General features: G+C 39.0%; 3 protein-coding genes across 4 annotated transcripts; 1 reads left to right on the forward strand and 2 right to left on the reverse strand.

The window, feature by feature from the left end:
* Positions 1-25,904: 25,904 nt before the first annotated feature.
* On the reverse strand, positions 25,905-33,073 carry LOC149933123 (lanC-like protein 3). Of its 2 annotated transcripts, none has more exons than XM_090156653.1 (5): positions 32,932-33,073; positions 32,190-32,743; positions 31,998-32,121; positions 31,702-31,917; positions 25,905-28,458 (listed from the first exon to the last, which is right to left on the reverse strand). In XM_090156653.1, the coding sequence occupies exons 2-5, from the start codon at positions 32,733-32,735 to the stop codon at positions 28,097-28,099; spliced, it is 1,248 nt and encodes a 415-aa protein (XP_090012779.1). In that variant the 5' UTR covers positions 32,736-32,743; positions 32,932-33,073; the 3' UTR covers positions 25,905-28,096. The 2 variants fall into 2 exon arrangements, with proteins under 2 accessions (XP_090012779.1, XP_090012778.1); XM_090156652.1 differs by having other exon boundaries at positions 32,190-32,805.
* Positions 33,074-33,159: 86 nt separating this feature from the next.
* On the forward strand, positions 33,160-35,314 carry LOC149933124 (putative acetylcholine receptor chaperone). Its single transcript, XM_090156612.1, has 3 exons — positions 33,160-33,323; positions 33,496-33,631; positions 33,703-35,314. The coding sequence occupies exons 1-3, from the start codon at positions 33,213-33,215 to the stop codon at positions 33,969-33,971; spliced, it is 516 nt and encodes a 171-aa protein (XP_090012738.1). The 5' UTR covers positions 33,160-33,212; the 3' UTR covers positions 33,972-35,314.
* On the reverse strand, positions 34,794-48,636 carry LOC149933125 (uncharacterized). The gene is made up of 4 exons (XM_090156611.1): positions 48,569-48,636; positions 36,335-36,372; positions 36,101-36,271; positions 34,794-36,042 (listed from the first exon to the last, which is right to left on the reverse strand). Exons 1-4 carry the CDS (start codon positions 48,606-48,608, stop codon positions 35,332-35,334), a joined length of 960 nt encoding a protein of 319 aa, XP_090012737.1. The 5' UTR covers positions 48,609-48,636; the 3' UTR covers positions 34,794-35,331.
* Positions 48,637-72,089: the final 23,453 nt, after the last annotated feature.

Genomic DNA, 72,089 nt, shown 5'->3' on the forward strand with positions numbered 1-72,089 from the left:
TTGAACCCGAGACCTCCTGCTTGACAGGCGGACGTTCTACCACAGAACCACCGACACTTGTTACGCTTCATTGAAAATTAGACCTTCAGCTTTATCGGAAGCGTATTTAATAGAGTACGAAATTTTGGTTTAATTGAAATAGAATTGAAATTGAAATTATTGCATCGAAGAAATTCTAATTTAGCGTTTCTCTATTAATTAAAAACAAATGCGCCACCCAGGTTTCGAAGCCAGGCCATTCGGCTTGGCAGTCGAGCGCTCTACCACAGAACCACCGATAGCTGCTTAGGTTCACTGAAATTAAGACACGCATCGTAAGCATAATAGGTAATAAAGTCTTTTTTTATTAATGAATTTATGAAGGCCTAATCTGGTTTTTTTACGAATGAAATTTTAAAGGTTAAATCTTGTTTTAGCACAGTCAGCCGAGATTAGAGGGTTAAAGGGTAGAGCCTGTGGGTGGTCCACTTTGTTAGTTTTTTTTGGTATTTATTTACGGGTATTCTTAACGACCTATATATAGTTGTGTTAATTCAAAGGAGATAATTTAACGTTAATTGCTTTAAGAGCTGGCGGTTAGTCAAGTGGCTCTCTGTGCTTTGTTGGTGGTAAGGTTTTTGCTTCTTGTAAATATATTTGGTGTGGATATTTGGATATCTACGATTTCTAACGCAGTCAATGATTTCCTGGGTGTGCGAGTCATTATATGATATTGGAAATTGGACGGCATTGGTCTTTTTCATGCGGTATGTGTCACAACGTCAACTGGAAGTCTACGAGCGTTGAAATAAAATGAGCGTTAAAGACGCGGTAAGTATTTCGTAAGCGAGAAAAATACAAATAACATCTGTAGATATTTCTTTCATTAAAATTTGCTTAGTATTATATTCAACTGATAAACATGTACTGTAAAAAGGGTTAAATTCAATTGTGCATTGTTTTAGTAAGTCTAACTCGCTGTTGTAACTACTTAATTTATAATATTCTGAATAAATTAAACTCGATTGTTTCGTCTCAATTATTTAAATTAAAATTAAAATTTTATACCGGGCAGGGTTTGAACCGAGAATACGTTTTTCGTAAATAACTCTGAATTGCGGAGATATCTTTGGGGGTCGTGTCGAGAAATTAATACCACTAGGGACCATTCTTCCGAGGAGAGGTATATTTTGGCTTGCCAACTTGTTTAAGGTACATGGAGGTGTACACTATACCCGAGTTTGAACAAAATCGGTGATTATCACCTCGGGTCGTCTCCTTGTAAGAGTATTTGAAATTTTAACCATTACTTCTCGATCACTTAAATAACTCTTAGACAAATTTAAGGCTTAGCCTCTTACACCCGCACATTCTAATTTTTTTAACAAAACAGGATGGCACACCGTATCAAAATACCTATATAGCTTTTTTATTTTTATCAATTGATAAAAATTCACGCGTGGGCTCGCGCTGCTCAAAACAGTTTTCGAAGCGCGTGCATTTTTCATTCATATTCAAAACTGTACGTTTGCGCGCTACTCACAGGGAAATATTATTTTGGGCACGTGCGGAGAGCCACGAATGAAACTATTAAATTTACGTTGATTATTTTATTAAAACTAGCTTTAAAATTAGGGGTCATCCATACATCAAATGTTTCGTAACTTCTAAACGGCGGCTCAAATCGAAAAAATGTCATAGAATATTTTCGACTCAAAATGACGTGTAGAACCCGTAGGTCTTCGCTCATACCACCCTTTTTGAAACACCCTGTATAAACGAATCTATTTCGTGCCACGGTTTCCACACTCGCGCAGAAATTGTTGAGCATTTTCTTCCCTCTAGAACTGTGCAGGAATATAACTGTGCGTGAATTAATCCCCGAGGTGGTCGTCTATAAGAGAAAAGGCTGTCTTTATGTTTTGGCAAAAAAATGCCAGGGCCCCATCCAGGGATTTTGAAGAAGCATTTTCCCAAACTTCAAGGGAATATATTCCAAATTGAAAAATCGTCTGCTAGCACCCGATGCAACGTAACAAGAACCAGCTAGTCTGGTGCCAAAAATGAAAAATTCTGTGATAAATATGAAACTTTATACTCCCGCGAATATGTTTTACTGATAATCGGCTCCATTTTGGATAGTATTAGAGCTACTACGAAATAATTGGCTCGGAATTTCAGATCCGATACTACGGCATCGCGCTAATGTTCTCGCGTATCTATTTGATTTATATTTTCCTTCCTAAATGAGCCGTGTCCAAATGAATTTGGTGAACTTCCGATTTATCAAGCAGGCGCCATCGCGCCAAATTAATTAATCCTCGCGTCGTAAGCACTTTCCTTCTCGAGTAATTAACGATTGGAATGTTATAGCACCCGAACCACGATCGTAATCTTCCTTCCGCAAAGCAGTCACTTCGTGGTTACCCAATAGGTGTCTCCGTAAAATACGGGAGGTCACTTGTAAATGTTTTTTCTACGTCACTAACTATAGTTATTGAAGGTAGGGAACACACCCTTGAGTCGATATAAATTTTGGAATTTGAAGTTCGCGTGCGAAACGCCCGTGCCAATAAAGTACTAAAAAGCTCGTGACGCAGGGAAAAAATTGATACTTTTAGTTTTAATACGGCTAAGATTTAATATTTCTGGTGTTTGGAATATTTTAGTTGGATTTAAAGTTAGAATAACACGAACAATCGAAAGAGTTCAGTAAATTTCAAGTTAAAATTTATATACTGCATGCAGCAAAGTAAGCTAATTTGTAACCATTTGAAATTTGAGGTTTTGAAAAGCGGGAAAGTTCGTCTGAGTCACGTGACGGAAGAGGAGGAGCTACCAGATATTCTACCCGAATTTTTCAAACCATCCTGTGAACCTTTAAATGATCATATTATTCGTCTTTTATTGCTCTTCCGATTGCCGAGATCGATGATTACTTTGAGTTACAGCATTAGCCGCGTGTCGTTTTGGTGGTACTTGTGGCATTGCAAATAGAAGTTGTCCAACACGTTTAGAACCTGTGACTAGCAACGGTTCCAAATTTCCATCAAAAATCATCCAACAACAAAATGTAATTTTTCAAACCAAAAGACCTTAGTAATCTAATTTGACCTAACCAAAACCTTTCTTAGCCTTGACCTAACCTTAACCTAACCTTAACCTAACCTTAACTTAACCTAGACACGAGAAACTAAAGGCCCAAACACACATACGGTTCGCAAGCGATTTCGCCTGCGAATTTTCGCGCACGCGCCCATGCGCCATGACTTCCATTCTATTTAAGTCACGCGACGCGACGCGATTTGCCAGCGAAATTTCGTGCGCGAAGGCTATGTGTGCATCCGCCTTAAGCCTAGCCATCATTTCGCGATAAATAAACACGACGTAATGTTGCTCGTTTAGTCGCTTCTCAGGAAAATAGACGCACTTTGCGTAAAAACGATAATATTTCTTTCTATAAATTAACTTTTTGTTTTAATGTTTCTTTGACGTCATTAGGTGGTTTTTTTTCGCCTGTTCTGGGTTTTTTGAGCAGGTTCAAAAGTGTAGCCCTATGACGTCATTTTACTCCAATTCTATCTTGACGAAAAAAACGAGTTGGAGTAATAAGGGAGTAGTTAGAGGTTAAAGGTTATATATTTGTTTTGTTTTTAAGATGGCAGTGGTGAGATCATCAATATAGGACTCATTTTTCTTATTTATTTAATAATAATAATAATAAGATAGGCTAATACGGAAGACACCACCTTAGGTCTAAGTCATTAAGCAACTTTTATAGTCATTAAATAGCATTTAACAATTGGATATTCGTTATTAAAAGATGTTCGAAACCCGTTATGTTTTCGTGAAACGAAATTTAAGCGGAAGAATTTTCTATATAAGCTAGATTACTCCCTCTACACCTCCTTTCGAGGAGGAGTCAAAAGTGTAACGTTTGAGCTCTGGAACAAGCGAACAAAATTCGAAACAGGGTAAATCTTACCCCGAGAACAGGCGAATAGAACGTTTTAGGGTAAAAAGTTTACACTTTTTGTCCTGGGACAGGTGAAAAAACCCACCTAGTGTCTCTTACTTTTATAAGGCTACGAGCGCGTGATAGAGCCGCGAGGTATTTCGTATTTTCTAGCAAGCGTGAAAATCAGTCGTGCTAAGATTGTCCAAATAAAGCTCTGTAACATGTTTTATTTCTAGGTTTTTGTCCATTATATTTTATAGAAACATCTATAGAATCTGATTTGAACGTATTTTGCCGCACACGGAATAAAGAGCACGTTAATATTTAAAGTTTTATTTTATTGAATTTTTACATGAATGATTAAGATTTTTACTCTGATTATGCTGAAGATGGCGCTACTCTACATTAAGGGCTTTCTCACTTCCGAAGTAGGAAAGCCCCTTAATGGAATAGAATCTAGTTTATAACGGTGTAATAAAATGTATGATGATTTATAACAAACTAAACTTTTTCTCACTGAATACTTTTAATCATTCAACTCAGAATCAACAAAATGTCATTTCTCTTTCCAACAGTTCTTTTTATAAACTAACGTGGCCTTCTTGTTGAAATGTTGCTCTTACGTCACAGTCTCTTACTTTGACAAGCCTACTAGCGCGCGCTACAGTCGCGAGGAATATAGCTTTTTCTAGAGCGCGTGCAAATCGCTCGTGCGAAGAATACAAATAAAGCTGGGTCTTGTGACGTAAGAGCAACATTTTAACAAGTTGGGCAAGACCACTTTTTATTTTATAAAATCAACTACTCTAAATAACTGACAAATTCAAATCATAAAACACGCGCTCTTTTTCATACGTGGCATATTTTAAAACGCTATATACTATATTTTCCGCGTGCAGCTTCAAATATCCATTATTTCTTATAACTGAGATAAAAAAACCCTTGTGGAAATTACATGACAAACCGTAAAGGTTATGTCACTAGAAAAAACTAGTATATTTTACAGAAATATAATCTGTGTTTTTAATAGGATCCGCCGTAACTTTTTTTAAACCGTAAAAATTATGTAGAAAATACATGACAAACCGTAAAAGTTGTTTCACGAAATGGGCTCGTATATTTCACAAAATCATATTCTGTAATTTTAACAAGATCGAGTATAATTATTTTTAAGCATTATTCATGTTTTTAATTCATACCGGTTAACTAGCTATTTTTAGGATAAAACAATTTAAAATTATTAGAATATCAGCTACTACATTTATTTATAAATTTGGAAGATTTCGGACCGCAGTCCTTGATCAACCGATTAATTTTACTTAATTATTTGGCCCATGAAGGACCACGGTCATTGATCAACCAATTAATTTTCATTAATTAATTAATTGGCCGAGGAATGACCGCGGTCCTTGATCAACCAATTAATTTTAATTATTTGGCCAAGGAAGGACCGCGCTCCGAAAGCTCCCAAATTTGTAAATAAATAATGATTTCAAAAACATACTGAGGAATACGTAAACAGAATTTTAATTTCACATTTCGTTGGGAGGTTTAAATATTTTAATCTAGAGTTTATAATTACATAAAAGGTCTTCTGTGGCATTTTTTCTACAGCCTACACTTTTTACTAAATGGCGCAAGCCCTTACGTGGTTTGAAAAATTATAAATATATTATAGTTGTTTGGTCAAGATAAGATTGTCGTATCTAAAGAAAAAAACCTTTGACCTTTTATCGGGCAATATATAAAGCCGACCAATCCTATCATAAGGCAGTCTGGTCTCCAACTCGGAATTGTTCACTTTGTAAATGCTTGTACGTTTTTATCTTCACTGTTAATAAAGTTGTTTTAAGTGTCACCACCTGCCTCATATCTTCGGTGACATAACTTGGTGTCAGAAGTTCACAAGTATCCAGTCCAAGGTGAGACTTTCCTGTAATTACAGTCCATGTCCAGGATGAAGCAGACGAACGGAAAACCAATAAAAAGCTCTCGATCAAGTTCGGAAGAGGACGAAAGCACCATGGCCACTGCACTCTACCAAGTTCAGACTCCGGAGAGTCTTGATTTCAAGAATCCCGCAGATTGGACAAGATGGTAGCGTCGGTTTAAGCGTTTCCGCTTAGCGTCAGGATTGAAGAATCGGCCCGAGGAAGAACAGATCAATGTCTTACTATATATCATGGGAGATAAGTCTGAAGACATATTCCTAGCCTTCAAACTCACGGATGCGGAGAGGAAGGTATATGATACTGTATTAAAGAAATTTATTGGCAAGCGCAACATTACGTACGAGCGAGCAAGATTCAATGGTCGAGTCCAGGCAGAAGGTGAATATATCCGATAACTACTCTAGATTCATGGAGCTGATTAAGTTGAGAGATCAGTCCGCGGGCACCATCGTTGAAGCGACGAAGTCTGTCTTCGCTAGATTTGGCATCCCTGAAATCGTTCGGTCCGACAATGGTCCGCAAGTCACCGCTACCAGATGTGAAGCGTTCGAGAAGTTCTCCAAGGACTACGAGTAGTCCGAGGTTTCCGCAGAGCAACTGGTTCATCGACGCTGCAGTTAAAATCATCAAGAGCAGACTCAAGAAGTCAGACGACATATAACTGGGACTATTAGCCTACCGCTCCACTCCATTACCAAATGGGTACAGCCCGGCGGAGCTGTTGATGAACAGGCGTCTACGAACAACTGTTCCTGTCAAATCATCACTACTGTTGCCAGCAGTTCCTGACAAGGAGGTCGTCGTACAGAAAGAGAAACGCGCGAAAGAGACGCAAAAGTTTCACTACGATCGTCATCATAGAACGAGAACTCCCACGGACTTAGTCGAGGGTACGCGAGTCTGGATTGTTGACAAACGCACGGAGGGACGAGTCATCGGCAAGGCAGTTCGTCCGAGATCCTACTTGGTGAAGACATGTTCCGGAGTCGTTCAACGCAACCGTTATCATTTGGTCCCGTTACCGCAGCTACATCAACAAGAGCCTGTGGTCACCGCACAATTTGTTCCTACGTCACCAAAAGCAGAGACGATACCTGGTCAACTTTCAGCTCCGAGTTCGCCATCAGAAGTTCCAGATCCCAACCAGGGCACGTCATCGAGCGGAGTAATGTCTACACGGGCAAATCCTGATTCGACTTCGGACACAAGAGTTAACCAACAGTACCCATCGTCAGGGGTCAAACTCCCAAGTAACTACCCGGTTTGGAAGGGTTGTAAAACAACCAGTATGTCTCGACTACGAAGCTTTCCGGCGTGGGGGAGATTTTTGGTCAAGATTGTCTTATCTAAATACCTAAGCCTCTGACCTATTATTGGGCAATATATAAAGCCGACCATCCTATCATAATGCAGTCTGGCCTCGAACTCGTAATTGTTCACTTTGTAAATGTTTGTACGTTTTTATCTTCACTCTTAATAAAGTTTTTAATTGTCACCACCTGCCTCATAACTTCGGTGACATAACAATAGTGATTTATTGAACTTAAAGCCATTTTAACGCCCTATAGACCGGTTTATTTGGAAGCTTCTTGAACATATACAGATATTAAAAAGAAATAACATGGTGATATACATGTAGTTAAACAAAAGCATAACTACATACAATATCAAGGTGGTTCACATTATTGACATTATAAGTACCAATATTATCAAAATATTAAATAGAAATATACCATCTTTTAATACAGACGGATATCTATAGTATTTTCTTCTAGGCCTATGAGAATATACCTTATTATGTAATTTAGACGTCACTGCTCTTTTTATTATACATTTTTCATAAAATTTTCGGAAATACGCGGGTACTAAAATTACCTTTTGAAAAATCTTTAAAAATATTATTATACCAGATGGTTTATTGTTCAGGCATTATTTGAAATTGAAATTTTGCAGTGAAATCTTTAATCTTTAAAAAAATCGTAGCGGTCAAGCGGTTAGTCGTACTTACACATATGGATACATCATTTTATGCCTAATTCAATCCTTTATCTGAAAATAAATAGTACACTCTTGTGGGGTGTACGGTTTAGGAGATATAACGATAAATGCAGGGAAAAGAGTGATTTTGGCAGCCATTTTCCAAGATGGCGGTGAACGCTCACTTCGGACACTAGGGCACACCACCGTACGTTCATCAGGAATGTCAAATCTTCCCTATTTTTTTCCGAGGAATTTCCTATAATGACTGGACTAAGATGGCATTTTAAATTTCTTTGGGTCATAGGTCTTGAGTAGGTGTAGCTATGGCCAAAATTTCGTTAAACTTTTACTATGCCTAGGGTGGAAACTCACTAACTATTTTTGCATCATTAAGCTAAAACATACCATTACCTCGTCAACTTTGTTTTGAACCGATCAAAATGTTGGAGGGGCATTACGTTAGTTATAATTAGTAATTTGTAAAATATTTGGAAAGGGCATTGTCCTCTCTTCCCGTACGCTACGCTCTTGATCGAAAGATAAACTGGCTATCCTAAACACTAAACATCCTCCACACCCCCCCCCCCTTTGAAAACTTGCTGTGGGCGCCCCTGTGTGGTGAGAACAGTTCGAGTCAGGTACAAACGTTTTCCCTGTGGCCATCTAGGAGCAACAAACACAAAGAGAACGCAGCTAACATTTAAACACGCTAACGCAGTGTTTTGTACAAATTTCATTGGAGGAACCTTTGCGCTGAACGTTTTACGGAAAGGGGGAAGACAATTTCCCAATTTTTCCCTTCCAACGGCAGCAGATTAAAGCGTCTGACCAATGAAAACTGTACGCAAGAAAATGAACGACTTTTGGCGGGTTGCGTTCTTTTTGTGTGGGATGCTGTGTTTGTTGCTCCTAGGTGGCCATTACCCGAGATAAATAGGTGAGCCACCCTGTTCCAAAAGGGCTGTATCTCTTTACGAGTCAATAGATCTTAAAAGAAATTGATTTGAAAATCTTCATCGGCTCATTGTGTAAATTGGCGCGTGCTTGCTCGGAAGGGATAATCTTATTGGCTAAGACAAATGCAGATAAATATTGCTAAGCCCACGTGATTCTATTTTATTATCAGAATAAATAATTACACGTGCGACGAAAAAATGGGCGATATCATCGAGATTCACGCGTTTTTAATTTAAAAACCCTTCCTTTTGACGGTTTTTATTTTGGAGCGAATAATTTCTTTTAGCGTCTATAAATAAATCTTGAATCTTCAATCTTGAACGTTGAATCTTGAAAAGGTGATTCCGAAGAAGATCGGTGGTCACATGATTTGGTTACTTTATGTTGTATGGTTAAAGTATTTGAGCGCGCACTCCTTTTTTAATTTTCAACGCTCGTGCAAAATCGCGCGAGGCACAATATACTAATATATCAAGAGCGCTCGCCCAAAAAATTAACTCTTTTGTACATGTATTGGTCGATAAGTTAGTAAATTTCAGAATCACCTATTGTGGATAAGCGGAAGATTTTATCAGTTTTATTTCTTTACTCCCCCTTTTGAGGAGGAGTAAAAAGTGTAGCCCCAATACTCTGACATCAACCAATAGTGTATTTATCTCCACCAGAACAAGATAATAGTTTAATTTATCGTAAAAGTGTACACCTTTTGTTCCAGAAACTGTCAATTAACTAACATCAATTTGCGGCATACTTATCGTTTATTACGTGAGTGCTTGCTTTAATACTAACCGAGCGTGGTAAAGCCTTTTGAGGTAGGCCATGCGCTCGGAGAATTGGCAAGGACGGCTGCAAATACGAGTCCCTCAAATCACCATCGCGCGTTTATCGACAAATCTCTCGGACGCTTCTCGGATTTAGCAGACGGACAATCGTCGCGGAGAAAGGATAAAGAAGTGACGAGCAAATCCCGTCTGGAAAATGACGTTGCTGAGGAACACTGTCCAAGCAAACTTTTACACGGCCGACCTCGATAACGTCGGAATCGGCTACGAGCTCTCCGGGGAATTTCAAGTGGACCTTCCCTTTTGGGCTTAATAAAGCTCTGTCCTTTTGCTTGAGCGGCCCGAGGCGGACTCCCCATTCTGCACTTCGTTTTTAACGAGGCTATTTCCCGCTGGCAGCAACCTTCGGATGTGATTGCGGAATGAGAAAGAGAGAGAGAAATTCCGCTTCCGGTCAACCGGGGATAATGAGCTCAAAACGCTGACCATCGTGTTTGGACTCTCTCTCTCTCTCTCTCTCTGCGCGTTGCCTTTTCAGCTTTTTATCGTCGGTCTTCGGATTCGATGCTTTTCTTTTTAACTCGGCGAAACTTTTGATGAAGAAACGATCCAGCCAGGCACAAACGTTTATCCTATTTTCTACTATAGAGAGACACCTACGCCTACGTGTATCTCATAGAATCTCTTTTTTGGGTAAATAGTGGGCCATGGACGGAGGGACATATAGTGGGACTCTTTTTCCGTCATTTCAGTTCATTTGGTATCACCATAAGTGTATAATATTGTTACATAAGTATGACAATAATTTAAAGGTTAAAAGAAAAATTTATTTAAGTTTCCATGGATTGATAATTAAATTCCTTGTACCATAAGTGTATAATATAATAAAAATAATAATAATAAAAAGGTTTATTTAAAAAAATCAGATTTGGTCGGCGTTTACAATATCTAGGCCAAGTCATGGGTGACTTGTAGGCCTTTAGTATCAACGATTACTTTACAACAACAAAAAAGAGAAAATTTGCAAAAATTATTTTCTTACATAAGTGTGACACTTCCTATTCTTCACGTGCAAAAATGTTACTGAGAGCTATTCACGAGACAGACTGCATTACGGGTTTCGTCGCCGTTTTGCGTCCGCTCGCTCCCGTGTCACACGTAGCCTTTGACAGCGCCTCGCTAGGGGGAGATTTTCGTCTGGTGATGACGTCACTGCGTTACTAGCTCTCAGTAAAATATTCCCCAAAATGACAAACTTATGGAACTATATTATAGACTGATGGTATCACTGCATTCGATTTCGGACTACTTCCCTTCTGGATTTAACTAGAAGTGGCTAACGTCATCGGCGTTTTTTTTTTTCAATTTAGGCCACGCTTACCGTGTCAGAAAAGTGAAAGTCACGCCTGCTGTGTTAAAAAGATTTTAAGCGGCGAGTCCCTGTACATTATTGGTCCATGAACTTATTTTTCGAAGCTGCCCAATTTCTTTCCAGTAACGAGACTGAGGAAAAGCGCGTCGTTAGTGCTATTTTTTAAAGAAACGATAAATTCTTTTAATTAAAAGCGTTCAAATAGGCTCGTAAAATTCTCCAGATTCGTCGTTAAGTTAGAAGTATTCGCGAGAGACGGAATTGGTCGTACTAATCCTTTGAAACGGGATCGTAAAACGTCTTTCTCCGAGTACTTACGAGGGCTTAATGATTACGAGGTTAAATATACCCCTTCTTAGCGTAAACCGTACCTTTCCCCCGCCATCTACGATATTGTCCGGTGTCCCCGATAATTTTATCTTCTCCGATACAATCTGCTTGAATATTTTAAGAGTCGTTTCGCGGGGGAAGTTTTCTCTCGCGGCGATTTAATCCACACGAAGAGAAGGGCAATTAGTTTGTAAGAAAGGCGCCTTTGCCATTCTGCCGCGATTGCGAAGGAAAGAAGCTAGGGAAACTAATTTGGGACTTTGGCCAGTTTTATTACTTAGTTTCTCTCTTTCTCGGACTAGAATGAGACGGACATTTTTAATTCCGAAAAGTTTCAACTGAGAGAAAGACTTAACTTGTTGCGGTGTAAGTACCATTAATATAGATTGAAAACCTAACCCCCGAAAGAGGTCACCGAAAATAAGTAAGGATTTATTACCAGAAGCGTATACTCTTTGAGAGAAGTGTACATCTCCGTATTCGGTTAATGGTATTTGTTTAAGACATGTACCTTTAAAAATACGACTCCGAAGATAAAAAAAATGCGGGACGAAATACGTCATTTCTGAAGTATTGGTGACCGAAACGAGTCTAGGTGGCGTAACGGCGCTAGCTTCTCCGAGATAGCACCTATGATCTAGCGTCTGCTACAGACAAATTAAAAAGTCATAAGAACGTTTTTTCTTGAATAAACTTATTAAAATATAAGCAAACGATGCAAAAATTATATCATTGTATACAGGGGGTTATGCAAAAATTTTAATGAGTTGTAGGGGGTGAGTTGATAAATATGCCTTTTTTTCCCATTTTTCTACGGTGAGTTAAGAGAGTGCCAGAGAGCTTCAAAGAGTGGCCTACTAGCCCCTGGAAGTAGGCTGCAACAAGCGCCAAACCAGGCAGCAGGGACTTTAAATACTGTTTAAGCTACCTTTTTACGCTGGTTACCTCGATTTGTTTACAATTTACAAAGTACTTTTTTACCTATCACATGAACCCAAACCTTAATGTTCGCATTTCCCTGCTGCTTGGTTTTGCGCTTGTTGCAGCCTACTTCCAGGGGCCACACTTTGAAACTCTCTGGCGCTCTTTTAACTCATATTAGGACAATGGGGGGAAAACAGGCGTACTTCTCAACTCACCCCCTACAACTCCTTAAAATTTTGCATATCCTTTTCAAACACCCCGTATACAATGATACTTGCATTTTAATATAATTTTTGCATCGTTTGCTTATATTTTTATAAGTTAATTTAAGAAAAACTTTCTTATGACTTTTTAATTTGTCTGTAGCAGACGCTAGACCATAGGCGCTACCTCGGAGAAGCTATAAAGTCAAATTTACGAATAACGATGAGGAAAAACTAATAGCGTCTACCTTAGCCGTTACCTATTTAGGTTAAATTCCGAACCAAAGGTGGCGTAGCGATAGTATTCGGTCGCGAATATTTTATAACTCTTAAGGGAGGTGAAAATGAAACAATTATGTTTGAAATATCACCACTAAAGAGCCAATGAAAAATTTTCAATGATAAAACCTCTATTACGCAAAGCTTACGTGATGAAAAATATATATATAAACCAACAGTTTCGCGACGTTAAACGTTGTACTAACACCCTATATGCTAATGTGGTTAGAACCTTTCCCTTTTATAGGTATTAGCCTAGCTGATTATTATTATATATCTTATATACTTCTGATACTATTAAACTCCCTGTAGGGGTGTTACGAGGTGGAATATGCCAGGTGTACAATAGTGTGGAAAATAGTGGAAAATTCCGTCCTGGACAAAAGTTAATTTAGTGGTCAATCTGGCCAAAAGTGGCCAATAAATATTTTTACCACAGAAAAGTATAAAGTAATAATAAAAAAATATTTTAACACAGAAATTTCAGATTTGGGCTACTTAAGGCAAATATATATGCGTAGGAACGGTCAGATTCTGATTAACATTAGAAAAGTCTGTAAATTTCCAGTTCAGTGTAAACTAAGACATTTTTACAATAAACTTCTTAAAAGTTTAATTCCAATTACTTTTTTAAGCTTTGAAATGCAATTGGTCTTTATTAGCCACTTTTTTCACTATTTGCCACTGGCCTGGACTTTTCTCCTAAAAACTGCCTTTTTAGGAACACTGCAGGCTGTAGCGTAAGCCTCCGCCATTAAGTGTCTTGTATGGTACTGACAGGAGCTTTCTAGAATTTAGAGGCCTTATAACGAGGTTTCCCGGAAATTTGACGAAGTTGGCGACCGTGACTCAATGTGTGGGAGGGGAGGGGGTGGAACTAGCTTCCCACTATAGATACGATGACGTCACCTCGTCGGTAGGCGGTATTTTCATTTATATGGACGAAGAGCGGCCTGATGGTATTAAGTCGCTCCAGCTCTCGCCCATCTTCGTCAATCAATAATGCACCATGTCCGAAGAAATTTCCCAACTTTCTTGAACCGTTAAAAAAACGTCAATAGAGGTCTTGTCAGAAGTATATTACGTATCTCTCGCTATAGAAGTGTTCATCTAGGTCATTCAAGTTTAACACGTACCAAGGTCGAGGCTGTTTTTAGTCGCCGTGTTTTTCCCGCATCGCGGCTCAAATTTACCGTGTTTGTTATAGTCCAAGAGCCCATGACAAAATAAGCATGTGATAAGGTACACGATGGGTCAAGGTATTTTTTAATTAGGTTAGTGATTTGTAACAAAGAACTGTTTGTCTTACGGGTCAAAGTGGGGGCTTTCCGGAAATACGTACCACGTGACGTCACTTCCGGTGACCTTGATATTGGTATCAAATATCGCTACAGTAACCTTCAAATCTGAACCGAACGGCGTATAAGACTAAAAAAGTAATTTTGTCTTATACATGTAAATTTGGGAGGGGCTCGAAATTAGTTTTTTAATCTTATACTCTTCTTGGTTCAGATTTGAAGGTTATTTTGGCGATATTTCGTAAGAGCACGTTGAGACCAATCGAATGATACCAATATCAGGTCATATCAATTTCCAAGGTCACCGGAAGTGACGTCACGTGGTTCGTATTTCCGGAAATCCCCCACTTTGACCCGTAAGACAAACAGTTCTTTGTTACAAATCACTAACCTAATTAAAAAATACCTTGACCCATCGTGTACCTTATCACATGCTTATTTTGTCATGGGCTCTTGGACTATTACTCCGCCTGAGAATTTAACACGCGAAGAAAACTCTCCGTAAGAGTATCCGGGTTTGATCCCAGCTTGTGCCACCGACTGAAAACTCGTGCGTAGAGTTTGCAAGTTCTCTCCCCACTGGTTGCGAGGGTTTTCCCCCGAGTTCTTCGGTTTCACCTTTCCATTAAAATTATTATTATTATTATTATCACAAGACTATTAAGGCCCCCTAAGTTTGAATTGGGCATAAAGGCGCGTGTATTCAGGCAAGCGCGGGAGAAAAAAATCTACGCTACCTGACGGAGAAAACGAGCGAATTGCCATCTGGTAGCATGCCTTGGGCTATTTGTGCATAAGTTAAAATTTTTCACCATGGAGTCATGCAGCCAGTTTGGCCTGTCATTTGTCTAACGTTAAAGGCCTAGGTTTTCTTCTGCCTGTCCCCCTTTAAATTAGGCCAACATGTTCAGCGGTTGGCCTACCACCAGGGTATTTGTGCTCCACTAAGTTAATTTAAAGGGGAACAGGCAGAAAAAAACCTAGGCCTTTAAAATCCCATTCGTTTCAAACTTAGGGGCCTTGATAGTCTTATGTTATTATTATTATTATTACTATTATTATTATTATTTCCTTATTTATAAAACTATATCGTTCTATAATGTTACCATGATATTATATATTTAGGAAAATCAGCGTGAGCCTACGAAGTTACATGTTTCGAACGAGTAACATTAGCAGATGAATACTTCTACCGAAAGAGATATATCATAAACTTCTGGTCTTTTATAGGGGGGGGGGGGGTAACGCGAAATTACGTGGAGCCCTATTTTGATATAGCCCGGATGTAGTGTTGTCGTAAAAAGAGAGTATAGGAAGGCCCTACTATCCGATAAAGAAATAAGGTCCTCATCGGCCGACTCGAATAAATCCTGTACAGTTTGGAACTTTACGAATGTCCAAAGACCCGTGACCGATCTAGTTTTATAGTTTTCCACTCGGAATCATTTTGACATTTTTTTTTGCGCTGTTTTATAAATGTTTTTTTTTTTGAGCAAAATGTATAAAGAGTAATGGAGTATTTCCTCGAAAAGCGCGTATATTCGGGACTATAATCAACTTTTTTAACGCGACTTGGATCGAAGGGCAGTTTGAATCCCCCCTTAAGATAACTATTTATTTCAGATATCTTGGAAACTTGGGAAGACTTTATTTAAATTCTCAAGTAAAATCTCGGTAATCCGTTGGCCAGGTTAGCTTTTTAAAGTTTCTTCCGGTTTATTTTATACGTAGCAGTAACAAAATTATATATTATATTTGTTAGATCAACTTTACCGGTAATGCTAGGGCGCCCAAATTTTCAAATTAAGATATCGCCACACGCATGGCGAGCCAAGTTAATATAGCTGTTGTTTATATTAGTTACTTTTATTATTAATATTATATTATTAATATATATTCTAAATAAGCCTTTTGAAGGCTTAAAGGTCGAGATTACCATTTTCAATATCGAGTTCGCCAATTTAATGTACATTATATAGCATATATTTATATATATTATCTTTGTATTTCTCCGATATTTCTTCGTATTTATTTTAGATTTCTGCCTATTTTGTACACCAGATTTCGGAAGTGGTTAGCCCCTCGATTTGGGCATCCTTTCGCTTATGTTTTTCGCTTGAAACATGTATCTTCAAAACAAAAATTGATACGCAGTATAATCTTGAGGCGGTATAAACGTATAGTATGGCCATTGAAATTGCCTCTAGCGTGTGAAGGCACGCGTGTTTCGTTATTATGGCCTAAATTAACGCTTCACTCTTAAGAGAAGCGTCTCTTAATATGATTCTGGCAATACGGAATAGAGTTCCGGTTAAAACTTTTAAGCGGCTTTGCTTTATACTTATAATCTTTGACTTTGTCTATGTACAATGAAAGTTGATGTTTTTCGAAAAAGTCTATTAGGATAGTAGACTCCAAAGTATTACCCTAGACTTGGTATCGTATGCGCTTTGGACGTAGGATTATAGGTTTTCGATAACACGTCTGTATTGTAATGGTAATTTGAGAGTTTTTCCGATTTCCGACTACGCTAAGCCGATTGCCTTTTTTCCCTCGGTTCTTTGCTGGATCCGAGGCCCGCGGTAAAGATAAGTTACATTGGCTAATTTAGCTCACGCTTTCATTTGGCCGATGGGAAGGGGGGGGGGTAAATTACAAAGCCACACCAAATAGGAAGGGGGGGGGGCTTACTCCCCACGCGCAAATTTCTATCTATTTGAGCGAAGGGGTCAGGGCTGAGTCGCTTAGCTGTTAAGTATACCCGCGGGCGACGGCCAGAAAACGGAAAACGATTCCGCGGGTGCCCGATCGAAATGGGGCTTCCCAGCTGGGCTCGCCACTATCTCGCCAGTGAGCAGTGATGGCTCGAGCGGCCGGCTGCCGTTACCGTCGAGACTAAAAAGGCTAAGAGCTTTGGATTGCGCGTCGCTAAGCCGACTTAGCCGAGGGAGACATATCCTTCTCGGTCCATACTTTCGACTTCTCTAGAAAGCTTCATTTATTTCTTTTTTTTTATATACGAACACCCCTCGACAACGGTTCCAAAAACCTATTGCAATAAATCGTCTCGGTTACGGGTTATTTATTTCCATATTATTGTTTGAATATGGGCTTAAATTTCTAAACACTCTCTCACTAATAAAATTATTTAATTTCTTTTTTACCATATCACTAAACGAACTTTGATCTGAAATTGGAAACTGCCAACTTCCGTTAAGCGCCGGTTAAATCGGAATTCCCACATCACTAAACGAACTTTAATCTGAAATTGGAAACTGCCAACTTCCGTTAAGCGCCGGTTAAATCGAAATTCCCACATCACTAAACGAACTTTGATCTGAAATTGGAAACTGCCAACTTCCGTTAAGCGCCGGTTAAATCGGAATTCCCCCATCACTAAACGAACTTTGATCTGAAATTGGAAACTGCCAACTTCCGTTAAGCGCCGGTTAAATCGAAATTCCCACATCACTAAACGAACTTTGATCTGAAATTGGAAACTGCCAACTTCCGTTAAGCGCCGGTTAAATCGAAATTCCCACATCACTAAACGAACTTTAATCTGAAATTGGAAACTGCCAACTTCCGTTAAGCGCCGGTTAAATCGGAATTCCCACATCACTAAACGAACTTTAATCTGAAATTGGAAACTGCCAACTTCCGTTAAGCGCCGGTTAAATCGGAATTCCCACTTCTCATATCATGGACGAACTGTTTCTGCTCATATCAACCGCGTTCAAAAAAATATAACATAAGTAACATAAGAACGAGTTTGACAATTTTCAGAGTTATTTGCGCAATCAAGGTTTAGTTCGGCAGTGTCCCTATGTGCAAAAATTAAAAATAATAATAGTAATCAGCTAGGCTAATACCCAAGGCCTAAGTCATCAAGCGACTTTTAAAGCCATTAAATCAGGTGGCCGGGTTACAACGCGTAGGAGGGTGGTGGCAAGCCCTTTATGCCACGCGAGCCTACAGCTCCCTACACTCACTTTAACCGTACCATTAGGATGATAATATACTAAGTTCAGAGGAACCACGGCTATGGAGTGCATTGCAAATAGTGATAAAAAACGCGAATAACTAGAATAGTCCATAATGAAAAAGGATAAAATAGCTAAACCCTAAACAAATTTGAAGAAATTTTAAAACTTACAAATAGATCGTACCAATAGGTCTTCGAGCAAACAAAAAGACGCGAATCTCGGACCAAATAGATCTCGAGTGAAACACGAAATAAAATGAAATAGCCAGAAATTCCAACGGTAACCCGGTTTCGTCCTATTTGGGACTCATCAGTACCGTGCGGTAAATCTGGCTTGAGTCTTTTTGTTTGCTCGAAGACTTATCGGTACGAGCTATTTGTAAGTTTTAAAATTTCTTCAAATTTGTTTAGGGTTTAGCTTTTTTATCCGTTTTCATTATGGACTATTTTACTTATTCGCGTTTTTTATCACTCTTTGATAATATACTACTCAAAATTGTCAGTTCGGTTGTGTGAGCGAGTGTGTAAGAGTCTAAAAAATTAAGATTCGGTAAGAAAATTAGCGTTAAAATTTAAAACAATAGGAAGTGTCATACTTAAGGTTATTACGCTACTTATGATCCCAAATGAGATAAAAACGTTACGATGTTTTACACTTCTATTTTTAACGATATCTCGTTGTTCCTATTGTGGTAGGTGAAAAATAGGCCATCACCCGTAACCTACTCTTTCCGCCGGGCGCCGGTGTTCGGGGAGAAGCGAACCTCAAGAAGTAGGCGTTGGATTTGCGAAATTGGAATCTAAAGCCTCGTATAGACGGAGAAGGCGAACGGCGGTGGACAAATATTTGAACCCTGATTTTAAATAGAGGCCCTCCCGGGGGAGGGGGAAGGGTTCCTATTTCCTTTTTAGCAGCGTACCGCCGCCTTCGTGTAATTCAATACGCCCGTCGATTTTGTAAGGCTACATTGGGAAGAGACGGATTTAGGAACCTCCGGGGAAATTGCCGTTCCTGTTGAAATGTTTTCTAAAGAGAGTGGAAATATTGTTGAAAAGGCCGCCTAAGCGCCTACTTCACCGAACAGTGGACCGACGCTTTTCCGGAAGAGTGAAGTTTGTTCGCGCGCGCTTTTAAACACCTAGTCGCTTAAGTGATATATAGTTGGCGAGACATTTTCATCAAATATTACGGAAAATGGAGGGGCCTTGGGCTCCGAATGAGCGGGCCGCGTAGTACGGGTAATGTTGACATTAGTTCGGCAAAAAGGATTTCTTCAAGATTTTTACAGTCACCCTCTTCTTTTGTACGACGCGCGTTTTAGCCGCGGGGAAATTTTAAACAAATATTATTTTTCCTAGCTAAAAGGCGGCCCTACTCTTCTAAAGGCGGGTTTTATTCGCGTTCGACCGCGAGCCACGCTCGCTTATCGTGTAAAGAGAGAGGGAAAGAAAGAGCTTTTAGGATTTCATCCTTCGAGTTTCGCAACGCGGGAAGCTCTTGAATTATAATCTTCGTCGAGGATTTCGAACCAAAATAGTAAAATTGACCTTTTCTTCTCCCATTGGAGTAATTTGCCTTTTTCAAATTTTACCTTTAATTAATATATTTCGTGGACAACTATAATAATAATGTCAGAAGTATATTATATATCTCTTACGACAGAAGTATCCATCTAGAGCATATCGCCGGTTTGATTTGGGTCGGCGGCGGCGTGCTGCGCCAATTTTTGGCGGCTTTGAATTTTTTCGTTGGCGACGCGAAGGGGCGAAGGTTTATCCCCCTTTTTGGAAATATGGGGGGAAAAAACTCGAAATATTTTTGAAGGACACATGCCCAAATCTCCAACCAAATTTAAATAAAAATACACAAATACAAAATACTACAACTTTCCAGCCACTCATGTTATATGGGAAATCAGTAAAATAAAATCTAGTACTTTTCGAGGCAGTTTTCCTAATCGTGGAAGCAAACACCGCATCGCTGCTCAAAATTTACGGAATTTACCTTACGATGTAAAATGATAAAATTACATTTCGTAAGGATATTTTCTTACGTATAAAGGTCATTTTTGTTCTAGATAATAGTTTTGGATTGGAAAATTGGGATGTATTTTGGGTCGCACTATTGTTTCTTGCGGACCGGCGAAGGAACACGTTTCAAGCGAATCACATTAGCAGTATTGGGATGTTAATACTTCTCTCGTATTCATACTATAAGGTATACAGGGTGTTAACTAAAAAATGGACCAGGGCGAATATCTCAAAATGTGTTTTAACTACGATTTTGAAATTTTAGGTTGTTATAGAGCGCTCAGGGGGTCAACCAATTATGAAAATGTCAATGACCTTGAACCATGTCTTCAAAGTCATTCGAAAAATTAACTTGAGAACCGGAAGAGCTACGAAGTTGGTTCCAATTAGAAAGTTGTTCCCCGTCACATTTTATGGTTAACTAGCTTTGACTCGATCTGATTTGCGAAATAGGAAGTCGAGAAATGTTAGGCTAAAAACAAGACGGTCGTTAAGTTGATAATGTATATTATAGGTTCTGATTATATTCATAATAAAGACAAGAAAGATTGGCTGGCAAGGACTAAGGTAAAGCGTATTAGGATTGTTTACCGAGAAGATTAAACAAACACAAATTGCCACAAATTTAATAATAAGGTAAGAAGATTTTTAAGAATTTAAATAATATATTTAATTAAAAACAAACAAGAGAGTACCAAATAAATTTACAGTAAATAAATAAAATCTTTCGAAATACGGGAATTGAAGAATGTTGAATAATCCATTATTTAACTAAATAGAAATTCCGAAACAAATAGAAATAAGCGGAAACGAGAAATTGCGTAATGTCAGCCAGCAACAACTACCTATAGACCAGCTTTACTTCCACGGCCTTAACAGAGCCGGAGCTAAATCGGAAAGCGAGAAAGTTGAGAAAGGGGTTCAAATGAACTGGCCCTCTGAAGTGGCAAAACATACCAGTCTGGACACGTATTGGTCTCGCCGGTCGGTACCGTCGGTTCTTCTTTCAAGAAACACTTCTCGCATTCAAAAACGCGAAAAATTGGTATTTCATTGACGCCACGAAATCACTTTGAAAACTGTGTTGGACTAAAACAATGAAGGCCAAATGCGCTACGCTTAAAAATAAAAATAATCTCTATCTGTATATAATATTTGTAAATATTTTGTTTAGTCCATTATCTCCCTAGTCAGTTACTTCTATATATATATTCTAAATATTGTATATATTTCATTGAATTTATATATAATTTTAGCCAGTGAGCTCAGATCCTCTTGGTTTCAAAAGATATTTTAGACAAATAAAAATTAATTAATTAATTCCTTCAACCTTAACCCTGGTAGCTAGCTAGTCCCTAATGCAGTGTCTTCCCATTATACTCGGTCGTGGTACAAGGTTAAAAGTGCGCCAAACAACTAGCTGATTATTGTTATTATTGTTGTAGTTGTCTTCTACGTGATCATGGACTGCCAAGTTTAACGGACTATCGCGGTACTGTGACTCGATCAGGACTTTTTATCCCGGCTGGGTTTCAACCCTTCTGGCGTTTTCGATTTCGATTGGGATAACATTTCTAAATGTAAGAGACTGTTAATGGAGTGGGTCAGTCTACGGTTCCGAAAACTCTACTTTGTAAATATATTCGTATTATTATTTTATCTCATTGTAAATATTCAACATAGTAAAATTTTGTATTTGAAATGTACATGTCTTCAACACATGCAACGGCGAATTTCGACTCATCACTGTTCCAAAAGGGACCAATTGTAATTTGGCGTAAATAAATAATTTATTCATTCAGGCGCGTGTAACATTTCTACAGGCGCATAGCCTATTTTTGACCTACTATTTCGAAAAGCGATAAAAAGTGGTACCAAATTAGGTTATTTAATTTTAACATAAGCCTATAGTAATTAAGGTCGGGGTTTGGTTCCAGTTCGGAAGGAAAATCTGGAAATAAGTCGTTCGGCATTTGTCAGAGGTTGCTTCGTCATTTAGGGCTTTTGCGACGTGACAATAAATAAGTAGGTTATTAACGAAACTACAAACATCTATTTATAAATTCAAATGACTAAAAATACGTATTTTGAGCAGAGATAAATCTAACTATACATTAGTTTTGTTATCCAAACCTTTCACAAAATACTTATTCGTTCTCCTCGGCGTGGGCTTCCTTAGGCATAAACATTGGCTGACGTTAATTGTAATAGTAAGTGTAGGCAGCTGTTGGCTCGCGTGGTATGAAGGGTTTGCCAACAGCCTACGCATTGTAATCCGGCCACATTGCCTGTCTCTTGTCAAAAACGAGTAAACCCCCTTTGGAAGAATTTAGTTGCTTAGTGAATTCAAGGCTTAGGAATAATTTTATTTAGAACTACATATCAATTAAACAATTCTTTGTTAAATGGACATTACATCCGATCTGGTATAGTGCTGTTATAGTTATTAGCTCAGCTAATTGTCGAAGTGAAGCCTCCTTATCATTCACTTAAATGTCGAAATGTTTGTCATCGTCGCGGGTTTTCTGGCCGTCGCCTGCAGGCATACTTAACAGCCTCGTGTTTGAGGCCTTCACTCAAATAAATTGAAATTTAGGAAGCGTAACTAGATCTACCTAGGAACTCTGCGGTTACATTTTATAACATACAATACAATACAATGTTTATTTTTCAATATATACAATATATAACTTACTCGAAAACCAATAAGTGCCTGGAATATAAACATTTCATTAGAGTGTATGTATAGCACAAGGCTCGCTTAATTTTTAACATCAGAAAAGAAATATATTAATTTATAATTGGAGATAATACAGCTTTAGAGTATTTTTAGCTTTGATCCCAATTCCACTCGGAGAATAAGTTACTTTCTCCTAAGAAAAATCAGAGCTCTATCTCATGGATTTCCCACAACAGTACTTGTTAAGAAACTGTTAAAACTATGTGGAATGTTAAAAATAAGAATTAAAAGTTTCAAAACTAAATGTTAAAAAGATAAAAATAAAAGGTTTTCTTAAAAAGTATTTTGTATTTTTAAACTTGTTTTTCTGTCGTTAATGATGTATTCGTACACGTTTTCGAGTTCGACAAGAATTTATAATGGCTGTCAGATGAGACCGTAGACCCTGCATTGTTCGCGGATGCTCCTTTATCTCTTGGGGGGAGCGCGGTTTAAAGGGTGTAAATCGGAGAAAACTATTAAAGCATTCGCTTTTCGGAATTGGCTTTTCGGACGCCAAAGCGTTCACCTTGTAAAAAATAAAGGTCCTCAAAAACAAAGCTATTTTTCTCGGTTTTAAATAGACTCTGTTTCACTAGTTATTTCACCAATTCGATCAAACGATAGTTTAGTGGATTGTTTCAGTTCTATTCGCTAAAATCAAACGCTGTCCTAAAATTAAAATGGTTACGGGAAGAAATAAACCGAAATTCTTCAGTACTGACGTCTTCACCCAAGGCGGTGACGTTTTCCCTCCCCCGAAACGACTGAGGGGAAAAATCATTATCCCTAAATATAAATAAATAAATTGTTGATTAGAAAACGGGTGAGGTAGAATGAAAACGTATTTTCCAATTCATTATCTGGGACCCGTGTCTCTAAAAGGAAGACTAGGAAAAGAAACTTACCATAAAATGGATTTAAGAAACCCTGATTCATTATCTCAGGAAATTTATTGAATAATTTACGTTCTTAACGAAGCATAAAAGCACGTCTTCAGATGGTTAAAAAAGATCAAATGTGGTATCGCGAAATATTATACATATTGCGTCCTCATCTTTAGGCATTTCCTTAAGAATGTCTCGCATTCCTCAGAAACGAAACTCCATACAAGAGAAGCGCAGTGTTTGCTATCGTAATAGATACTTACCGTATCATATTTTATAGGTACGCTGACAATAATTCTCCCAAGAGAACAAATTTTAAGATTTTTTTAAGACGAAGATGGTGTTTCGATGGATTAATTAACTTACAAGGAGACATCCCGAAGAGTAACCCACCGAGTTTGTTCAAACTCGGGGGATTGGTAGACCTTCATGTATCATGAAAAATCCTAAAGGGAATTTATTCAATGGACAACCGTTTTGACATGGCAACGAAAAATGTTTTTGACAACACAAATTATTAAATTTTCCCATTGAAAATAACAAGGCATTTTTACCTCAAATTTATCAAAAGTTGATCAGTTTTGATGATTTTTTGTCAATTTTTATCTATTTTTTCTATTTTTGGCATTTCAGAAATTTAGAAATTTGTTAATATTTTTCACAGGGAATCGGTCAGAATCCCATGTTATTTTCAATGGGAAAATTTTTTTTTGTTGTAAAAAACATTTTTCGTTGCTATGGCAAAACGGTTGCCCATTGAATAAATTCCCTTTAGGATTTTTCAAGTTACATGAAGGTCTGCCAATCCCCCGAATTTGAACAAAATCGTTTGGTTACACTTCGGGATGTCTCCATGTTAGTTATTGGTTCCAAAGTTTCTAATTACCTCCTCGTGGCAACCTTGGACCTACTTGGAAGAGGATTTTGAGAGATATCTCTGTTCGTAACCATGGTAGCGCCGTAGCTAGAGTCTAGCAAGCGGAACAGTTGGCCAATATTACGAGGGGCGCAAAACTCTCTACAGGATTGGTAAAGTAAAGCATATAGGAAATGTGACTGTTGACTACACTATATCAATGACTAATAAGTTACGTATCTCAACCATGGCGATGGTTGGGTCCGTCTATATATACTCATAACGCAAGCAGGATTTTATTTCGCGTGTAGTTAATCCTTTGCACTCCTATGAGACCTTAAAACAATTAAGTTTTGCAGCCCCCTCTATCCATTTGGGGCGTGGTTGAACCCTCAATCTCCCTTTCAAATACGCAAGTTGCATAACTTCACTATCCTACCGCTATCCGATTATTTTATTCTCGCATTGCCGATAACGTAGAGTTTTACGCAGGGCCGGATTAAGACTTTATGGGGCCCTAGACCCAAGTTAATTTTGGTGCCCCCCTTTCAATAGCGAGCGAAGCGAGCTAGGCGCTTCCTCAATTTATAATTGAGAAATGGAAGGAAAATTCATTTTGCTGCCAGATTTAGTATGTCGTCAGGGGCTAGACGGCAGTCCGTCAGAGAATTTGACAATCAAACGTTTTTTGGTTCATAGGGGTGGACGCATTTACTAAAATTACTCCGGAAAATATTTTGTGAAAAGCAAATGATTAAAGTTTTGTACTTTTATTTTTTTCGAACCCTCTTGGTGCCCCTTGTAGGCTTGGTGCCCTAGGCCCAGGCCTATTCGGCCTATTGGTTAATCCGGCCCTGGTTTTACGCTTTTGACCTAAAAGGACCTTATGATAAGCTTATGATTTTAATAATGGAACATTTTAATTGGGATTTAGTAGGTGCAAGCGACTTTAAAGGTGAAAAGAACTCGCGTGAAACCCGTTATGGCGTAGATAATCTTGTTTTTCTATCTAGCGGTCCTTTTCGCTGAACTCTGTTCTTCTTTGAGTCGTGGTGTGGTGGTGGGGGGGGGGGGGTAATGTTACGACACAGGCTTCTTCGCGCGATATTGATTCGAGGGAAAGCGAAGCAAAAAGTGGAAACTAAAATAAGAACCTCCGGATGATGTATATGGCCATCATTCTCAGCTTTGCCGACCCGCTTTCTCGGGGGGCACCTTGAATGAAAGATGATCTCATTATTTCCTCGCCGACCCCGTTTAACCCTATCCTTTTCCACCACGCAGCCACCCCGCAGCCACCCCGCTTTTCTTAAGATTTTTATTTCGGTAGGAAGAGAAAAATTGCAAAGAATAACAACGTTTAAGGCAATTTTATATTTAGTATATTTTTATACAAAAATGTGTTTTTCCTTACAAGTTTAATGTTATATATTTGATATTATTCGTTTAAATCGTTCGATAAATGATTTTTATGAGAATAATAATTAAAAAACAATAAGAAACAATCAATTTTCACTACATCTACTTCAATTTACAATTTACATTAACAATGAATAAAGTTATGTTTGTATATTTGAGAAAGTACGGCAGCTGGGTCGGATTGTGAAGATTCTAGCGTAAAGACGAACTAGATATTCGACTCGACGTTACTGCCTCGCATTTGTAATTGGATAAAGTATTATTCCACGGCCCACGCTTTTAAAGATGACGCTTTGATCCAGCGCGCCCGCCGGATGATGATTCTAGGCGGATGAACGAGGCTAATATATTCGTAGGATGAATTCGGCCGTACGCTAGGTTTGGCTTCAAATGGTTCGAATTCTATCAGACCGAAAGATAGGTGTTTTTACGTGCAATTTCATTTGGAATTTCTAAATTTAGAACTCAATAAAACGCCCCAAGTCGTAATAATTCGGCAAACGCACAGTGATATTATCCACTCTAATCTAGAGTATTTTTTCGTGATTGATTTAAAGGTAAATCCCGTGCCTCTATACACTAATTATATTAAAATACAAGATTTTCCATTTAGCGAAATTGAAAGAGAAAGTATCCGAGAATATAATTATAGATTTCTATATTATTTAAGACCGCGGTAAAAGATTAAATAGCTTCTCTATTAAGCTCAAAATATTTTCTAATTTCGCTCTATAAGCTGAAACTACTTTAGCCCTCTCAGTAACCCTGTCGACCTTTTTCTCGGGACCGTCATCCTTAAAAATTATCCGATCAAACGCATTTGCAATTCCATGATTTAAAAATACGGCAAATCGTGTTCTTCTGCGGAGAATAAAATACCACTTTTGCTCTTTGGCCAGAGAAGGGAAAGAAAATAAATACAATTTCCGTTTATCACAAATTGATATGTATCGATTTGGGTGAACCTTGCAAGTGAAAAGTTACTGGGAAACACCTAGTCTAACACAGAGGAGGTTCAGCCGGAGGATAATGACTATACATTACCATAAGTCTATCAATACCTTTCAGAAGTGTCAGTTAGTGGAAATAACTACTGATAGCAACGCGTGGAGTGACGTAATGTGAACGTCAAATCGTAAAAGATCAGCGCCTCAGGAGAGAAAAATACGCGATCTAAAATCAAATTATCATTCGCCGGTCCTAAGCCTTGGCTCGGCTCTCTGCACTGCACGCGATTAGGCATAATGACTTATCGCGGTCATTTTTGAAGTGAATCTCACAAGTCAGTAAAAAACTTTATATTGGCAAAATAGAGAACTGACACACTCGTGTGAAAAGTAATTATAAACTTATGACATTACCTGGAGAAGAATAGTTCTTTTTATAAAATAACCTTTGCCATTTTGTTGAAATGTTGCCTCCCCGCTTCAGCTGTGGATCCGTTTTCTCTCCCACTAAGGAGCTTATGAACTCATTCTTAGGCATTGGCTGAACTATTCCAGGGCAACATTTCAACAAGTTGGGCAAGCGTAAAGACATTTTATAAAATAAACTATAGAGTGCCAGCAGCTTGAAACCCTGCGACGTCACCAATGTTAAACGTCTATTGAGAAAAAACGCGAGTTTTCATGACAACCACTACGGAAGCTACGGCTGTGACGTCACTAACTTTTAAAAACGCATCAACTGCTAGCACTCTATTAGCTGGATGTTACTTACGCTAGAAAAGACTGAATAGCAACCCGCCCGCGTTTTATCGTTCCGAGTCAAATGTCGAGAAACTATAGTAGGCTTCTCCATTCATTACCCAATTTCTTCCCCAACCTGGCTATTGTTTACCAGCTCAAACTACACCCGCTATTTAATTTTTAATTAGTTAGTCAGATTACAAGGTCAAGGTCGGAGTTTTTGGGAATACCTAAAACCGTCCTCTTTTGTACCCAATTCTTTATTAGGTTGGGCTTTTTTTTCGGGGAAAGGATGTCACAAAAAGGCGTTTTCAAGAACCGTTTTTTCCCGCTCCTCCAAGTATTTTATTTTATTTTTAGATTTTATAAATATATCTAGAGACCTTTATTTACATAAAATGGCAGTATTATACCCGAAACCAAAAAAGCTCGCGCCTAACAATAAGCTACATTCTTTTCATTAAAGAGGTAAAAAAGTAAAGTATATGATTGGACATTTAGAATATGTCAAAGAAGGGAAATTGGCCGTTTTCGGGTTCCAATAAATCTGCCAAGTAAATGGCGGTTCCGGCCAAGCCTTCGAAGAGACTGTAAGGACAATCGGGCGTTCGCGCTCGCTTGAAATCGTCGGTGAAGATGAATTCGGCGAATTGCAGGGCTCGATGAAGGTGTTTAGGGTCGTGAGTCAACTGATAAAGCAGTAGAAACACGTATCCGTTTCCAGCGACGCCGTGGCAAATCCCAGGACCCTTTTTCAGCAATCCTTTCTTCCAGACTATTTCTCCGCACATTAAACAGGATCGCAAATAAGTTTCGTCACGCCATCGTTGATAAGCTTTTGCCATTAAATAAATCGTTCCTAAACGAAAGGTTTGGCGTTTTTCGTCGGGTACTTTTCATTTGATTTATTTTCAATAATACGAATTTATTACTAGGTTTGTTTGAGTAACCAAGTAGTGCACTTTTGTCAGCCTCAATAAAACCCCTTGGATTTTCTACTACGGTGAAAGAGTTCGTTTAGTAGGGGTGTGCGACAGTGCGAGCACTCGTTTTAATCGAGTTCGAGTTCGAGTACTTGGCTCGAAACTCGATAAGCCTTGCCGCGAAACTCGTCGAGCTTTCGAGTTCAAAGTTTTCCAAGGTCAAACTCGGTAAAAACTTGTTAGGTAATTTTTAAGAGTTTTTATGTTATCGAGTATAAATGACATCACAATTCTCAACCTATTGTCAATTGGCTCCTTTAAAAATATGACGTCATTTTTTTCTGCCCACGCTATTCGTCCATGTGACGTATGTTTCACGTGTAGCTTTTAACAGCTTACAGTTTTGGTTTTAGTTTCAGCAAACTACTTAGACTTTTTAGACATTAACAGTCATTCATAGAGAAGTTAACAAGTATAGTTAAGAAATTAAGACTCGTTAATATTTCAAAACTCGAAGCACTCGTTAAGAATTTCAAAACTCGTTAAGCACTTGAAGCTTTGAAAAAGGGTAATTTTATAACTCGTTAACTCGCTAGGTTTTTCAAGCTCGAACTCGAACTCGGTAAGAAAAATTTTAGAAACTCGAACTCGACTCGGTAAGAAAAAAACGAGACTCGCACACCACTATCGTTTAGTCGCTGAAATCTACGCCCGAAACCGCTTTTGACGTCATTCAACTTTCAAGGGATATACTACAGTAACTACACATTTCACTTGGGTGCCCAAAATTCCATAGTAATATACTCTTGATAATAGCAGAAGTATATAATATATACCGTCTCGTAAATGTATCCATCCACAACATTAAAATAAAACATATACCGCCTTTGTGGGGTCGAGGGAGTTTACCTCTTTTGTCACTAGCTCCACGAAAATGTAGCATATGGATATTTACTTATTTATAAACCATATTTTCCTTATGTAACTGTTTTAGAAAATCACTTTGATATAGGGGGTCAATGGAGGTAAGTGTGATCAAAATATTTTATTTTTGGGAGTTTACTTGAAATTACTCCTAAACTAAAAATAGCACCCTCTTAAGAATTGGTACCATTAATATGGCCACTTTATCCTACACAACTACGAAATCAAATTTAATATCAAATACAGGGTGTTAACTAAAAAACGATACAGAGCTAATTACTCAAAATGTGTTTTATGTAAGAATTTGAAATTTGCAGGTTACATAGAGGGTGCAGGGGGACAAATGACAATGGAAATTTCAATGACCTTGAACCAGGTCTTCAAGGTCATTCAAATTTTAACTCGAGAACCGTTAGGATTAGAAGAATGGTTCCAATTAGAAATGTGTTCTACGTTTAATTTTAAGTCTAACCAGCTTTAACCCGATCTAATTTGACCAATGGGAAGCCGAGAAATGTTAGACCAAAAACCATAAGATCGTGTGTGATATTCTAATCATGACACGACATTTAAGGGCTTATAAATCGAAAACTACCAGATTTAACGGATCAAAATAGTCGTGACACTCTAAACTGAGGGGGAGAGTTCGTAATGACCTTATTTAGTTCAAGGTCATTCAATTTATTTCAATTACTAGTTATATTATTTTGTGTTTAAAACATTTAAACTCAAAAAAGTTAATAAAAATACTTGGTACGTCTTAAATCAATTATTTAAAGTTTATTTTGGAGTCTTATTGGTTTATTTACCTAGGGTAAAAGGTAATTTGACTTAAAAACCTTGGCGGGCATTTTTCTAATTGGAACCATTCTCCTAATCCTAATGGTTCTCGAGATAAATTTTTAATGACCTTGAACTAATGTTTCAAGGTCATCATAAGCTACAAATTTCTAACTCCCCCACTCAGTTTAGAGTGTCACGACTATTTTGATCCGTTAGATCTGGGTAGTTTTGAATTTATAAGCCCTTAAATGTCGTGTCATGATTAGAATATCACACACGACCTTATGGTTTTTGGTCTAACATTTCTCGGCTTCCCATTGGTCAAATTAGATCGGGTCAAAGCTGATTAGACTTAAAATTAAACGTAGAACACATTTCTAATTGGAACTATTCTTCTAATCCTAACGGTTCTTGAGGTACAATTTGAATGACCTTGAAGACCTGGTTCAAGGTCATTGAAATTTCCATTTTCATTTGTCCCCCTGCACCCTCTGTGTAACCTGCAAATTTCAAATTCTTACATAAAACACATTTTGAGTAATTAGCTCTGTATCGTTTTTTAGTTAACACCCTGTATATAGTTATTTAAATATTAATTATGGAATTTATTATCTGTTACTGATCACACTTACCCCCAAAATGCGGGGCAAATGTGATTAGGGGGTGGGGTAATTGTGATCATCAATCGCAATGAAATTACATACAGAGGTCCCAATAAAGCTACATCTTTTTCGTAGCTCTGAAATAATATCTTTTTAAATTAAAGTACCCAGATGCTCATAATAATAATCAGCTAGGCTAATACCCAAGGCTAGCTAAAGCTTAACCTTTTCTTTTTTAGTAAGATTACATCAAGAAAATCATATAAAGTAGTCTTATAAATCATAAATTATCTTACCATAATTTAACATTGATTAAGTGATCACACTTACCCCACACTGCAAATTTAGAAAAAGTTTTTTCAGATTAAATTTTGAAATCCTCAAATTATTAGCAAATATACAAAATTTTCCCAGCAGATAAAAAGATCGAGACTACAAAATACCAAAATATGAAATTGGTTTGCCAGTTAGGAAAAAAGTTACAGAACTTTTCTTTTGGGCATAAAATCTCTAAACAAAAGTAAAAGAGTGTAACGTTTTTTCAACTAAAAGTTTTAAAAACTAAATTTAATTTAAATTAATATTGAAAATATGCAAAATGTATATAATTAAGTATATTTCAATATCCATTCATCAAATATTTTATTATAATAATATTTGGGGAAATAATATATGGCGATCACACTTACCTCCATTGACCATATATATAACGCTGTATTATTTATTCATTGAAAACCCAATTTAAAAAGCACCGGGAGTTTGCGAGGTACGTGTTTCAAGCAAATAACATTAGCAGTATTGGGAGATGGATACTATACTTTCCATTAGGATTATTTTATATACTTCTGATAATATTAATTATCTGCTTACCTGGCGCACCATGGCACCAATGTACTAATTCCTCTTCTTCTGGTCTTTGGTGAGCAATTTCATCAGTTGCGCAAGGAAAATTCCCACTGGGAGTTTGAAGGCGCAAGAGATAGTCAACAGAGTTTTTGACATCACGTTCGGCATCGAGATGAGTAGATAGATAATCAGGAACATTTAATAACATTTGAAGAATTGACGCTAATCCATGTGCCGCACCTTTATTATAAATAAAAAAAAATTATATATTACTATTTATCTGGTGTTCTCTCATTTTTGAAATATAAAATTTTAATTACCAAGATATTCTGTTCCGTAATAAGCGTACATCAGTGGGCTGGGTGAACGATGACGTCTCGCATACTCCCTGCCTGATTGAACTATTGACTGACATAGAGAATACAGCATTTGCCTTGATACACACTAAAATTATATTTAAATTCATCCAATTTAATACTTATTCATAAAAATGTTTTCAGTTCAGTATTTACTTCTCTTCCCAATTTCTTATTCAATAGCAATGCTCCACACAGATATCCCGCACGTCCCACAAACAATTCATCAGAACCACAACTGAGAAATTTACTGGGTAAACAGAAATCTGCCATAGCAGCGTATCGACTTAAATACATTTGACAATCATCTCTTCTTCCAAGAGCGTGCATCATGAGGGCAGCAAGTACGTTCATTCCACCATTTCCCAATAAAAATGAAACTTGTAAAGTTTTATCCCCTCGTAATTGAGGATGATCTAGAGAGGACAGAGCGCAATTCAAGTATTCCTCTCCTTTACGTAGTAATTGAAGTTTTTCCTTTTCAAAACTTGGAAGATGAGCTAAATAGTGACACATGTATGACACACCCGCAACACCAACGTAGAGACCACCATCACAATCTTGGAATGATGTTTTTTGATTGGAAAATATCTCGGTTATTAGACCCAGACATCTCTTTCTCACAGTTTCAATTGGTAACTGAATTGGCGCTCCATCATAGTCAAGCATTTTATTTGTAAAGAATCGCTTTGGTCGTGACATTTTTGAAACTGTAGCAATGTAATTATGTAGTGTCACTGCTTTCTTGAACCGATTAGTAACCACTCGTTATCTAAGTTTTAATAATTATTCTTAAAACTTTAGTTTATAATTTTTAAGTAATGCAATTAGGCCTGTGTATTTCCTGGACCATGCTAAAACTGTAATTGTTATTTTCTAAATATCTGGCATTACTCACCCTTATTTGAAGCCCTAATCTAAACATGCACGCCTAAAGTAAGGAACTTTTCAATCGGAAAATAATCCTTCCTTCTTCGTGGAAGAGTCCGCGTCTTCTCATTCCCGAAGCTGCTCTTGAGCTTCCTTCGATGGATGATTGCGCAAAGGAGAAGCAGAGGATTGCCATGACGACGGTTCATTCGAAGAAACTAGCCAATCAGAATGAGACAAGTTTACAGAGAATCGAACCCATAGGGGCCGTAAAGAGCGATAAGACTGGCTCTTTCCAAAATTGTCAAGATGGGTTCTTTAGTTTTGACAACTTTATCGATATTTTTGGGTCTATTTTTTATATTTGTCGGTTCCATGAAAGTTACACCTGGTATTAATAAAGATATGCATCGGGAAATTGTAAGTATTATTGTAATATTAAATGTTTTTTATAGTTAAGAAAAGGTACTGTAGATTTTTCTCTGCTGAGCCTTGGTTGCTCACTTTCCTTCCACCCTCGAGGCCTCGACTCAATAGAGTGATATTAGCATAGACGATTAAAGCTGGTACAATAATGATTTTTATATTTTAGAGAAAAAATTTCGTGCAATATTCCAAAGTTTTCCCATTGGCCAAATCACTAGGATTTAAAGTTCCTTCGAAATGGTACCGTTTGGTTGTTGGTTGGATGGAAGTGGCTTGCGGAACTACGCTTCTTCTTATTCCAGGTTTTTTTTTCATTTAAATCTGATTAATGCCTAGTTCCTTTTGAAATATAACTGTTTCTGTTACAATACAGGTTTTGCGAAACAAGTGGCTAATATCTTACTTCTAATTGTCATGTTGGGTGCTTTTTATTCTCACGTGATGCTCTCTGAGAAGTTTGAACGAATGGCTCCATCTATCGTATTCTCCTTAATGTTATGTTGTCGCCTGGTAGTCTTTTGGCAAATTAAGAGAAAAGAAAGGAAAGCCCTTGAAAAATTAGCAGCTCAGAAAACAACGTCATACGCTGCTAAACCCGATGAAGCAGTTGCGGGGCCCTCTAAGGAAACTAAAGTTGATTAAACATAATCATTAGCTTTTAGAACTGCCCTCTCCACAAAAAAAGTTAATTTACAGGTCATCTAAGTTTTCCTTGTCTTAGAGACTTTGCCAGAATTTAACTAACAGTCGAATTAAAGTCTTTTGAAGGATTTTGTTTCTATAATATAACTTAGATTTAACAATAATCCTTAATTTAACTGGGCTGTTTGTTAAAACTGTTTTTATTAGGAATATATATAAGAATTTATTATAGTACTAATTCATTGTTTACACAGTTTGGTTTTTACTTAAATTTTTTTTCTCAATGTTTTACCAATCCAATACTTGGATAACAAAATTTGTCAAAGCAAAAAATATTTTACTTAATTTAATTTGGCAACTTTAAATTTAATAATTTATTGGTAAAAAATGTAGAATACAAAGTAATTGAGATTAGATATTTTTTTCACCGAATGATTGTGAATAAGTTCCTATTTACGTAGAATCTCTGTTGAACATTCCAAATTTAGATGTAGCTATAGTCAAACATTAAGAATGGTGTAAATTATAAATTAGTCATTTACAAGGGATTTGGGAAGTTGGTGGTTTTGTACAAAAATTCAAAACACTTCATTATTGAACAAAAGCCATTTTTTGTAAATTCATTCAGCATAAACTATGGCAAATTAATCTATGCTGGTAGTGGTCCAGATATAATATATATTTATACTGTAGCTGTTAATCTCAGTGAGCTTTACAATTTATTTTGGCTAGAATATGATACTTCCATTTTAATTTCATGTCGAAAATTTGTTTTTATCTAAATAGTGAGATTTCGGTTTATATTTTCCATAGAATTTTACTTTAAAAAACTTTTTTTTCAAATGTTTTTTGTTGGTTATTTTTTTTTACTGTAAATTATAAAAACCAAAGATGTAGTAGTATTAGAAGTAATTCTCAGAATATAATGTATACTTTTTAACAATTTTGTAGGCTTCTTTTTATCATTATAATTTATTCAAATATTAATTCAGAGTACGTTGTTGTTTGTAAAATTGTAATTTCATAGGTTGTTTTAATTGTCATCATAAATACTAAATTAATTTATTGCGCACAGTTTCAAGAATGTAAATGTGTCACACTTTTTTATTAAATTTAATTAAGCTAATTGTAGAGATGAAAGAACGAATAACCTTTAAGAAAATATGAGAACGTATATAAAACATAACGCAAGTACTAAAATTAATTTTTCCTATTAAATAGGAAAGAGAAAAGGTTTGGATGTGATTAATTTTCAATTTTGACATTCTCACGGGAGTAAGGCAACTTTGTAGCATTTGCTATGTGTCATTTTAATAAAAACACGTGGATTCATTATAGTTTAAAATGAATTAAGGTTTTCTTATTTCTTATTAAATTTTTTGGAACTACATGTGCAATTCCCAAAAACAACTCGCCCAAACTGACCCTGAGAACTTCGATTAGGTCTTCCTGAAGATCCAATTGGTTTTCCTGTTACTAAAACAGGTACTGGTTTTCGAAGGTTATCAATACTAAATGGTTTAGGCCTCTCTGGCTTAGGTTTTAATTTATCTTCTGGTTTCACACCAACTACAGTTATTGGTTTTTCTGGTTTTGAACCAAATATAGTTGTTGGTTTTTCTGGTTTAGAACCGACTATAGTTGTTGGTTTTTCTGGTTTTGAACCAAATATAGTTGTTGGTTTTTCTGGTTTAGAACCGACTATAGTTGTTGGTTTTTCTGGTTTAGAACCAACTATAGTTGTTGGTTTAACTGGCTTAGAACCAACTACAATTGTTGGTTTTATTGGTGAATTTATATTTTGAAAATTGGGAATAGTTATTTTGGGTATGTTTCTCAAGTCCAGGCTTGCCTTAGGAGTTCTTATTAAAACTGGTTGAACTCTGTAATTTATAGGTCCGAGAACAGGCAATGGTGGCTTTTTGAATAGGTTAAGTTCGTAGAGATTAGGAGCGTGACTACAGTTAAATCGATGCCACCAATCGCAAACATAATTGCGTTGGTTAAAGATTGTTCCATTGCTGCAGAGGAAAGTTGCATTCCTGTTATCAGGGAAGCAAACGTGATACACCTATTAAAAGATAAATTTATATATTTTGAAAATGAATGGTAATATTTATAAATTGTACCTGGCATTTGTATTTTACATCTGCAAAATATCCTGCATAATCGTGATCTTGACAGCTGAATTCTATGTCAGCTGGAATTGCTCTTAAAATTGGGTAATCTATTCCCGCTCTTCCAGGAATGGTTTTTGCTTCATCTAATTTGTTACTCTCTTGTTTTCCTAATTGGGCAGCCTATTCCCGTAAAACAATTAAATATAATTTTATATATTTTAAGATTCATGGTTTTTAACTCACAAAAGATACATGACCAGAACATATGAAAACAGTAAATCCTGAAAAAAAAAAGTAGTCTTACAATTACTATTTTAATACCAATAATCTGGATTTTGTTTTATATTAGCCTTGGAGAAAGAATGTAGAAAGATGTCAACTTCTGCTAAAAAATTTATTATAATTAATAATAGCGGAATCCAAGGACGTATCCAGGATTTTATTTCAGGGGGGGTTTTGGGGTAAAATTTCAAGGGGGGGTGCTGACAGAAGTTTAACTGATTTTTATTAGGCAACCCCCCCCCCCCCCCGTCATCAGCATTTCGGGGGGGATTTGAACCCCCAAACCCCCCCCTTAAATACGCCCTTGGCGGAATCTTATATAATATATATCGTACATACTTCGTATAATAATAACAAATTGTTTAAAGTCATGGGCGTATTAACCATTAGGCAGAGTAGGCACGTGCTTACGGCGCCATTTTTCTGGGGGCGCCAAAACTCTGATAAAGCCCCATGGTCGAAGTACTTGGCTTGCCCCTACTTAGCTAACTTACCCGTTAGACAATGCCCAGGGGCGGCAAATGTTTCTGTGCTTAGAGGCGCCGAAAGGGTTAATCCGCCCCTATTTAAAGTGAAAGTCGGGTAAAAATTAGTAGGGCCATGGCGAGACATTTCGGCGTCACAACAGTCATTGCTTGATCTTAAAGGGTCCGCAGGTCCCAGTCTTCAAAGTTCAACCCGCATCACGGGTAACCCCGGAGTTACACCGGGAGCCCGAAAAGCGCGGGGCTCTTGACGGTCGCCTCTCTCGCCCTGCCCTAACGCCGGCCCTCGATGGGTCCCATAACCTTGATCTGGGACCCTACAGCTTAAGCCTACTCAGGCTATTGGTTTAATCCGCCACTGCGCCTTAATCAAGAGTTTTTCTTTTCATAAATTTCATAAACTCATCACGGGTGCCCAGTGGCGTAACCCGGGGGGAGGGGACGATTCCAAAAGGCCCCCGAAATGTGTAATTATATGAAATTTTCTTTAAATATATTTAGTTAATAGTTGAATATTTAAATGAATATATGTAGAATTATATAATTTTGCTCTTAACATTGGAGACCGAGCTTAATAATTATCAGAAGAATTTATGTATTAATGTATTTGTAGATCTGACAGTGCTCATGAGTCATGCAATGACCTAGATGGTACCATTTTTTTTTGATAATCTCGTTCCATTTTTTTAAAAACCACTATTGTCTAAAATCTACCGTCCATGATTGTCTGCTCCATCCGAATGAAAACCCTGAATACGGGTGCCAAATGTGAAAAACATGCTCAGCGGTTTGTGAGTTGTTTAGCTGAATTTGATCAAAATTGGTGTTTGAATTTTACCAGTTTCCCGCGCCAGGTCCGGAAAGAAGCCAGAAGGAATCTGAGCGTACGCTTAGCCGGGTACTCAAAAGGTGGAGTTACTCGATTTTCACCCAGATTTTTAAACACCCTTTAATTTAAAAGAGGTCACTGTAAGAAAAGCACTGATTTAGCTTTTTTTTCCAATTAAATCGAAAAAAGGAGCTCGCCGGTTTTCATGACTAATAATTTGGGGCACCAACACTTGCTTTTCAATGAGCACCAAAAAGAGGAGCACCGTTTCCGGTTCTCGAATGATCGTGTAAAGAGAGCAGGTTTAATTTTGTGTTTCCATTAAATTTAAAAGCGAGTAACTTAACTCATAGAGATCTTATAGGTTGATAAATAGATTCGTATCTCCATTTAACGTCTTTGTTTTGGGCGCGGAAAGGGAGAAGCGCTATTTGCGTGTCTCAATGAGCATAGAATGAGAAGTGACCGAGATAATGGTAGATGATAGGTTGGGGGAGGATTAACTAAGAGGGGTGCAAATAAAAGGAGTATAACGATACTTATTAGAGCACAGCACCTATTTGATTTAGGTCATCGGCAGCGTTTGGCGGAATTAACACCAATTTTTCAAATATCATTCCAAAATGTTTTTGAAAGAAAAAAACATAAAGTTACGTTGAAAAGTTGGAAAAATCTAACGATACTTCTATATACTTAGCCAAGGTTCTTAAAAATGCTTAAGCGCACAATATGATACTTAGCAGCATGATGGTCAATTTTAATTTTCCACTATCTTCTAGACTTTCAAGACATTCCCAGCTAGCATAAGTGAAATAATAAAAAAAAACTAATTTTAATTTTAAGTTTAACGAGAAGAAGCCACCAACAGTCATTGAATTATGAATAAATTAAAACAATGGTAAATAGAAAAAACACAGTACTTCGGCACAATATGCCTTTGAGGAAGTTACAAAATTAAGTATGACACTTTCGATTATTTAAATGCTAATTTTCTTATCGAACCTTTTTTGGACACTGACACTCGGCCAGCTCCGACTTGAACTTACAACTTAACTTTAGTAGTATATTATCGTCCTTGGCAGTAGCTTATTTCGCTTTGAGTACTTAGATACTACGGGGCTCTGTGCGCAGGATTAAACCTTGATTGCACAAATGAAAATCAGTTCCGAGATAATTTTGTTAATTGTCATACTTATTGGAATTTCGTTACTTATACTGCTAGGATTATACTCCCTTTGACTATCCGGGCCCCTAGGCTTGAGATTTATATGCCCCCTGAACCTTGCTCTAGATTCGTCCCTTTTGAAAAGTTGTGGGCCCTTACTACTCAGCTTAGGGGTTTATCTGCCTCTGAATAGCTCTATTAGAGGAAATATAACCTGAAACGCCTACTTCACGGAAGACACCAATAATTTTAAGGATTACCTCTGCAACGAATCACTAAGCAGCGCCGAAAATGTCAAACGCCATAGTAGATAATGGCCAATATTGGAACCCTTTTAACACGGTCACTACTTTTGTGTAGCCACTAAGCTGCGGCTGGCAGCTTATAGCGGGTGAATAGTTTCAACCTACTATTGAAAACAACATATTACCTAGGAGCACCAAACACAGCACCCCACACAAGGAGAACGCAACCCGTCAAAAGTCGTACATTTTCGTGTGTACATTTTTCATTGGTTAGACGCTTTTGCGCCTGCTGCCATCGGAAGGGAAAAATTCGGAAATTGTCTGCCCCCTTTTCGTAAAACGTTCGTCCAATGAAATTTGTACACAACACTGCGTTAGCGTGTTTAAAGCCTAGCTGCGTTATCCTTGTGTTTGTTGCTCCTAGATAATACAGTTCTACAACGAGCGTTGCCATATGCACGATAATTATAGTACACATTGATAACTTCAAGCAATTTTTTGGACCCCACGTAAATTTGAACGGTGCTATTTTATGGTTCGCTATTTTAGATAACTAGACGTGGTGATTATTTTCATCTTTTAAAATTAAAATCGAAAATTATCTGACCTTGGAAAGGAGTTCTAAATCAAAGGTAGATTTCTAAATGTTACAATTTTAAACGGTTTTTCGCCACCAATGTAAAGCAGAGTAAATCTTACAAATAAATAAACGTAGAGTAAAACTCGGTGGAAATCTCGTAACGAGATTTTCCCTAAAAGACATTTTCAACAGCTATTGAATGGTGAAAAGCAAGGAGTCGTGTTGTTAAACAAAATTTACAACATCAGCAGCGGGATAATGAGTGGGAAAGAGGCTGCCAAAAAGGGGTAAATCGTTATCTTTTTTTAGATTTGAAGCAGCTTTATTACGTCAAAACCACAGATTATCCCTCTGCTGCTCATTCAATCTGTTTCGCGCCCTTAAAAATACTCGGTGTCTACCCCCTTTGTCAGTTCCTACGAGGTGAGGGTTAAAAGCGGTCTTACACCGTGGACTAAGAATCTAAGAGGACTCACTACTCAGGCTTTAAAAAGCACGCGTTAATACTGGGAATAGGAAAATCACGGTTAATTTTAGTTCAATGTGGACAAACTTGGCGTCGCTGAAGTCGATTTCCGACATAGTTTCGTAGAGAAGCTGGAGCGTTCACTTTCAATTTTGATAAAAAGGTGCCGTTGTTGTCGAGTAAATGATTAAGCTAAGTAGCCTCTCTCGAAGATGTTTTTTTACACAAAGGGTAGTTAACCATTGGAATGACCTGCCATCGATAGTAAAGGTCAACTCGATTGTCTGTTCATGCGTTTAAGTCGCGTCTTGACAAGTTTCGTGGCTGGTACTAACACTTGAGTATTTTTCATACCATTTCTTTTTATTTTATTTTATTTTAATTTTTGTTTTCATTTTCTTTTGTTCTTTTTTATTTATTTTTTATTTCTGGTTTTTGGGTTTCCACTTTTATTTGAATTTACTACAGTATAATCCTTGTGTATGTATTCGGGACTCAATAAGTGCATAGCACTTTCTCTCCTGATAAATAAAATTATTATTATTATTATTATAAGTAAGTTTTAGACCTTTATTTTTTTTTGGTTCTTTAAAAGTTTAAGTAATGGTAATTAACCATAGTGTAAATATAAAGCCGCGTATGACTGAGGTTTTTTTAATCAAATTCACTGGATTCCATTTCATTTCTAAACTTAAAAAATTAAAGAACTAAGCCTAACCTAACTTTCTCTCACGTACTGTCGCCTAAGTTCCGACTAAGGGCGCTTCAAAGCGGCTGGTATACCTCAGTATGCCTTCCGATTTAGGCCACGCCTACCATGTCAAAATATCGGGAACAGTGAGTCCCCTTAAATTCTTGGTCCAGGATTACACCTTTTTTTCTCTATATTTGTAGACGCCCTCTGTGGGAAAAGCTCACACAGTAGACAAATACTACATAAATTAAATCCATATTTTTGGAAGGTTTTTATTCATTTTTGGTTATAATATACAGGGTGTTTCAAAAGGTTATTCAAAAAAAATTAGGAGTTGTAGTAGGTGAGTTGAGAAGTATATCAGTTTTTTCCCCATTTTCCTACGATGAGTGAAAAGAGCGCCAGAGAGCTTCAAAGTGTGGCCTACTAGCCCCTGGAAGTAGGCTGCAACAAGCACAAAACCAAGCATCAGGGAAATGCGATTTCAGGGGTACGATGAATTTGCGAGAAATTGCGGTCCATCACGAATTTAAATACTGTTTCGGTTTACTTTTTACGGTGGTTACCTCGATTTGTTTACAAAGTCCTTTTTTATCACACGAACTCAAACTTTAATGTTCGCATTTCCCTGCTGCTTGGTTTTGTGCTAGTTGCAGCATACTTCCAGGGGCCAGTAGGCCACACTTTGAAGCTCCCAGGCGCTCTTGTAACTCATCCTAGGAAAATGAAAAAAAAAGGGGCATACTTCTCAACTCACCCCCTACAACTCCTTAAATTTTTTGCATAACCTTTTGAAACACCCTGTATATATATAATTTTTTTCCATAACTGTATTTCTATTTAAAATATTTTTATCGGAGCTATTCATAGAATGACGTCATCACATCACAGAAAGAAAATCTACTTCTAGGGAACGAACGAAGATTAAATCCGATTTAATCGTGATTATTTTGATTAAATTCAATTTAATCACGATTATGTCGATTAAATCACGTTTAATCATGATTAGAATGTTTAAATCTAATTTAATCATGATTTAATGATTAAATCTGATTAAAATTATTAAATCCTGATTGAAACGATTATATCATGATTAGTATGATTAAATCGAGATTAGAAATTAGAACGAGAATCAGAATGATTATATTGATGTAATGTAATAAGTTATCTTTTAAATCATTTCAATCAAACTCAATTGCGATATAACCATCAATATTAAAAGTTAATAATAAATTATCGTACTTTAGTTTTGATTTGAATTATACAATCTCGATTCAACCGAATATATTGATTAAATAGGGATTAAAATGATTAAATCTAATTAAAATGATTAAATCTAATTAAATGATTAAATCTAATTAAAATGATTAAATCTAATTAAAAAGATTAAATCTAATTAAATGATTAAATCTAATTAAAATGATTAAATCTAATTAAAATAATTAAATCTAATTAAAATGATTAAATCTAATGAAAATGATTAAATCTAATGAAAATGATTAAATATAATTAACATGATTAAATCTAATTAAAATGATTAAATCTAATTAAAATGATTAAATATAATTAACATGATTAAATATAATTAAAATGGTTAAATCTAATTAAAATTATTAAATCTAATTAAAATTATTAAATCCTAATTAAAAAGATTAGATCAAGATTCGAATGATTAAATCTCGTTTAAATCGTGATTAGATTGATTAAATCGTGATTAGATTTTTTAATCTTGATTACCCTGATTTAATCATTTTACTATGATTAAGACTCACCCAAAATGGAAAAGACCTGCTCTCGACTATGAGTAACGGCAAGCTCTCTTTCAGTAATAATGTTGCATTGAAGAATTGGAACGCATATAATAGACTTATGGTAATAGTATTAAGATGCTATAGATGTTTTACGAGCCAATACAGACAGGGCCGGATTAACCAATAGGCCGAATAGGCCTGGGCCTAGGGCACCAAGAGGGTTCGAAAAAATAAAAGTACAAAACTTTCATCATTTACTTTTCACAAAATATTTTCCGGAGTAATTTTAGTAAATGCGTCCACCCCTATAAACCAAAAACGTTTGATAGTCAAATTCTCTGACGGACTGCCGTCTAGCCCCTGACGACATACTAAATCTGGCAGCAAAATGAATTTTCCTTCCATTTCTCAATTATAAATTGAGGAAGCGCCTTGAAAGGGGGGCACCAAAATTAACTTGGGCCTAGGGCCCACGCTCTTCTCTTTCAGTACACGAGTGGGAGCCCGCACTCGCGCTCTTCTCTTTTAATACAAGAGTGGGAGCCCGCGCTCGCGCTCTTCTCTTTTAATACAAGAGTGGGAGCCCGCGCTCGCGCTCTTCTCTTTTAATACAAGAGGGGGAGCCCGCGCTCGCGCTCTTCTCTTTTAATACAAGAGGGGGAGCCCGCACTCGCGCTCTTCTCTTTTAATACAAGAGGGGGAGCCCGCGCTCGCGCTCTTCTCTTTTAATACAAGAGGGGGAGCCCGCGCTCGCGCTCTTCTCTTTTAATACAAGAGTGGGAGCCCGCGCTCGCGCTCTTCTCTTTTAATACAAGAGGGGGAGCCCGCGCTCGCGCTCTTCTCTTTTAATACAAGAGGGGGAGCCCGCGCTCGCGCTCTTCTCTTTTAATACAAGAGGGGGAGCCCGCGCTCGCGCTCTTTTAAGAGGAAGAGCTAGAGCTCGCGGTCTGCTCGTAATGAGAAGCGCCCTCTCTCAGAGTCCGATAGATTCTGGGAAATTCACATTCAGAAAAAGCACCACGTGATGCGATTCGTGAAGAAAGGCGGGAATCAATTGTTTTAAATTTCGCTCTCCTCTCTAAGGGTGGCGCTGAAGGTCGCGCTCGCTCCTTCTCTTTTATTCTTAGCGGCTGAAGCTCGTGGTCTTCTCTTTTTTTCAGAGGCTGATTTCGCGCTGGCGCTCTTCTATTTTATTCTTAGCGGCTGAGCTTGCGCTCGCGCTCTTCTCTTTTCTCCGGAAGAGTGGAGCTCGCGCTCGCGCTCTTCTCTTTTCTCCGGAAGAGTGGAGCTCGCGCTCGCGCTCTTCTCTCCGGAAGAGTGGAGCTCGCGCTCGCGCTCTTCTCTTTTCTCCGGAAGAGTGGAGCTCGCGCTCGCGCTCGCGCTCTTCTCTCCGGAAGAGTGGAGCTCGCGCTCGCGCTCTTCTCTTTTCTCCGGAAGAGTGGAGCTCGCGCTCGCGCTCTTCTCTTTTCTCCGGAAGAGTGGAGCTCGCGCTTGCGCTCTTCTCTTTTCTCCGGAAGAGTGGAGCTCGCGCTCGCGCTCGCGCTCTTCTCTCCGGAAGAGTGGAGCTCGCGCTCGCGCTCTTCTCTTTTCTCCGGAAGAGTGGAGCTCGCGCTCGCGCTCTTCTCTTTTCTCCGGAAGAGTGGAGCTCGCGCTCGCGCTCTTCTCTTTTCTCCGGAAGAGTGGAGCTCGCGCTCGCGCTCTTCTCTTTTCTCCCGAAGAGTGGAGCTCGCGCTCGCGCTCTTCTCTTTTCTCCGGAAGAGTGGAGCTCGCGCTCGCGCTCTTCTCTTTTCTCCGGAAGAGTGGAGCTCGCGCTCGCGCTCTTCTCTTTTCTCCGGAAGAGTGGAGCTCGCGCTCGCGCTCTTCTCTCCGGAAGAGTGGAGCTCGCGCTCGCGCTCTTCTCTTTTCTCCGGAAGAGTGGAGCTCGCGCTCGCGCTCTTCTCTTTTCTCCGGAAGAGTGGAGCTCGCGCTCCCGCTCTTCTCTTTTCTCCGGAAGAGTGGAGCTCGCGCTCGCGCTCTTCTCTTTTCTCCGGAAGAGTGGAGCTCGCGCTCGCGCTCTTCTCTTTTCTCCCGAAGAGTGGAGCTCGCGCTCGCGCTCTTCTCTTTTCTCCCGAAGAGTGGAGCTCGGGCTCGCGCTCTTCTCTTTTCTCCGGAAGAGTGGAGCTCACGCTCGCGCTCTTCTCTTTTCTCCGGAAGAGTGGAGCTCGCGCTCGCGCTCTTCTCTCCGGAAGAGTGGAGCTCGCGCTCGCGCTCTTCTCTTTTCTCCGGAAGAGTGGAGCTCGCGCTCGCGCTCTTCTCTTTTCTCCGGAAGAGTGGAGCTCGCGCTCGCGCTCTTCTCTTTTCTCCGGAAGAGTGGAGCTCGCGCTCGCGCTCTTCTCTTTTCTCCCGAAGAGTGGAGCTCGCGCTCGCGCTCGCGCTCTTCTCTTTTCTCCCGAAGAGTGGAGCTCGCGCTCGCGCTCTTCTCTTTTCTCCCGAAGAGTGGAGCTCGGGCTCGCGCTCTTCTCTTTTCTCCGGAAGAGTGGAGCTCACGCTCGCGCTCTTCTCTTTTCTCCGGAAGAGTGGAGCTCGGGCTCGCGCTCTTCTCTTTTCTCCGGAAGAGTGGAGCTCGCGCTCGCGCTCTTCTCTTTTCTCCGGAAGAGTGGAGCTCGCGCTCGCGCTCTTCTCTTTTCTCCGGAAGAGTGGAGCTCGCGCTCGCGCTCTTCTCTTTTCTCCCGAAGAGTGGAGCTCGCGCTCGCGCTCTTCTCTTTTCTCCCGAAGAGTGGAGCTCGGGCTCGCGCTCTTCTCTTTTCTCCGGAAGAGTGGAGCTCGCGCTCGCGCTCTTCTCTTTTCTCCGGAAGAGTGGAGCTCGCGCTCGCGCTCTTCTCTTTTCTCCGGAAGAGTGGAGCTCGCGCTCGCGCTCTTCTCTTTTCTCCCGAATAGTGGAGCTCGGGCTCGCGCTCTTCTCTTTTCTCCGGAAGAGTGGAGCTCACGCTCGCGCTCTTCTCTTTTCTCCGGAAGAGTGGAGCTCGGGCTCGCGCTCTTCTCTTTTCTCCGGAAGAGTGGAGCTCGCGCTCGCGCTCTTCTCTTTTCTCCTTAAGAGTGGAGCTCGCGCTCGCGCTCTTCTCTCCGGAAGAGTGGAGCTCGCGCTCGCGCTCTTCTCTTTTCTCCGGAAGAGTGGAGCTCGCGCTCGCGCTCTTCTCTTTTCTCCGGAAGAGTGGAGCTCGCACTCGCGCTCTTCTCTTTTCTCCGGAAGAGTGGAGCTCGCGCTCGCGCTCTTCTCTTTTCTCCCGAAGAGTGGAGCTCGCGCTCGCGCTCTTCTCTTTTCTCCCGAAGAGTGGAGCTCGGGCTCGCGCTCTTCTCTTTTCTCCGGAAGAGTGGAGCTCACGCTCGCGCTCTTCTCTTTTCTCCGGAAGAGTGGAGCTCGGGCTCGCGCTCTTCTCTTTTCTCCGGAAGAGTGGAGCTCGCGCTCGCGCTCTTCTCTTTTCTCCGGAAGAGTGGAGCTCGCGCTCGCGCTCTTCTCTTTTCTCCGGAAGAGTGGAGCTCGCGCTCGCGCTCTTCTCTTTTCTCCCGAAGAGTGGAGCTCGGGCTCGCGCTCTTCTCTTTTCTCCGGAAGAGTGGAGCTCACGCTCGCGCTCTTCTCTTTTCTCCGGAAGAGTGGAGCTCGGGCTCGCGCTCTTCTCTTTTCTCCGGAAGAGTGGAGCTCGCGCTCGCGCTCTTCTCTTTTCTCTGGAAGAGTGGAGCTCGGGCTCGCGCTCTTCTCTTTTCTCCGGAAGAGTGGAGCTCGCGCTCGCGCTCTTCTCTTTTCTCCGGAAGAGTGGAGCTCGCGCTCGCGCTCTTCTCTTTTCTCCGGAAGAGTGGAGCTCGCGCTCGCGCTCTTCTCTTTTCTCCCGAATAGTGGAGCTCGCGCTCGCGCTCTTCTCTTTTCTCCGGAAGAGTGGAGCTCGCGCTCGCGCTCTTCTCTTTTTTCCTGAAGAGTGGAGCTCGCGCTCGCGCTCTTATCTTTTCTCCCGAAGAGTGGAGCTCGCGCTCGCGCTCTTCTCTTTTCTCCGGAAGAGTGGAGCTCGCGCTCGCGCTCTTCTCTTTTCTCCGGAAGAGTGGAGCTCGCGCTCGCGCTCTTCTCTTTTCTCCGGAAGAGTGGAGCTCGCGCTCGCGCTCTTCTCTTTTCTCCGGAAGAGTGGAGCTCGCGCTCGCGCTCTTCTCTTTTCTCCGGAAGAGTGGAGCTCGCGCTCGCGCTCTTCTCTTTTTTCCTGAAGAGTGGAGCTCGCGCTCGCGCTCTTCTCTTTTCTCCGGAAGAGTGGAGCTCGCGCTCGCGCTCTTCTCTTTTCTCCGGAAGAGTGGAGCTCGCGCTCGCGCTCTTCTCTTTTCTCCGGAAGAGTGGAGCTCGCGCTCGCGCTCTTCTCTTTTCTCCGGAAGAGTGGAGCTCGCGCTCGCGCTCTTCTCTTTTCTCCGGAAGAGTGGAGCTCGCGCTCGCGCTCTTCTCTTTTCTCCGGAAGAGTGGAGCTCGCGCTCGCGCTCTTCTCTTTTCTCCGGAAGAGTGGAGCTCGCGCTCGCGCTCTTCTCTTTTCTCCGGAAGAGTGGAGCTCGCGCTCGCGCTCTTCTCTTTTCTCCGGAAGAGTGGAGCTCGCGCTCGCGCTCTTCTCTTTTCTCCGGAAGAGTGGAGCTCGCGCTCGCGCTCTTCTCTTTTCTCCGGAAGAGTGGAGCTCGCGCTCGCGCTCTTCTCTTTTCTCCGGAAGAGTGGAGCTCGCGCTCGCGCTCTTCTCTTTTCTCCGGAAGAGTGGAGCTCGCGCTCGCGCTCTTCTCTTTTCTCCGGAAGAGTGGAGCTCGCGCTCGCGCTCTTCTCTTTTCTCCGGAAGAGTGGAGCTCGCGCTCGCGCTCTTCTCTTTTCTCCGGAAGAGTGGAGCTCGCGCTCGCGCTCTTCTCTTTTTTCCTGAAGAGTGGAGCTCGGGCTCGCGCTCTTCTCTTTTCTCCGGAAGAGTGGAGCTCGCGCTCGCGCTCTTCTCTTTTTTCCTGAAGAGTGGAGCTCGGGCTCGCGCTCTTCTCTTTTCTCCGGAAGAGTGGAGCTCGCGCTCGCGCTCTTCTCTTTTCTCCGGAAGAGTGGAGCTCGCGCTCGCGCTCTTCTCTTTTCTCCGGAAGAGTGGAGCTCGCGCTCGCGCTCTTCTCTTTTCTCCGGAAGAGTGGAGCTCGCGCTCGCGCTCTTCTCTTTTTTCCTGAAGAGTGGAGCTCGGGCTCGCGCTCTTCTCTTTTCTCCGGAAGAGTGGAGCTCGCGCTCGCGCTCTTCTCTTTTCTCCGGAAGAGTGGAGCTCGCGCTCGCGCTCTTCTCTTTTTTCCTGAAGAGTGGAGCTCGGGCTCGCGCTCTTCTCTTTTTTCCCAAAGAGTCGAGCTCGCACCCAAAAATAGCCCTCGGACTCTTTAGAGCCCAGAGCCCGCCGATCTCTGCATAGCAACAACATTTTCTTCTATAAATAAATCTTATTTATATGGCAAATAGAGAAATAGACAAGTTGTATCATATGTAACATAATTACTCATAAGTATGCTTTGGTATAAAATTTCCATAGAAACGATTTGAATGAAACCATGTACCCAAAAATAGTAAATTCTTATAATCCTTGCGTAAGGATTTAGGTTACTATGGAAACCAGATCTCTCGACCGCCAGGCACGAGCTAAACTATAGGATTGTAAAAGCCAGAATCCAGGCCATGCGCTTCACTAATTTCCGTTTCCTATCTAGAAAGTTGATGACGCGTTTTCGGAGTGACATAATTTACGCACATACCGTAAACAAGGTTTCATTAAAGACAGTGCTTTTATGGCATACTTACGATTGATTATGTTACATATGGTTTTAGTCATCGAATGTTTTCAAAATGAGATTTTTTCTGTAGGGAAACGGTGACACAGCAAAGCCATAAACGCTTTAAAATTAATTTAATATTGATTAATTAAAGTTAAAGAACAAAACTTAATTGGTAAGGAAATTGTTAATAGTAATCCAAGCTTACCCACGACCAGGATGAAGCCTGACCGTATGGTCGAAGCCATAGCTCAATCCGCACAATGGAGGTTTCGCGGAGAATCGCAATTATCTTACGACGTTGTTAATATCCGTTTCTGACTGTAAATGAATGCTAACGACAGTCGTTTCGCACTTATGTAGCATTCAATTGAAAGACCCCCCCCCCCCCCCCCATATCTCAGTATACAGGTTGGAGCGACCTTTCAGTGGCGTCCCCATCCACCTCTCTCTCCAGATCCATCCGCCTACTCCCCCTCGCGTTTTAACCCTTCAACCGCCATCCACCGGAAGGTCCGGAACCCAATTCTCTCGACGCGAAAGACAACAAAAGGGCCGAAAGGGGTCAAAACGTTTTTCGGCGCCAGAGAGAGATAGAGATTTAGCCTTTCTTTTCATTTACAAAAGATAATTCACCTTTCAAGACACCCATCGTCAAAAGATTCGGAATGAGTTTTTTAATTAGAGAAGTTAAGCGTCTGATAATAGATCTTTCGGACGCGAACGACAAACTTTAACGTTATTCATTGTTTACACTCGGGAAATTTTGAAATTCCCTTTTAATCGATCTGCTGGAAACTCGAACATAATATTTTTCTAATTTTTAATTCCAGCATTAGATTAATGCTAAAGGTTACATTGAAACAGAAAATTTGTCTCTTTTCAAATCGAATTTTCCTTAAATCAATTCATTATTATCGTTTCTCCAGATTTGAAATTTATTTATATTTATATCGTATTTTTGAAATGCATAATGACTTTACTATTATTGACAAAATTAAAACTTAATATTGTACATGTTTTCTTCATTAATGACATATTAACTGAAGACACTCGGTTGAAATATCTTTAAAAGAAATACCAAACTTTTCATTGCCAGAATTTCCAGTGGTAGACTGTCTACCACTGTAAATTCTGGCAATGAAACGTTTGGTAACTTTTATCGCCCTATTTGGAGCGGTACTGTTGAGCTCCAAATAAGGCGAAACCAGTCTACCTCTGGAAATTCTGGCTATTTCAATTCCATTTTAATTTGTTTTTGACTCGAAGATCTATTTGGTCCGAGTTTCGCGTTTTAATTTTAATTTTTCTTCTTAAACGTATTATGAAAAATCAATGGGAGCCCGCAAATGTACATGTTTTAAAACGAATAAAATTAGCAATATAAGGAGATGAATACTTCTCTATAAGGGATTCATTATATACTTCTGATATTACATACTTTTAATTTACTTATTTATTTCGCTCTGAAATAAAGTATGTTCAAGTCGAGTTATTTTATGAAATAAAAAATTCCTTCTTTTCCAAAAAACAAAATATGACTTTCCCTACATATGGAAGCGCTGTAAAGCGACACGTTACTGTGGGGAAAAAATGCATTGTGATTACTATGCCTACTTCTTTATTATGACTCATATTATTGATTGATCTCCCAATTTAAAAAGTAATAAAACGTGGTTGGAACTCGGTGAGCCGCCTTTATACCATTGTCGAGAGGAAGAATTATTTCACTTTCACGCACGCGAATTGTACATTGGCTTAATCTCAAATTCGAACGGATGAATTTCCCCAATTTTCCACGGACGCCAGGATTTGCTTGAAAGAAAACAAGCTTTACGCGCGTTGCGAATGATCACCATGAGAATAGTCTCGAGGTGATTTTTTTTAAATAACCCGGAAACGCGGAGAGGCCAACCAGAAGGGTCGCCACTGCCCACCATTATACAAAACCGGACTTTACCGCGTTTTAAATTAAAATCCCAAAAAAAAATCCTATTATTCTTGTCGTCTTTATGGAAAATTTAAGCCTGACGCTTCTGTATACTCGAACGCCTATACTTTCGCAATAGATGAGCTGCTGGTGGAAGCGTACGCGTCCGCGTAAAGACTCGCTGGGCTGAAACTCGCCAATAACGGCACCGTGGTATAGTCCGCGCGATTAAAGTATGATTTAAGTTTTCGTTTGTATTCCTTTCGTGGGGATAGTGTGTCAGGGTTAAGCTTGTACATTTTCCCATGCCGTATTTTGAACGGTTCTTGACTGGTCGGAAAACCTTTTGGCGTGACTTGTCGGTTGTTTTGGTATCAGGACGAAAATTATAATGAAATACACGGGGAGGTGATTGGTCTTCCACTTCGTTAGATCGCCGTTATTAAACTGTCGTCCTACCTGTTTTGCGTCGCGGGGTCCTTGAAAACATTATTAAATTCATTGTTTTTTCGCGATATAATTTGTATTATTAGTGATTTCTAGTCAATCGATTCGGGTCTGTTCTGACTCTCTGACACGGATAATAAGTCTTATAAGCCAGCAGCCTTTGACGTCATTTTCTAATGGTCTTGGATCAAATTATTTTCCGTCCTATTACAGCGACATCTCGTATAAGTCACTCATGACGTGGCCCGTAACCAAATATTGTAAATTTACTACGAATTAACAACAATAAACTTGAAACTTGAAACTTGAACTTGATTAAAAATAATAGTTAAAAGTCTAAGAAATTAGAAGTGGTGGTCGCCATAACAGTTACTTAAAAGTTTGAGGTGACTGAAAATTTCAAATTTGGAATATGGGGCGAGTATGTGGCTTAAACACTTGTCGTAGGAGTAGCAAAAGTCTTAGATTTTTCAATATTCCGATGGTTATTAGCTATCACTGTTATAAAACTCAATTATTGTCGGTGAAAAGGCGTAAAAAGTGGCTTAATACAATAAGCCTTAGTGCACTACCAAATACTCTTTTTCGGGTATTTGGTACGGGTCCCGATTGTCGCAAAAACTTTTTAATTTTATCTAAATATAGATTTTGAACTTGCGGTTTTAAACTTTAAAAAATTTCTGCCCCCGACCAAACTTTTCTCGTTCTTTTACATTTAGGGTACCGCGTAGGGAAGTTAGGGGAAACATTTCAAACCGATAGCTAAGATGGCGCCAAAAATTGCTTCTTTTTTAAATATTAGCCGCAGAGCGAGATAGCGCCGTGAACGGTGCAAAAGCATTAAAAACGTTTTACGTCGCATAAATTCAAAAAATAATTTAGTTAAAGAGTACAATAGACGTTAGCATAAACTCTATTTATGTCCTATTCAACTTGTTAAAATGTTCCACGCGCCTCTTGATATTTTGGCGATTTCGCGCGGGCTCCTTAAAATATAAAAATGCGCGAACCTTTAACGCTAAAATATTGGAATTTTTCAAAAAGTTGAACAAGACATAAATAATTTATACTAGTGCCTATTGGCCAACTAGGAGCTACAAACACAGCACCCTCCACAAGGAGTTCTAACGCAACCTGTCAAAAGTCGTGCATTTTCTTGTGTACAGTTTTCATTGATTAGACGCTTTAGCGCCTGCTGCCGTCGGAATTGGAAAATTCGGAAATTGTTTTCCCCCTTTCCGTAAAACGTTCGGCGTAAAGGCTCGTCCAATGAAATTTGTACACAACACTGCGTTAGCGTGTTTAAAGGCCAGCTGCGTTCTCCTTGTGTTTGTTGCTCCTAGTTGGCCAAAGCGACTGTAGGTCGTGTCCTTCATGGATGGAAAACATTCTTTTAAATGAACTTTCTTTATCGCGATAACCTTTGTTTAAACTCGTTTTTTTATCGCCTAAATATTATAAATAAAAGAAATCTTCATTAAATATGTAAGTATTTACAATTTTATTCGAAAACTAGACTTGGGTAGCTGCTTGGCGAACTGTTTTATTAATTAACACGTAGAACTGGAAATGGAACCTTTAAAAAAAGTAAGCAGACGATAAACTACAAAGCGTCTGCAACGCCGTAGTGATCGCGTGCAGAGACTCGCAATGTTCTTTTGTCCAAAATCCATTAGCAGCCGATAGTAGTTTTTCAAGCAAAAAAGCTTATAGTAACTTAATTTAACCAAACCTACACTAACCGAAACTCTGAGAAAAACTAGAAATCGATTCGCGAACTTTATAGACCACAGAAACAAAATGACGTAATAATCGTCCAATAATATTTTCAACCGTTGCAAATTTTATGAAGGTCTATCTAATCTAGGAGCAACAAACACAAGGAGAACGCAGCTAGCCTTTAAACACGCTAACGAAGGGTTGTGTACGAATTTCATTGGATGAGCGTCACGAGCCTTTACGCTGTACGTTTTACGGGCGGGGGAGAAGACGATTTCCGAATTTTCCCCTTCCGACGGCAGCAGGCGTCTAGCCAATGAAAAATGTACACAAGAAAATCCACGACTTTTGACGGGTTGCGTTCTCCTTGTGTGGGGTGTTGTGTTTGTTGCTCCTAGATCTAATAGCGTTTTCCATTTGATTGCTCGAGATTCGCTCCGAATCTGTCTCTGACGTCATAGATCTCACCCCAATCGACTAGAGTAAAACCGAAAATGCTAAATTTCGTGAACATATTCCCGCGCTTTGTTGTTTTTCGTCTGCTAATAATTTGGATTTTCGCATCTTGGTCTGCCATTTTGACAAAAAATCTAAAAGGAACACCCAAAAATTAGCGCCGATCTCGATCTCGATCTCGATCCGTTGATCTGTCGAAATCGGCAGATCGGTTTTGGGCGATTATAAAATAATAAATTAGTGATTTCTTTGCCTTAATATTTAGGAATCAAGAAATAAATTTTTAACAGTTTTTAGCAGTCCTACAAGCAGACGACATTAAGATAGAGCCCCGAGCAGTCTTGTATATAAGGATTATTCTCTAACTGGTCATAAGGACTCGAGACCCCTAGCTCTTCGGATTTTTAAACTGGTCCTATTATGACCTGTGACCCCTTGCGCTATTTATTTATTTAAACCACCTGCACGTCACTGCGACGCTTACTCACTGCAAATATTATATTATAACGTTTAGCGTAGTGTTATATAGTCTTTACTCGCTGACTCAGTCACAGCCATAGAAATCTCATAGGTAACTAGAATTCTGCCGCCTACGGCCGAGCTTGACGCCAGTTCGCCTTGAACCTTCAGCCAATGAGAGGCCGTAGAGTGGTTCCGCCAAGGAGGATAATAATCCTCCTTGGATCCGCTACTATAGCGGGAGATAGGTGACGTCATTCTCTCTGGTGACATTAAATTCTTGGCAGAACCACTCTTTTAGCTCTGATTGGCTGAGATCTGGCTATCGTCTGCCACGGCGTTTGGCCCATTTCCCAGTTACACGGCAGCATTCTAGTTACCTATGAGATTTCTATGGTCACAGCCGTCACTGGAGCTACCGGGCTGCCAATTTCAATAAAAACTCCCGCGGAAGTAGAACTTCAAGAGGGGACTCTCGCGATTCAAACAAAATTGTTTGAAACTCTTAAATATTAAATAGGATATCTACTTAATTTTAGGAAATTTAACAGTTAATTAACAAGTTCCAAGGACGTGTGACCTTTAGTTTTCAATGAATAAACTGGTTCGAGCAATTAATGCACAGGGTTTTGTCCCGCAGACCTATGCTATTAACAAGACTGGCCCCGAACGGCCGTGCCTATGATCACATATAATAATAAGAAGTACTTCAGGTAGTCAAACTGCTAAACAATTTGGACTTAAAAAAATACGGTTAAAATTAATAAAATCCGTATTAATCCAATAAAACTGTTCTGTTTTTTATTAAAATTATCCGTATTTTTGCCCACCCTGTTCAAACTGGACTTTTAATCTGACGGCTGTGACTTTACAGACGACCAAATTCGATTACGCCTTTGAGAAAAAATAGGAAGGGAGGCCCAAATCCCAACTGCTCTTGGCTAACAGTTTACGTTAATTCTCATCACCGGAACGGGCTAGTAGTTTGATTTAGGGTAAAAAGTAGACACTTTTTTTCCGGAACTATCGAAAGGTATCCACGGTCCACCTATTAAGACAGTCGATCTATTATCAATTTAAGTAAAAATTTAGTCATTCTCGATAAAGATCCAATTTTAAGTGGTCCCCCCCTCTTTGGCGATAGCGTAATAAGAGTTTTAGGCAAACATTAAAATGTAAAGGTTCGTCTTGTTCGATAAAGAGTTTAGTCGTATAAATATTTTTTTTTCGTATATGGAAAACTTAAAAGAAACCGCGCATCATTACGACCTTTCGCGAGAACGATAATTTCAGTCTAATGAGTAGCGCTATATATGTTTATCCGAAGTAGCTACGCGCTTTGAAAAAGATGATAGCCTTAATAATGCGAACTTTTGAAAGGTTGTCACGATTTTCTCCGTTTGAGGAGGCAGGGTTCTTCGAGAGAAAATACCCTTTGACACGAATTTTTTTCAATTATTTTTCGTCATCGCTAAAAACTTGTAAAAGCGAAGGAAATGTTAAACGCGCGCCTTCAAAACTGACACGACTTTTATTTCGATAAATTTTGAAAGGTCAAAGTTCCCTTTAGTACATTTTCTTCCCGTTAGCGCGTACCGGTTGACGCCATTTCCGTCGGGCTAATTACAGGCACGATTAAATTTCAAGTTCTCCAAAATCAGAAACGCAACCTTTGCCTTTACTCGAACCTGTAATAAAAATGTCCGCTGTAGCTTCCAATTAATAACGTTTTCACGTTCGAGGACATTAATGGAAAGCGTATCAATTTCGCAAATCACCCCGAAATAAACTTACTTGTCACGTAAATTACGTCTACCATATTTAGGTCTAGAGAGTCTAGCTATTTCAGTATGAAACGCAAAGTGAGGTTTATTTACGCCACCTGTTGTTGGCGGCCTGGACGACGATTGGACGGGCGGGGGGAGGGAGAGGTCGGGTTATAAATATGGCGTGACGTTCGCTGGTCACGAAACGGTCCTTTATACCGTCGTGTGAATTTGGCCTTTCGGACAGGAAGGGGAGGGGGGTAGAGCGGCGAGTGGCGACTGAGAGGGGGCCGGCTGGTTATTGACCAAAAGGCGGCTTTCTCATTCGGTCAGACTCGATCGCGTCTTGGTTTAAGAACGGGGTAACCGTTTGTTTAGTAGCGCGTTCCATATCGCGTCGAGTTAATTGCGATTGTCTTACCTTTATTTCGTTGATTCTCTAATTATTCTTGGAAACGCGAAACAAACCTTATTTTTATGAAATTACGCGTCCTGACGTATAAAACGGGGTAACTTTTCTTGTATCGCAGCAACACGGGGAATATGGTCCGTTTTCGCGATAGTCGCGTAATTGCGAGGCGTCTTAACTCGTAAACTATGAGCGCATCCAGGGAGAATTCCTCCTTGGTGACTCGTTCGGCTCTACCGCACAATCGCGGAGGACATCGAGGGTCGGTGGTAAAAAGCGGACGGCGGGAGAAACCTCCTCGGTCCGGACTGGCCTGCGTGGCCCCGCTGGATCCGACGTTCAGGTACGCCACGAGCCCGCGGATCGCCTTCGGGACCAACCGCCGGCGCAAGTCGCGATGTTTCCCCAGCGCCTGGAAACAGAGTTTGCTGAAAGTGCTGGTAGTCTTTCTTTACATATTCTCGCTGCACGCGCTGTGCAGCGCCATTTCAATCGCCATTCAGCACCGCTCCTTCGCCACCATGTTCAAGAAGTTGGGTTACGTGTGTCGGTCGTTCGTGGCGGCCATCACTACCCACAGGTGCATTCAAGTGCGAACCCCCAGCTCGGACGAACTTAGCGTTCTCTTCCAAAAAACCAAATTCGAAGCTATGATTGAGCAACCCGAGACCATTTTCGTGAAAAGCGTCATCGCCTCTTGGTGCATTACTTTGACGTATTGGTTTTTGAAAACCGGCCTGATGATTTGGTTCTTTTCCTGCGAGAAAGTCAGCGTGTACTTCACGGAGTCCTTTTACGGCTTCGATTACGACAAATTGGGCCTCCCCAAATCGGGAGCCTCGGTCATCGCCGTCCTCGATTGGACGCTCAATAATTGCACGGCGCTACTCAGCGGCATCCATTTGACGGAGCTGATATGGAACTGCTACGCTCTGCAAAAGGGTTTGAATCGCCTACTCTCGAACTTGCAGAAACTGGCCTACCAGATGGGCGCTTTCAAAAGCAGCGAATTGCAGGAACAGCAAGCCGTGTATTTGTTGCTGAGAGCTCAGCTTTTCGTCATCGAATGCAAATTTTCCATTTCAATTTTTTTGTGGATCGCGGAAATAGTCGTCAACGTCATATGTTGCGTGCGGGGCATCAGCAAGTTTTTGACATCGTCCATTTACGAAGTGGCGGACGAGACGGTCGAAATATTCTTTTACATCGCCATCTTCGTCGTGCTCAGTTACGAACTCTCGCTGATAGAGTCCAAGGGTAGACGCCTGACCTGGGTCATCGGCGAAATCGCCACTTACATCCCGGGAGACGATTGGGTGCTTTGCAATCAAGTGCTGCTGTTCAAAACCACTTTGACCTCGCAGCGCTTCGCCCTCAGCGGAGGAAACATTTTCGTCGTGGACAGAACGATCACCATGGTCATTTTGGCAGTCGTAGTGGCCTATTCCGTCATTCTGCTGGAGCTGAATGGTTTGAACAATTCCGAGATGGATTCGCCGGATGCGGAGGAAGTAGCCGCCTCTCACGGTGCGGGATAATAAATACGCGTATCTGTTCAGCGCCTGAAATTTCAAAGATTATTTTATACATCAATAATTTTATTGGCAACAGTGCCATCTCTGAACCAAAATCACGTATCACCTCCTTTCATGTTGGTTGTTTGTCAGATAATCTTTAACCTTGCCGGGAGTAGTGGCGTACTACTGTAATCCCAAGCGTCTGGGAGGCAGAGTTTGTGGATGGCCGTTTGAGGATGACCACCGATCCCCCAACGGGTGGTTGGAATACTACAGCCACGGGTGTCCCCACCCCTGTCCCCAAGTATCTCCCCGTCGGCGTGGCTTTTACACATATCTCACCTCTGATTATTCGCATAAGTGGTTGTAGGACTGTCCTGTCCCATCTACTCAAACAAAAAATATATAAAAACTTTAACCTTTTATAAGGGAGAAGACACACCAGAAAATGATTTACAATTTTGTGTGATATCAGACCGAAAGTATGTAAACAAAATATAAAAATATTTTGATGTGTAAAACCATAAGTGTATAATATTGTTACATAGGTGTTACACTTCCTATTCTTCACATACAAAAGTTTTACTGAGAAATATTCACAAGACAGACTGCATTACGGGCTTCGTCGTCGTTTGGCGTCCGCTTGCTAACGCGTCACACGTAGCTTTTGACAGGACCTCGCTAGGAGGAGATTTTCACCTTGTGATGACGTCACTCCGTTACTAACTCTCGGTAAAATATTCCCCAAAGTGACAAACTTATAGAATAATATTATAGACTTATGGTAAAACTAATGATATAAGAATATTTAGTAGTAACAGAAGTATATAATATAATTCTTAAAGAGAAGTATGCGTGTATAGCTTAAAAATGTTACATCTTTCGCACGTCGAGGAAGTTCTCGATGGCCACATTTACCGAATGTATTATTCCGCCTACAGGTATTTACTTATTTGTGAGTTAAATTTTACAGAAAATTCAGTATAAGTATGATTTTCCCTCGAACTACTTCCGAAACGCATTAGAGAAAATCAACCTAAGAAATATATTATATATTTCTGGTATTAGTAATTATTTTTACAATGAAAGAATTTACTATAAAAGGTGATATTTTCGTATAGACATTGAATCTCTTTATAATTATTATAAATTATATAATTATAAAAAATAATCGTTTTAAATACGCTCGTCAACTGGACATCACCGCAAACTCCCAGCCAAAACTGTGGACTATAAAAACCCCCCAAAAGAACAATTTTAACCGGGAGATAACTTCGATATCAAATGAACGAGTGTACCGAGATTAACAAACTGTACATATTCTACATTTTTAGAATGGCTTTTCAATTCTACGGAAGAGCTGATTACATTTTGTAAATAAATAATTCCGGGAGAGAGAAAGATAAATTATATATATATAGTTAGTTGAATAAAAGTTGAAGTTTCAAAACAGGTTTACGGGAAGTTTCTTAAAAGAAAAGATATTTACATAATGTACCGGAATATCGCGAACGAAAACCTATAACCCATTACGGGGCCGAGTATTCTTTAAAACAGGTTGAAGCAATTTGTTATTCTTCAAAATTACGGCTTTAATACGCTATTATTGAATTATAGGCAAAGTCTCCTTTTTCGGATACAAGGTCTTCCATTCATTTTCCATTGACAAAGTAAATAATTAGGGGGAAGGAAGAAAAATTTAACAAAGTTCCGATTCTATCAACTTTATCGATTTCAATCAGATTTACATCCCTAATCATTCGGAAAGTACCGAGACAGGTGAACTATACGGTTACCATAGTTACTTTTCATTATTTACTCGACTAATAAATATATCATTTCCGAAGTATAACGTTATTAAAATATGTAATACGCGCTGGCTATTATTTTGGCCGTACCTAAGGGGAGTCACGCTAGTTCCGAGCCCGAATCGAGTCGAACTTAATTATCCGTATTGATATTATCTTCCTGTCCACGCCATAGATAACGGTTATGGCTTAAGCCTTATTCCGCAAACTATTAACTATTCAGAGCTGACTTTATCCGATCGCTACCTTTGACATATACTGTTAGGTATCGCCCCTAAAAGTACCGATTGGAAACGGACTTTTCCATTTAATTATTTAATGTTTATGGCTTTTCGATCGTGTAGGTCGTTAAGCCTATCGAATGTAATGAAAACGAACTGCCGGCCAGAGGGTATATCATTATTATCATAAGTAAAATAATAACGTCATATATTGATTTTCGAAATATTAATATCATAAGTAACGTAATAACGTCGTATATTAATTTTATAAAATTTTTCAACGGGAAAGTAAGATTTACAAATAAGGAACTATCTCTAGGCAGTGCTATATTTTAATTTTACGTCATCCGGTGTATGCTTGCGCCGTTCAGACGGGAAAGCTGTAAAGGTGTGCCAAATATTTGATTCAGAATTAACCGGGCTGTTCATTGCAAGAATGAAGAAGCTGCTTTTTTTTAAAGCATAGCAAAGAAAAGGTTGAAAATTAGATTAAACTTTGATTATAAGCTCATTTTGTCTTCCATTTCAAAGTTAAAACCCCACTATAGGAGCAAACGAGTAACGAACCAGCCGTTTTCAATTATTGCACAATGGTTTTTAAATTCCAAACATTAAAACCGAGGCCTAGTACAAATACAGGTCCCAAAGGCGGGGAATTCATTTCCTCGCCTTAAAATTTTCGTCGATTTCAAAAGTAGATTACGAGTGAAATAATTAAGGGAAAATTATGAAAGTAGTCTTAAATCAAACCTGGAAACTTACTAACAATCATATGAAAAATTCATAGTTGAGTACAAACACTAAAATTATTAAAAATTCTCAGAACTGCAACACAGTTAGGAAAACTAAGTCCTGTAGGAAAAGCATTGGAGAGAAATGGGAGAAAAACCAATTTTCACGAAAATTCGTCCGCTGAATGGTATATCCGTCAGGTGTAAGAGGGGCGGAGCTTATAGTTCCGCCTCTTTCCGACAGAGATATAAACATATCTATAGCGGTTCTATATTCATGGGTAAAATGAATAAATTCATGGTGTTACTTACTAGTCTCTAGTTTGTGTAAGTTTTTATTTTTTTCACGATCGGGTGTCACCGCCAAATCACGCCCAAACGGGTGGCACCCGGGGCGGACCGCCGCCCCCTAGCTACGCCACTGTGTTCGAATAACCGCGGAATTTTCATTAATTTTTTTAAATGGCACGTGGTGGGGCGCTGCAATCGCTAAAAATAAGGTTTTTGCATTCAGTTCGCTTTTTAAAACGGATGACTGTACCTGTACACAATCAGCTGTTAGGTCTCTTGTTGACTCGATTATTCATATTTAGGCTTGCTGTGTTTTGGAAGTGTCCAGAAGCGTAAAATATAACTAAAACTAAAACCAACTCAAACCTCAAGCTGGGAGAGCGGTTGAAGCAAACTTAAAATTGTTATTTTGATGATTTGATTTAAATGGTAAGTCAGAGTTTACTAAACTATTAAATTGAAACTATTACATATAGACTAAAATTTACGTTTTACTTAGCTAAACCATCCATCGAAATTCACATTCTAAGTTTATAGTAAGGTTGAAGCACTGTAGTTGGTGGTTTAGGAAAATGCATTTTCTATCAGAGTTTACCAAATTACTAATTTAAATTTATTACAAAAATTTACTATTATATTGCTCTTTGGTTAATAGTGGGTATTTTTTTTTACAAATTTGCAAACTATTTGGTTTTTAACCGATATTTGAAAACCAAATAAGTCAAATTATTTGGTGTTCGAAATACTATTTGGTATTTGATCGGTTAACTGGCCCTATCTTTTCATATGATATATTCGATCAAACTATTCGATGTTTTAAGTATTCGATTTGAAATTTGATATGGTTAAAAAATATTGATATTCGATTCGATCCCCAACAAATGGTATTTGCATACCTCCAGAAAACTGCCTCTCGTAAGTAATATATTATATACTTCTATTATAAAGTGACTATAAAATGCTTAATATCTTTCGGTTTTTTCAAAGTTTTCACACAGCTTACGAATTTTTTGATTTAATAAAATATTACTCACTAATTACCAGAAGTTAATATTCAGTTATTGCGAAGATCATTAAATTAAATTACCAATATTTATTTATGAAAAATTAAATTATAGAACAACTTATTTTTTTAATTGGCTGAGTAATAAGAAAAATTTACAAAAGCCACTAAATTTACATATTACGGTTTTTTAATCCTTCTAATAATTGGTCAGTGTCGAAGAAATTTGGCAGTAAGAAAAATGCATGGACGAGGCAAGACGGTTTATGCTTATAGCTAATTGGTTACTTATGTTATCCGGAAACTATATAGGTATACACTTGGAATGTCTAAGGAAGATTTTTACGGCCGTGATGAAGCTCTTAGAAACGGGCGTGTCTTAAAGCGAGAAAACTCACGAGAAAAACTCACGCGCCTCGCTACCCTAATTCGACGAAAACTCGTCATTAAGCCTAGTCATGGTTATTATATTATTAGCTTACCTGGTTATCTCTTTTATAACCATACAAATACCTGAAATTAGGTATCACTACACTTCTTTCGCGAAGAACGTTATAATTACTTCAAAATATTAAGTACAATAACAAATTCATAGTTTGCACCGAAGGGAGGGGCCTATGGTCTCCAAGGAAACTGGGAGGGCGATCAAAAATTCAAACCATTTCGCGCGTAGCTACTAAATAGGTAGCCATTTTGTTGGTAATCTCGTCAAAGCTACAAAACGTATTAGATTTATGCTTTAAAATTTTAAATGGGCCCTAAACAAAGCCAGATAAGATTCTAAGGCCGGGTTATTTAAATAAAATATCAAATTACGACAGAAACATCTACGAAAAGAAGTTAACAAAGCTTATCAAAGTTAGGCCTTTGCGGTCATCCTTTTTACAATTACCTTCACTATCGAATAAAATAAACAATTTTCGCTCTCCATTGGTAATTGAACTACTCGAACAATTTTTAACCAGGCAGATAACCATTTTTAACGTGAAAATAATTCCTTAATCATTTGAAAATAATTAAAATCCGCAAACAGACGATTGAAACTGTTAACCCTCCCGTTTTACTAAGAAATCTACACCTTCAAAATGGCGGCAAAGAACCGTTTATTCTTGCTCAAATTAAATATTTATTCTTGGTTCTTATATCTATACTTGGAACTGCGTCATTGTTTTATAAGCCTTTTTTGCGCGGGAAGATCACCTATTCTTTTCGCGTCAAACCTCGAGCCAATGAATTTGAAATGTCGTGTTACGTCTTACACTTGACGTCGTTAAGCCCCGCCTTTTTCTCGACGCACTTTCGTATCACCGTCCCAATGGAACGTTAGACATTCTAAGTGTATACCTCTATAGTTTCCTGATGTTATTATATAGTTAACGGTTGTTTATTTTCTGCATAATTAACGACCTTTTATTTAAGGGGGTTAAGCAAAGTCCTATGAACGTTTTGACGGGAAAGTCAGATTGATAAAAAGGTCGGTGAACCGCTGAGGATTGTAGTAAAAATGTAATAACGTTGGGTACTTAACCTCTCTATTTTACGGCCCATACGAACGTGAACAATGTCTGTCTGATTTATTTCTACGCATTCTTCGACTAAACTCGCGATTTAATTTACAATGGGAACATAACCTCTATGATTTGGGATGAAGGGTATAACCCACTGTTATACTTATAACTTGAATAATTTAGAAAGGGAATTTTGTTTGGTGCTAGTAAGAACGTCTATTCAGTATTAACTGTTTCGTAAATATATTGAAAATCAATTCGAATTTGGACGAGGGAATGTTTTGGCTCTTTCTTTGAGAAATTATTCTATAGTTGAGTGTGTACACGCCTAATAATGATGGGACCTGGAAACTTTTATTTGCCTATTCAAAAAGAGAAATGAAATAACGGTTTTGTTCCTCTTTACAAGTATAAGGCGACCAGAAGGTTTCTAATCGAAATTTAAGAACGCGTGGTTTTTAGTTTCCCATCGAAAAATATTTCGAATGTGGCTATTCTTTTACCCGAAGTGTAGTAGCTGTAGTTGGTGTCGTTGTTAAAATGTGCCTTCGCGAAATTGCCATACAAAATTAAGGGTTAATATTTTAGGGAAATTTTTGGGGGGCTGTTTCACGTGCATATAGTTTCCCTACAGCTATATATTTCCCAAAACGGTGTCGTCGCCAAATTTTCGGCACCTGGTCACCGAGGATTCAAGCTCTTTAGAAAATTGCTCAATAGAACTTTAAGGCGATGAAATTTGTAAATGATGCATTAATAAATAGGAAATTGAAATCACTCGATCTCGATACCGGTTTGGGCCCTCTGAGACCCATAAATTTGGGCTCTTTATTACTTAGCAACCTCTGATGCTACAAATATAAACAATACGTCAATACATCGGGTACCTTTTTCGATCGCGATTCCCGTTTGAGCCCTCGGGGCCCATAAATCTAAACATAACGTTCGCAGCCCAGACAGCCAGACCCACAGACACAGACACACACACAGTAACGGCCCCAGCAAGTTTTTCTGGAGGTGCGAGATCTCATTGTAGCGCCGTGTTGTGGGCAAAAGGTATTGGTGCCGTCGTCCCGATCCCGTTTCGGCGCCCCCACCTATGACGGTGCCCGGTGCGGTCGCACCCTTCGCACCGCCCTAGGGCCGGTGCTGCACACACACACCCACCGACAGACACGGTGATTGTAAAACCCCTCCTTGAGGACATAGTCCCCTCGGATAGGTAAAAACACAGATTTTTGGTCATGAATTGTATTTTTCTGTCAATATGGAAGTATTATTAGGGCTTGGTTAACTTGTTTATTCTCCGTCCAATGGTAGGCAGGCAGTGTTACCAGGTGACTCTTTGTTTCTTTTCAAATCAGTCAAAGGCGCTAAATGACGTCCAATTATACGAACGGAGAATTTCACCATTGATTTTCCTTACGTGGTCGAAGACGCAATTGCAAATTTGATTATATGAACTATTCTACTATCCAGAAATAGCTTCTCAAACGGTTATTTTGAAACTGACGTCTATTGCTGATGACATTTTCTTTAAATCGCGCTTTTACACAAAGCTTTACATTTGTAGGTGCTTTACGCCCTTGCACGCGATGCTATTTTTTTTCTAGTCTTACGTACGATTACGTGTGCGTTAAATATACTTCTGACCCATTTGATTTTACATAATAAGCGGGTATCTCGTTTATATTTAAGCTCTCCGCCATTTCACGGAATTTTATATGATAAGGTACCCTGGATTATTTTCTGTTCAATGGATAAAACATTGAATTTTTCATGATCGAAAGTTTATTTTGGGAATCTCGGACTGATCAGGTGGAAGTGTTATGTATCAACTTTCACCGGCGCTTCTTTCATTTTTAACCTATCATATGGAACCGGAAACCCCGACCTAGCTTTTTTATAAGCTGTTCTCTGCTTTTTGAAATGGAAGCCGTGTCCTATATCGAAAGGCATGCTGCACTGTACGTTAACAGCTTCAAGTCAAGAAGCGCTTTGGGCTACAAATCAACTGCCACGGTACGAAGTTTGTCCGAGATGAATATTAATAATAATAATAATAATCAGCTAGGCTAATACCCAAGGCACCACCTTAGGCCCAAGTCATCGAGCGACTTTTAATACCTTTAAACTAAATTAAGCCGATCACACCCTCGACATACTACTGATTCCACCTACTGAAAATTCCTGTTCCGCAAACGAAATTTTGTTATTACCATTGAGTTGGGAATATACAGGGTGTCTTTATTTGATCGGCCCAGGCATTTTTCTCAAAAACTAGGAAAAACTTCTAGAAATGTGAAATTTTCAGTATGTACTCTCTCGGGGGAGATCGTTGTTATTTGTGAATTTCAGAAAAATCGTGAAATTTTTCACGGTTTTAGAATTTTGTAGTTTTTGAGCGCTAGGGGGTAGACGAAAAAATTCAATGAGTAAGTTGTAGAGCATACTCTAAAACCTTTAATGGAGTTGGTATGGTCAAAATCGTACATTTTGTCACTGAAATAATAGGTCATGAAAAATAACAAGTTAAAAAGCTTTCGGAAATTCAGTTGGCATAAATAAAACATTATGTAGTCCATAAAAACTTCTTTTTCTTGTTTAATAAAAAACACCAACTTTTTGTCCCTAGAAAAAGTGTGCGGGGTCCTACTGTAATTCCTTATAAAATTGCACTTGTTCTAACACTTAATTTGTAAAGGTAAAACAATGATTTGGCTCAAAACATGTTAATTTTTCACAGACAATCATTACAATAACATGAGGCGTAAAAACATTTGGGTAGTACCAGCTTGTTATTTTTCATGACCTATTATTTCAGTGACAAAATGTACGATTTTGACCACACCAACTCCATTAAAGGTTTTCGAGTATGCTCTACAACTTACTCCTGAAACTTTTCGTCTACCGCCTGGCGTTCAAAAACTACAAATTCTAAAACCGTGAAAAATTTCACAATTTTTCTGAAATTCACAAATAACAACGATCTCCCCCGAGAGAGTACATTCCGAAAATTTCACATTTCTAGAAGGTATAGTTTTTGGGAAAAATGCCTGGGCCGATCAAATTAAGACACCCTGTATAACTAAACTACGGCTTCAGAAATCGAGGTTTTGCGGGACAAATTCTTCACAGACTGTAAACTTTCTCATTCGGCTGTGGCGCATTCTATCTTTTCCGAAAAACTATATTTTTGCAAATATCGTCTGCTTATATATATATTTGCACGTGTTCACGTGAATGTTAGTGGGAATTTGAATTTAGATATTTAAATTACTGGGAAGAAACTCAAAATAACGTTTAATATTCTCATTATAATAAAAAGTAAATATTGTATTATTCTAACATCACTCCAAACATAACTTTTGACCTTTGAACAATATCAATTTAGTATTTTCCTAATGCATTCCCTTTTCACCTTCTCATTAATATTCTTCGCTATTTTACGGAGTCTGAAGTCGGTGTAAACGTTAATTACTTTAGGGACGGGAAAATTTAAATGATATAGTTCATACCCACCTCTTGGTTAAACATGTGATCATTTAAATATGGAAGAAGTGTTTCATCATGGTCAAATATGATCATGGTTAAGGCACCTTCGAACCAGCAACTCAATTTTTTAGGTAAGACATTTATTTGAGGCCCCTTGATTTTCCAGATTAATGCTTCTTATGCATTTTTCCTTCATTTGAAGAATTTTAACAACACTCAGATGGATAAATTAACCCTTCATGATTCCGTAGGATTATTAAGCCTTCCGATGTTAAGCAATAATCATGTTTTCGATATTTATCCCTTCTTCCTGCACCAGCTCAAGCAACATTACCAATAACCAAAGTATATCCTTAAATGTAAGCTTAATTTAGAAATTTTCCATTTAATTTTTCCCAGGTTTTGTAATTTGGTTTATAATTCAATTGAACTTTTTGTGGATTCCTTTGCCCCGTGCTTTACTATTTTTCAAAATCTACATTGCACTTTTTGTTGCAATTTTCATACAACGTTATTTTTCTTTCAGTTTGATCTCATTTATGAATGTATTATTATGTTGTATCTTTTTGGTAAGTTTGTACACAAGCCGGGAAACGTCTTAACATTAAATAAATAAAATTTCAAAGTTGGCACTGCATTTTACCTGATCAAAATGAACCCCGGAAATCGCGTCTTCCTGTTGTGGACCAGTCGCATCAAGTTGCCTTATAGCCTCAAGCCATTTCTTTACTAAAGTCGGTCTTTTAATTGGGAATCTAAATATTAAATCATTGCTTCAGATAAATCCCTTCTTTTACTTATTTCTTATTATACACTTACTTATGCATTGAACATTTTGGTTTCTACCGGTATTAACACAAACTTTTAACTAAAACGTTTCGAAGCATTATGGTGTTTATTAAACAATTACAATAGCTTATTAAACAATCACAATAGCCTCCTAAAAATAATATTTTTACATTAATTTACTGTTGTCTAATAAATCACTGTAACTTCGAGACGCGGTTAGTTTGTTAAGCCTAATTCTCCGTTTAAAATTGACGGATTTTGAAATGACGTTTTAGCGCGCGACACTACAGATTCATGTCTTGGGAACACAGCCTTCTGTGCAGTGGCGTAACTAGGAACTCCGGTGCTCCCCCGCGCAGGGCCGGCGTTAGGGGGGGGGGGGGTAAGCGGGGCAAAATTACCCCGGGCCCGGGCCTCCGAAAGGGGCCCGCCGGAACGGGTGCCTAACTAAAGTTTTCTGACTATTTCCAAAAAAATACATGGGGCCCGAAAATCCTAGCGCCGGCCCTGCCCCCGCGAAAAACAACTAGGGGCCCTTCCAAATAGCACCGAATTTAATCATAAACGTTTGTGGGGCCTCTAGTTCTCGGGGGCCCCCCGCGCCGCGGGGTCTGCGGGGGCGTTATTTACGCCACTGCTTCTTTGCGTGCTTTTTTGACCATAACATGTAGAGGTATTTTCACGCGCAAAATGAATTTTAAAAGCCGTCAATTTTGCGTCAATTTCGCGCGAAACAACGTCGCCTGAAAGTAAAATCCACGTAAATAAATACACAAATCAGAAGGATATACGTGGATTTTGATTTCAGGCTTTAATGATTCCCATAGCTAGAGATAGATGGCAACATCGTCAAGTGATAACGTTTCAGATTTGAAGCTAAATTTTTGATCCCGCGACTACCAGATTTCAAATGTATCTCTATTTATTTCCAACTCACGAGGAGTGTACCCGAGGTGTAAATCACAGATTTTGATGAAACTCGGGTGGTATGTAGACCTTGGGGTAATATGAATTTTCACCAAGGGAAAAGTTACGCTGGGCTTCCGTTTTGCTATGGCAACCGAAAATGTTTTTGACAACTTAAAATGAAAAAAATCTACATTTAAAAAAGCATGGGATTTTCTCGGTTTCACAGGGGAGGGGGGGGGGGCTACTTGATGAATTTCACCCAAAATTGTTCAAATTTAGCATTTAGTTGAAATTTAAATTTAAAATCTTTTTGCGTTTTCAAAAATGTTCAGAGGGTACCCCCCTGTGAAACCGAGAAAATCCCATGCTTTTTTAAACGTAGATTTTTTCATTTTATGTTGTCAAAAACATTTTCGGTTGCCATAGCAAAACGGAAGCCCGGCGTCACTTTTCCCTTGGTGGAAATTCGTATTACCCCAAGGTCCACATACCCCCCGAGTTTCATCAAAATCGGTGATTTACACCTCGGGTACACTCCTTGTCAGTGCTTATTACACGGCACTATCGTCATCTCTAAATTCGTTGTTGAACTAGAATGCTGCCGCCTACGGCCGAGCTTGACACCAGTTCGCCTTGAACCTTCAGCCAATGAGAGGCCGTAGAGTGGTTCCGCCAAGGAGGATAATAATCCTCCTTGGATCCGCTACTATAGCGGGAGATAGGTGACGTCATTCTCTCTTGGGACATTAAATTCTGGGCAGAACCACTCTTTGAGCTCTGATTGGCTGAGATCTGGCTATCGTCTGCCACGGCGTTTGGCCCATTTGCCAGTTACACGGCAGCATTCTAGTTACCTATGAGATTTCTATGTTGTTGAATCACTATATAGCAGACGACAATTCCTGAGAAATTTTAATCTATGGATGGCGCCACTTTAACGGCGGCCAAGAGCATTAACATGGCCGGATCGGTTAATTATAGTCATGATTCATCGATTCCCAGTACATATGAGTACTTTTCAGTTTTTGGATGAGTATATATCGTAGAATTTGTCATAAAATCACATATTTAGATGGCTTAAAAAGAGCACAGAATATAAGTGAACTTCTATTCGAGACAAGGCTTAATGTCGACTACACGCCGAGTTTAGCTAGCTTAACACGTCAATATTCAATAGCGAAAATCTCGCCTATTTCTATCAGACTCATCAGGGCCACCCAGTGCCGTAACTAGGCAGGTGCGACTTCACAGGGCCCAGAAACCAAAGGGGGCCCATAAACGAGGTTAAAAAAATATGTAAAATCCTTTTTACACACAATCCTAAGGATTTGTGTGTATTAGTCTCACGTACAGTGTAGCCGATGCCGTTGCCGATGCCGCCGCTAGAAGAGTCAATGATATCTCGTTCGAATGTACATGCATCGCCATTGATAGCCTTTCATAAAGTTTTGAAATCGAAGCCCAAGAAGTTGGGCATTTGCCCAATTTACCGTTTTCGGTAGTTTGGCTTTGTGTGGTTGATATTTTGTTTAAAATTAAGTCCGGTAACGTTAAAAAAATATTATTGGATAGGTTAGGATTCATTTGAACTACAACTTCGGTTATAAAAGTAAATATTAAATTTAAGTATAGTTTTCGGGCTAATTTACGGGACCCCAATGTTCGTGGTTTTATATTTCCGCCTGAAAGTCGACATAACGTTCGTTAATTTAAGTCCGATTTTCATGAAAGTTATATTTTTGAATAGCTGTGGTTTCCATATATCCTAGAATTGCAATTTCGTTGCTTAATTTTAATTCTTAGTAAGGTTTTTCGACAGCGTATAAGTACCCCCATCAACTTCCAACATTGGAAATACGTGTGGTTATAGAGACTTTGCGCGAATTTCTCTCTGGCATTTTCCAAGGCCGTTCTAATATGACCCAAAGTAACAAATAAGTGTGAAACTTATCGGAGTAATACGCGATGCTTACAACGTGTGACCTGAAGTAACAAATAAGTGTGCCACTTATCGGAGGCCATTCTAATATGACCAAAAGTAACAAATAAGTGTGACACTTATCGGAGTAATATGCGATGCTTACAACGTATGACCTGAAGTAACAAATAAGTGTGACACTTATCGGAGTAATACGCGATGCTTACAACGTGTGACCTGAAGTAACAAATAAGTGTGACACTTATCGGAGTAATACGCGATGCTTACAACGTGTGACCAAAAGTAAGTATGACACTTATATTTCCGCCTGAAAGTCGGCATAACGTTCCATAATTTCAGTCCGATTTTCATGAATTTCCTTAATTTTAATTCTTAGTAAGGTTTTTTGGGCAGCGTATACGGAGCCCCGCAATTTCCAACATTGTAAATCCGCGTGTTTATAGAGGTCTACGCGCCCGTTTCCCTCTGGCGTTTTTCAATGCCGTTCTGAGTCTGCCGCGCTTTCAACGTATGATTAGAAGTAACAATTAAATATGACACTGATCGACCTAGTCTTCGGCGTATGACCAGAAGTAATAAGTGTGATCAGAAGTAACAAATAAGTATGGAACTGATCGAACTAGTCTTTGCCTAAGGTGGTGCCTTGGATATTATCCTAGCTGATTATTATTATTATTATTAACCAGAAGAAATAAGTGTGACACTCAACGGCTGACTAGTAGTAACAAATAGGTGTGATCATAAGTAAAAAATAAGAGTGACACTGATCGAAGGAATCTTCGATGCTTTCAAAGTATGACTAGAAGTAACAAATAAGTGTAAATATGTATATATGTGTGACCGTGGATATATTTTGGTTGTGATACCAGCGTTGCAGGTTGCTGTGAATAGCTCAAACAAACTTAACACATTAGAAGGATTGTGTGTATTCTGACCGTCGTACGTCTAGTTTCGAAGCTGTGGTGGCGCCGTGATATTTGGAAATAAGTAGGCCCCCTCATTTTTATTATTCTTAAAGCTTAATTAGGCGAGTCATCGTCTACATTTCAATTTCTTTGTCCATTAGAAAAATTTCAATAATTTTAAGGGCATTTAAAAGTTTTAACATGCTAGTTTAATTTTTTGGCCGCCTTTCAAATAACAAATTAAGCCATCACTGAAAATCAACTGCACCCCTTAGGGCCCTATAGCAGCAGGAAATGAAGATAAAAGTTTTGAGACTAAATTGAAAATTCAAACATTGTCAAATATTTGAAAGGGAATATAACCTCAACGCGTTATTTATAGAAGATCCCATACAACTCGCAATCTTCAGGTAACACAACAAAAACAGTTCTGCATCAGCCATAATTAAGCCTTTGATTATTTCCTTCGATTCAAATTCAATTAAACTTCGCTTGATTGTCGTATTTTTTATTATTTTGTTAATTACCGGTGCCCGGGTAACCAATTGATTTGTTAGGACAGGGCCTAGGCAGTGGTGTAGCGACGGTACAGCAGGCTCTTGAAGTTAGGGGGCCTTATAATTTCAGGTGTATTAAGGGTGAGGAGAGAGTGCCCAAATACTGTAGGTACGCTACTATGCCTAGGACCCGATTTCCGATAATAAAATTATCTTTGATCTAGTGAAATAATTGAAAATACGCAGATCTTAGATTTTTCCTATGTTAAGAATTTCAATGCATTTTAAGCAAACTAAATGAATGGAACTGACTGCGGCTATTTAAGTGGAACGTTGTCGTTTGAATTTTAGAGGTTTCCCGAGATGCAGGTCGCTTTATTGCAGGGTGTCCTAATAATCATGATTTAAAATTTAATCATGTATTAATAATTTTTAATTTTTGTACAGCCAAAGCTAAATATTAGATTTTAACTATATTTAATCATGACTTAGTCATGTGAGGGTGTCTTAGTAATTTACCCAAAAAATAAGGGGCCCAAAAATTGAACTTTGTACAGGGCCCAAGAAAAGCTAGTTACGGCACTGGGGCCACCTAAGTCTTCCTTAGACATTTCGAGTGTATACATAAATTGTTTAAAGGTAATAGAACCGAGTGTCCCACAATAAGTTATACTTTCTACCCTCCCCCATCTGTGTGAAGCAGGGTTTTTTATGTGGCTTGTTAACAGCTCCCTCTATTGCAGATAAATATAACCTCGTTGAAAAATAAGAAAACAATGGTGGAGTCTGTTAACAATAAAACTAATTTAGTAAAAAATAAATTTAATAAATTAAAATAAACAAATATCTTCAGTAAATATTATTTAAAATTAAGGCTATCTTTACTCAATGTAAATAGCCTATAACGGTAAAAGTGGGGGAATTTATGGG

This window comes from Leiobunum rupestre, chromosome 8, assembly GCF_980474605.1.
Source record: "Leiobunum rupestre chromosome 8, qqLeiRupe1.1.hap1, whole genome shotgun sequence".
Taxonomy (NCBI): Eukaryota; Metazoa; Arthropoda; class Arachnida; order Opiliones; family Sclerosomatidae; genus Leiobunum; species Leiobunum rupestre.

What these genes read in the sequence shown, in the direction of transcription:
- LOC149933123 (XM_090156653.1), bottom strand. Translation starts at nt 32,735, where the DNA reads ATGTCACGACCAAAGCGATTCTTTACAAATAAAATGCTTGACTATGAT. An exon ending in ATAAGAAATTGGGAAGAGAA is followed by an intron (nt 32,122 to 32,189) that starts GTAAATACTGAA and finishes ATATAATTTTAG; the next exon opens with TGTGTATCAAGGCAAATGCT. An exon ending in TTGGTGCCATGGTGCGCCAG is followed by an intron (nt 28,459 to 31,701) that starts GTAAGCAGATAA and finishes CCTTTCGTTTAG; the next exon opens with GAACGATTTATTTAATGGCA.
- LOC149933124 (XM_090156612.1), top strand. Translation starts at nt 33,213, where the DNA reads ATGGGTTCTTTAGTTTTGACAACTTTATCGATATTTTTGGGTCTATTT. An exon ending in AAGATATGCATCGGGAAATT is followed by an intron (nt 33,324 to 33,495) that starts GTAAGTATTATT and finishes TTTATATTTTAG; the next exon opens with AGAAAAAATTTCGTGCAATA. An exon ending in TACGCTTCTTCTTATTCCAG is followed by an intron (nt 33,632 to 33,702) that starts GTTTTTTTTTCA and finishes GTTACAATACAG; the next exon opens with GTTTTGCGAAACAAGTGGCT.
- LOC149933125 (XM_090156611.1), bottom strand. Translation starts at nt 48,608, where the DNA reads ATGGCTTCGACCATACGGTCAGGCTTCATCCTGGTCGTGG. An exon ending in AGGCTTCATCCTGGTCGTGG is followed by an intron (nt 36,373 to 48,568) that starts GTAAGCTTGGAT and finishes TTTTTTTTTCAG; the next exon opens with GATTTACTGTTTTCATATGT. An exon ending in GTTCTGGTCATGTATCTTTT is followed by an intron (nt 36,272 to 36,334) that starts GTGAGTTAAAAA and finishes TTACGGGAATAG; the next exon opens with GCTGCCCAATTAGGAAAACA.